The 71,648-nt window shown below is 41.0% G+C and overlaps 3 protein-coding genes across 8 annotated transcripts; 1 reads left to right on the top strand and 2 right to left on the bottom strand.

Moving 5' to 3' along the window:
* Positions 1-22,739: 22,739 nt before the first annotated feature.
* BCL2L15 (BCL2 like 15) lies at positions 22,740-30,337 on the bottom strand. Its single transcript, XM_049880030.1, has 4 exons — positions 28,581-30,337; positions 28,142-28,263; positions 23,507-23,731; positions 22,740-22,847 (listed from the first exon to the last, which is right to left on the bottom strand). Exons 1-4 carry the CDS (start codon positions 28,705-28,707, stop codon positions 22,830-22,832), a joined length of 492 nt encoding a protein of 163 aa, XP_049735987.1. The 5' UTR covers positions 28,708-30,337; the 3' UTR covers positions 22,740-22,829.
* Positions 30,338-31,530: 1,193 nt separating this feature from the next.
* AP4B1 (adaptor related protein complex 4 subunit beta 1) lies at positions 31,531-50,983 on the bottom strand. 5 transcript variants are annotated; one of them, XM_049880028.1, is made up of 11 exons: positions 50,790-50,983; positions 50,359-50,547; positions 48,731-48,955; positions 47,903-48,033; positions 47,406-47,553; positions 42,221-42,717; positions 40,443-40,526; positions 39,196-39,299; positions 38,230-38,437; positions 37,763-38,044; positions 31,531-37,502 (listed from the first exon to the last, which is right to left on the bottom strand). In XM_049880028.1, exons 2-11 carry the CDS (start codon positions 50,469-50,471, stop codon positions 37,078-37,080), a joined length of 2,217 nt encoding a protein of 738 aa, XP_049735985.1. In that variant the 5' UTR covers positions 50,472-50,547; positions 50,790-50,983; the 3' UTR covers positions 31,531-37,077. The 5 variants fall into 5 exon arrangements, with proteins under 5 accessions (XP_049735985.1, XP_049735982.1, XP_049735983.1 ...); XM_049880025.1 differs by having other exon boundaries at positions 50,820-50,983; XM_049880026.1 differs by having other exon boundaries at positions 50,851-50,983.
* Positions 50,984-51,088: 105 nt separating this feature from the next.
* Positions 51,089-65,616, top strand: DCLRE1B (DNA cross-link repair 1B). Of its 2 annotated transcripts, XM_049880023.1 has the most exons (4): positions 51,089-51,543; positions 52,222-52,387; positions 52,865-53,047; positions 62,425-65,616. In XM_049880023.1, the coding sequence occupies exons 1-4, from the start codon at positions 51,355-51,357 to the stop codon at positions 63,519-63,521; spliced, it is 1,635 nt and encodes a 544-aa protein (XP_049735980.1). In that variant the 5' UTR covers positions 51,089-51,354; the 3' UTR covers positions 63,522-65,616. The 2 variants fall into 2 exon arrangements, with proteins under 2 accessions (XP_049735980.1, XP_049735981.1); XM_049880024.1 differs by lacking the exon at positions 52,222-52,387 and having other exon boundaries at positions 51,471-51,543.
* The last annotated feature ends 6,032 nt before the right edge of the window (positions 65,617-71,648 follow it).

The following is a 71,648-nucleotide window of genomic DNA, read 5'->3' as shown; positions in this document are numbered from 1 at the left end:
GATAACGGGTGTTGATCATACTGTCACCTGCTCCAACAAGAAGAGAATGTGCCAGTTGAAGGGAGAAACATCAATATCATGGAGATCAGGAATTAGAGGACCATAAACTTTAATCAGAGACTATCAGGGGATATTATTAGGGCAAGATAAACTGCTCAGTAGGAAAGACATTATTTCTCAGAACATCTTTCTCTCTGTGAAGAGGCGTGGGTTACCCTGGAGAAGCCATTTACTCAGTCTTAGCTTTACTTTCACTCCTCTTGCCTTTCTCTGCATCCCAGGGTCATTGATTTGATGTGGGCTATTTTTGTGTGTGTGTGTGTGTGTGTACTACTATCTGTGAAACACTCAGTCTTTTTTTTTTTTTTTTTTTTTTAACACTCTGTCCTTTGTAAACATCCTGTTGGTCACTGCCCTGCTGCTGCTATAACAGAAATACCACAAGTGGGTACCTTTAACACACAGAAATTAATTTTCCCACAGGCGAGGAGGCTCTAGGGGAAGCCTCTTTGTCTCTGTCGGCTTGAGGGGAAGGTCTTTGTTTCTTTTCAGCTTCCGTTTCTTGACTCCTTGGTGACCTTCATGTGGCATGGCATCTATGTTCTCCCATCTCTGCTCACTTGCTTAACCTGCTCTTTCATATCTCAAAAGAGATTGACTTACAACACACTCTACACTAATACTGTCTCATTAATACAACAAAGAAACTCCATTCCCATATGGCATTATAACCACAGGTATAGGAGTTAGGATTTAAAACACATATTTTGGGGGGATACAATTCAATTTATAACAGCCACCAAAGTCTATTGGTTCTTTCTCCTCCATGTCTTTTAGTTTCAACCTACCTTTTCCATTTCTGTGTTAACCATTCCCATTTTCGCATCTGGATTCCTGCAGCCATAAGCTCTTAGTTGGTCTCGTACCTCTCTCTCTCCCATTTCAGTGTCTCCTTGTAACCAGGGCTGGATGAAACTTCTTAAAACTCCACTTTAATGTTAAAAAACCAAAATGCCTGCTCATAGTCTATGGGAACAAGCCCAGATACCTCAACTTGTTACCAAGCCACTTCTAATCAAATGTCCTGATCCAACCTCTCCAACCACATCACCCACAAATCTTGTTGATTACACTACCACTTCTTTTACTACTTCTCACTGTTTCCTTTAATTTTCATCAAGATAAATAACCTTCTTTCATAAAGGCCGGTTACCCCTTTCTTCAGAAATCCTCTTATAACAATTTCACCATGACCTTCTCTTATTCTGAATCCCTTCAATATAAATCTTTATATTCAGATCTGGAAGCTTTCTAATTTTTTTTTTACATGTTCCTTGCATCTCATAAGTTTATGTAATCATGAGACCCATTATACATTCCAAAGTAGACAAAATTGCCTCCTGTAAGCTTATCAAAGGCAATGATAGTATCTTCTATGTTTTAGCATAACCCACAGTGTTTAACCTGGTCTTGAGCATCCCTAAGATACTTAGAAAAAGTCTGTTGTGATCAAATATATTACATAATATGGCTAGGCTTTGGTGAGAGATTCACTGACTCGGTAACTCACTACATTAATTATTTCAGATCTCTTGCCTGGCACAGTCTATGCTTCTAGTCTCTGGCTAGGTACTTCCACTGTGCTAGAAGCAGATGGATCTTACCTGCAGGGAGACCCAGGAACCTGGCAAAGAGTACTTCCCTGAGTGCTTCTGCCCAAGCAGCAAGGCTATTATTGTAAAAGGAGTAAACCAAGGTATGGTGCTGTGACTAAGGTGCAGGGTCCAGCCCCAGAGGGCTGTAATGGCCAGAGAGAAATGACATTCTTTATCTCCAGAATTGGCCAGTGTTTCTCCTTTGATAAACTAACACAGAATAATAAAATATCTCTAATGAAGCTTGTTTGATTTGCTCATATTTTCATAACATCATCCTCAGCAGGAAAGTCCCCTACCCGTTTTTCAATCTGCTTCTTTGTCACTACAACTTTCTAAAACCTCATTAAGCATTTCAATACACCTGCTCCACAGCAGTATGAGTCCCTGTGGACTTCACAGTCAGCTTCCCACATACCATATAGGGACTCATACTCTTCCTTAGGTTTCAGAAACATAATTCTCAAGAGGCAAATGTCAACTGATAGCTTACAATTGAAGCAATTTTTTTTTTTTTTTTTTAAGGAGAGAGTAAGGACTCTAGGTGAACCATGGCATCTGTATTAGTTTCCTGAGAATGCCCTAAAAAATAACCACGAACTTGGTGGCTTACAAGAAATATAGTCTCTCACAGTTTTGGAGACCAGAAGTCTGAAGTCAAGGAGACAGCGGAGTTAGTTCCTTTTGGAGCCTCTGAGGGAAAATCTGTTCCATGCCTCTATCCTAGTTTCTGGTGGTTGGCAGCAATCCTTGGCATTCATTGGCTTGTGGATGCATCACTCCATTCTCTGACTTTATCTTTACATGGCATTCTCTTCTCTTTATCCTCTTCTTTTCTTATAAGGACACCAGTTGTTGGATTTAGGGCCAATTCTTTCACAAAGCCCAGTTACTCTTTTCTTCAGAAATCCTACCCCTAACTCTATTTTATCATGACCTTCTCTTAGTCTGAATCCCTCTAATATAAATATATTCAGTTCTGGAAGTTTTCTTATTTTTTCACATGTTCCTTATATCTCATGTTTATTTAATAAATAAATGCAGGATGATTTTATCTAAAGACCCTTAACTACCACCCCATCTGGAGCAAGGGAGAGTGAAGAAAACCAAAGACACAAGGGAAAGATTAGTCCAAAGGACTAATGGACCACAACTACTACAGCCTCCATCAGACTGACTCCAGCACAACTAGACACTGCCTGGCTACCACCACCACTACTCTGACAGGGATCACAGTAGAGGTCCTGGACAGAGCTGGGGATAAATGTAGAACAAAATTCTAACTCTCAAAAAAAGTCCAGATTTACTGGTCTGGCAGAGACTGGAGAAACCCCAAGAGTATGGCCCCCAGACACCCTTTTAACTCAGTACTGATGTCACTCCTGAGGTTCCCCGTTCAGCCAAAGATTAGACAGGCTCATAAGCAGAACGAGGTTAAATGGGCACACTGGCCTAGGGGCAAAGCTGGTAACAGGGAACCCAAGGTCAAGAAGGGGAGAGTGTTGACATGTCATGGGGTTGGCCACCAATGTCACAAAATAGTATGTATATTAATTGTTTAATAAGAAACTAATTTGCTCTATAAACTTTCATCTAAAGTACAAAAAAATAAATAAATAATAAATCTTTAATTACAACTGCAAAGACCCCATTTCCAAATAACATTACATTCTGAAGTTCTGGGTAGGCATGAATTTTGGGGGACAGTATTCAACCTGCTACAGCATCCTGTTTAAAATATAATAAAGCCTGAAATCTCATTTTTTCTTTGTTTGATTGTTCATTCAATGTTGAGTCATTTATTCATTCATTTAATGAATATTTACAGGATCCATATACATCCAAGAGAACAGAGGTGGAGTGCTACAGAAGTGTACAACAAATTGTCTTTGTTCAAGGATCCTTTATTCTAGTAGGGAAGATAACTACATAAATAACTATAATTTAAGGCCATTTGTCATAAGATGAAGACGCCCTGGTGGCCCAGTGGTTAAGCAATAGGCTGCTGTCATGGATTGAATGACAGTATTCAATATATATGTCAACTTGTTTAGGCCATGATTCCCACACCAGCAATTTATGAGTGTTCCATTCCCTCCACAACCTCTCCAACATTTTAATGCCAGCCTTGTTGGAGTGAGATGGATTCTCATTGTAGAAGATTTGCATTTCTCTAATGCCTAATGATTGTCAGCATCTCCTCATGTATCTGTTAGCTACCTGAATGTCTTCTTTAGTGAAGTGTCTATTCATATCTTTTTCCCATTTTTTAATTGGGTTATTTGTCTTTTTGTAGTTGAGTTTTTGCAGTATCATGTAGATTTTAGAGAGCAGGTGCTGATCAGAAATGTCATAGCTAAAAACTTTTTCCCAGTCTGTAGGTAGTCTTTTTACTCTTTTGGTGAAGTCTTTGGATGAGCATAACCAAAAAAAAAAACAAGCCAGTGCTGTCGAGTCGATTCCAGGTGTTTGATTTTTAGGAGCTCCCAGTTATCTAGTGTTTCTTCTGCATTGTTAGTAATGTTTTGTATACTGTTTATGTCATGTATTAGGGCTCCTAACATTGTCCCTATTTTTTCTTCCGCAATCTTTATCGTTAGATTTTATATTTAAGTCTTTGATCCATTTTGAGCATGTTTTTGTGCATGGTGTGAGTTATGGGTCTTGTTTCATGTTTTCGCAGGTGGGTATCCAGTTATGCCAGCACCATTTGTTCAAAAGACTGTCTTTTCCCCATTTAACTGCTTTGAGGCCTTTGTCAAATATCAGCTGCTGATATGTGGGTGGATTTATGTCTGGATTCTCAATTCTGTTCCATTGGTCTATGTATCTGTTGTTGTACCAATACCAGGCTGTTTTGACTACTGTGGTGGTATAATAGGTTCTAAAATCAGGTAGGGCAAGGCCTCCCACTTTGTTCTTCTTTTTCGGTAGTGCTTTACATATCCGGGGCCTCTTGCCCTTCCATATGAAGTTGGTGATCTGTTTCTCTATCTCATTAAAAAATGTTGTTGGAATTTTGATTAGAATTGCATTAAATCTAAAGATCGCTTTGGTAGAATAGACATTTTTATAATGTTAACTCTTCCTATCCATGAGCAAGGTATTTTTTTCTACTTATGTAGGTCTCTTTTGGTTTCTTGCAGAAGTGTTTTGTAGTTTTCTTTGCATAAGTCTTTTACAACTCTGGTAAGATTTATTCCTACGTATTTTATCTTCTTGAGGACTACTGTAAATGGTATTGATTTGGTGCTTTCCACTTCAATGTTCTTTGTGTTGATGTAGAGGAATCCAACTGATTTTTGTATGTTTATCTTGTATCCCAATACTGTACTGAACTCTTCTATTAGTTTCAGTAGTTTTCTTGAGCATTCCTTAGGGTTTTCTGTGTATAAGTCATGTCATCTGCAAATAGAGATACTTTTACTTCTTCCTTGCCAATCTGGATGCCCTTTATTTCTTTATCCAGCCTAATTGCTCCGGCTAGAACCTCCAGCACTATGTTGAATAAGCGTGGTGATAAAGGGCATCCTTGTCTGGCTCCCGATCTCAAGGGAAATGCTTTCAGACTCTCTCCATTTAGGATGATGTTGGCTGTTGGCTTTGTATAAATGCCCTTTATTATGTTGAGGAATTTTCCTTCTATTCCTATTTTGCTGAGAGTTTTTATTATGAATGGGTGTTGAACTTTGTCAAATGCTTTTTCTGTCTCAATTGATAAAATCATGTGGTTCTTGTCTTTTGTTTTATTTATATGATGGATTACATTAATTGTTTTTCTAATGTTGAACCATCACTGCATAAAAAAAAAAAATTTTTTTTTTTTTTTAATCCCTGCATACCTGGTATGAATCCCAATTGGTCATGGTGAATTATTTTTTTTGATAAGTTGTTGGATTCTATTAGCTAGAATTTTGATGAGGATTTTTGTACCTAAGTTCATGAGGGATATAGGTCTACAATTTTCTTTTTTTGTGGTATCTTTAACCGGTTTTAGCATCAGGAATATGCTGGCTTCCTCGAATGAGTTTGGGAGTATTCTGTCCTTTTCTATGCTCTGAAATACCTTTAGTAGTAGTGGTTTTACCTCTTCTCTGAAAGTTTGGTAGAACTCTGTGGTGAAGCCATCTGGGCCAGGGCTTTTTTGTTGCTGGGAGTTTTTTGATTACCTTTTCAGTCTCTTCTTGTGTTACGGGTCTATTTAGTTGTTCTACCTCTGTTCGTGCTAGTTTAGGTAGGTAGTGTGTTTCTAGGAATTCATCCGTTTCTTCTAGGTTTTCAAATTTGTTTGAGTATAGTTTTTCACAGTAATCTGATATGATTCTTTTAATTTCAGTTGGGCCTGTTATAATATCGCCCATCTCATTTCTTATTCAGGTTATTTGCTTCCTCTCCTGTTTTTCTTTTGTCAGTTTGGCCAATAGTTTATTTTGTTGATTTTTACAAAAAAGCAGCTTTTGGTCTTGTTAATTCTTTCAATTGTTTTTCTGTTTTCTATTTCATTTAGTTCTGCTCTAATTTGTGTTATTTGCTTTCTTCTGGTGCCTGAGGGTTTCTTTTGTTGCTGTCTTTCTATTTGTTCAAGTTGTAAGGATAATTCTTTGATTTTGGCCCTTTCTTCTTTTTGGATGTGTGCATTTATTGATATAAATTGACCTCTGAGCACTGCTTTCACTGAGTCCCAATGGTTTTGTTAGGAAGTGTTTTCATTCTCATTGGATTCTCTGAATTTCTTTATTCCATCCTTAACGTCTTCTATAATAGTTTTTTTTTTTTTGAACAGGATATTGTTCAGTTTCCAAGTGTTTGATTTCTTTTCCCTGATTTTTCTGTTGTTGATTTCCATTTCTATGGCCTTATGGTCAGAGAAGATGCTTTGTAATATTTCACTTATTTGGATTCTGCTAAGGCTTGCTTTATGACCTAGTATGTAGTCTATTCTAGAGAATGTTCCATGTGTGTTGGAAAAGAAAGTATACTTGGCTGCTGTTGGGTGGAGTGTTCTGTATATGCCTATGAGGTCAAGTTGGTTGACTGTGGCATTTAGATCTTTCATGTCTTTATTGAGCTTCTTTCTGGATGCCCTGTCTTTCACCGAAAGTGGTGTTTTAAAGTCTCCTACTATTACTATGGAGCTGTCTATCTCACTTTTCATTGCTAATAGAGTTTGTTTTATGTATCTTGGAGCCCTGTCATTGAGTATGTAAATATTTAATTTAGTCCCTTTTTATTATTTTAATGTTGTCTTCTTTTACATAATAACATCGCTGTTTCCCTGTTTTGAGCATTTTTTTATCTTGATTTATTTTTGTGATTTCCCTGTCTGGGTTAATATCTGATTGCTCTGCCCAGTGTTCTAGTCTTGGGTTGATACCTGATATTATTGATTTTCTAACTGAAGAACTCTCTTTAGTATTTCTTGTAGTTTTGGTTTGGTTTTTATGAATTCCCTAAACTTCTGTTCTTCTGTAAATGTCCTAATTTCACCTTCATGTCTGAGAGACAGTTTTGCTGGATATAAGATTCTTGGCTGGCAAATTTTTTCCTTCAATTTTTTATATGTCATCCCATTGCCTTCTTGCCTGCATGGTTTCTGCCAAGTAGCCCGAGCTTATGCTTACTGACTCTCCTTTGCAGGTGACTTTTCGTTTATCCCTAGCTGCTCTTAAAATTCTCTCTTTATCCTTGGTTTTGGCAAGTTTGATCATAATATGTCTTGGTGACTTTCTTTTAAAATCTACCTTATGTGGAGTTCGATGAGCATCTTGGATGGATATCTTCTCATCTTTCATGATATCAGGGAAGTTTTATGCCAACAAATCTTCAACAATTCTCTCTGTATTTTCTGTTATCCCTTCCTGTTCTGGTACTCCAATCACTCATAGGTTTTTTCTCTTGATAGAATCCCACATGATTCTGAAGATTTCTTCATTTTTTTAAATTCTTTTATCTGATTTTTCTTTAAATATATTAATTAGTGTGAAGTGCTTTATCTTCAGTCTCACAAATTCTTCTTTCCACTTACTCAGTTCTGCTTCTCTGACTTTCTATTGAGTTGTTTACTTCTGTAATTGTATTGTTAATCTTCTGAATTTCTCATTGCTGTCTACAGATTTTTCCAGCTTATTAAATTTTTCATTATGTTCCTGAATTATGTTTTTAATTTCTTCAATCACTTTATCTGTGTGTTCCTTGGTTTGTTCTGTGTATTGCCTGATTTCCTTCCTGATGTCTTGAAGGATTCTGTATATTAATCTTTTGTATTCTGCCTCTGGTAATTCCAGGAAGGCACTTGCGTCTAGAAGATCCCTTGATTCTTTGTTTTGAGAGCTTGTCGAGGTGATCATGGTCTGTTTCTTTATGTGACTTGATATTTACTGTTGTCTCTGAGCAATCTATAAGTTATTGTATTAGTTTATTTTATGTTTATTTACTGTGTCATAGTTTCTGGCTTTTTTTTTGTTTTGATATGCCCAGATGGGTTGCTTTAGTGAGCTAGCTTGATTATTTTCACTTTTGGAACTCTGACATCCTGTCCCCAGATGGCTAGAGTTGTTATCAGGTATATCAGTCTAGGAGTCCATTCACTTTTCTTGTATGAATTCAGCTCAGGTGTCCAGGTAGCTGATCATCAAGTGTGTGGTACGGGCTCTGTCCTACAGTCTTAGAGGGGCAGGAGTGATTTGTGTAGGTACCAGTATCTGGTTGTAGCAGGGGGTCATACTCTGAACAAGGCAGGGGGCTCAGAATCATCCCCCACTTGTCTCTGAGGAAAGCATGTTCCTGTTCCCTAGAGCGTACGGGTGGTGGTTTCTGCAGACGGACCGTGGGCACCCAATGTTTTTGGTTGTAAGGACTGGGAGGAGCCTAGTTATCCTTGGACCCCTCTTGCAGGTGGCTGGGTGACCTGAGTGTAGTCACCAGTTCTTAGGCCCCTGATGTGGGTAGGTGAGGACCCTGTTTAATAGGCAATGCAATGTCAAACATCAAACACCCATCTCTCTGCCGCACGGCTAAAACGGTTGGAGTCTGGCAACAAGGGCCTATTCTCCTGAAATAGGGCCACACAGGTCCATGCAGAGGGGAAAGGTAATCAAAGTCCATGGACCATTTATGCCTGGACAGGAGCTGCTTCTGTCCTGAGCTCCCCCATTAGTGGAGTTGGCAAATTATCTTTTCTTCCATTTGCAAATTCATTCCTTCTCCAAGGCCAGGAGTATGGCTCTATGCACTCAACAGTGCCTATCTCAGATGCAGGGAAATCAGCCACTGATGCCAACTTGGGAATGGGGGTGGGGGGTGGGTAAAAAATACACAAGTACTTAGCTTTTGTCGAGAGTGCCATTCTTCTCTGGTTCCAGAGGTGTGAGTAGGCTGTGTGGCCGGCTGCTTCTCCCTGAAAAAACTGAGGCTCAACACTAGTATCAGCCCACTGCCATGGCTCCCAGGAATGGTGCCTGAGGGCTTCCCACGATTCAAGTCTGGTAACTCCACTCCACTTCTGAACCTTCTCTTCCTCCCCCTCCCCCTCGGTTCATTTTCTAAGCTTGCCTTTGATGTTCGGGGCTCCTAGCTTGTCATAAATATACTCGTTTCACTTGTTTTTTCAGGTCTTTGTTGTAAGAGGGCTCACTGGAAGCTTCTGTCTATTCCTCCATCTTGGTTCCACCTCCTGCAACTAATTTCACTCAATTTCCTGATTCCTCCATGTTATGAAATGTTTCATGGATTCATCATTGTTCTTTATTGATATGTGTGAATATACCATAATTTATTTATCCATTCATCCACTTACAGGCATATTGGTTACTTCCATCTTTTTGCTGTTGTAAACAGTGCTGCAATGAACGTGGGTGTGCATATTTCTCTTTGTGTAAAGGCCCTTATTTCTCTAGGATATATTCCAAGGAGTGGGATTGCTGGATCATATGGTAGTGCTATTCTTAGCTTTTTAAGGAAGTGCCAAATGGATTTCCAAAATGGTTGTATCATTTTACATTCCCACCTGCAGTGTATAAGTGGTCCAGTCTCTCCACAACGTTTCCAACATTTATTATATTGTGTTTTTTGGGTTAATGCCAGCCTCGTTGGAGTGAGATGGTATCTCATTGTAGTTTTGATTTGTATTTGTCTAATGGGTAATGATCGAGAGCATTTTTTCATGTGTATGTTAGCTGCCTGAATGTCTTCTTTGGTGGACTGCCTGTTCATATCCTTTGCCCATTTTTTAATTGGGTTATTTGCCTTTTTGTAGTTGAGTTTTTGCAATATCATGTAGATTTTAGAGATCAGATGCTGATTGGAAATGTCATAGCTAAAAACTTCTTCCCAGTCTGTAGGTAATCTTTTTACTCTTTTGGTGAAGTCTTTAGATGAGCATAGGTGTTTGATTTTTAGGAGCTCCCAGTTATTTAGTTTCTCTTCTGGTGTTTGTGCATTGTTAGTAATGTTCTGTATTCTGTTTATGCCATGTATTAGGGCTCCGAGCATTATCCTATTTTTTATTCCATGATCTTTATCGTTTCAGATTTTATATTTAGATCTTTGATCCATTTTGAGTTAGTTTTTGTGCATGGTGTGAGGTATGGGTCTTGTTTCATTTTTTTTGCAGATGAATAGCCAGTTATGCCAGCACAATTTGTTAAAGGGACTGTCTTTTCCCCATTTAACTGGCTTTGGGCCTTTGCCAAATATCAGCTGCTCATATGTGGATTGATTTATGTTTGATTCTCAGTTCTGTTCCATTGGTCTATGTATCTGTTGTACTAGTACCAGGCTTGAGTTTGTGATTGTAATTCTATGTTAAAAAGGATTAGGGTGGGATTGTAACACCCTTACCCAGGTCACACTGCTGAGCCAATGTAAAGGGAGTTTCCCTGGGGTGTGGCCTGCACCACTTTTTATCTCCAAGAGATGAAAAGGAAAGGAAAGCTAGCAGAGAAGGGGTATGTCATACCACCAAGAAAGCAGTGCTGGGAGCACAGCGAATCTTTTGGACCAGGGTCCCTGTGCTGAGAAGCTCCTAGTCCAGGGGAACATTGATGAGAAGGCCGACCGACAGAGAGAAAAAGCCTTCCCCTGGAGTTGATTCCCTGAATTTGGACTTTTAGTCCCCTTTAATGTGAAGAAATAAATTTCTCTTTGTTAAAGCCATCTATCTGTGGCATTTCTTTGCTAAAGCCATCTATCTGTGGCATTAAAAAAAAACTTTTTTTTTTTTAACAGCCTTGGAAATCCTATGGGGTGGTTCTAGTCTGTCCTATAGGGTAGCTAGGAGTCAAAATCAACTTGACAGGTATTTGGTTTTTTGGTCATAGGAGAACACAAAAGATTACTTTATTGTTAGGATTATCTGGATAGCCATCATGGAGAAAGTGACATGAGGTCTTGAAGATGTCTATAGGTAGAGCCTGAGAGAAAGCAATATCAAGCATAGGTAATAGTAATAGGAGGGTAGCTTAGTAAGTGGCTCAGTTTGGCTAGAGCATTGGGCCTGTAGAGAAGAGTTGTGCTTGATAAGGCTAGAAAGGGTGTCTGGGGCCAGACCCTGGGGAGATTAAATACCAAGCTGAAGAGTCAGACGTTATTTGATGGGCAATGGGGAACCACTGAAGATTTTTTTAAAAAAAAAAAACAGCTTTATTGAGGTAGTATTTTTTTTTTTGTAGTTTAAACTGGTTTTATTTTTAGTTGTTGTAAATATATATATAAGCACAGCATTTGCCAATTCAATGTTTTTTACATGTACAATTCAGTGACACTGATTACATTAACTATGTTGTACAACCATCACTAGTATCTGTTGGCATGTTTTCAATCACCATAAACAGATACTCAGTGCTTCCTAAGTAATGGCTCCCTTTCTTCCTCTCTACCAACTCCTGGTAACCATCAATAATCTTTGAGATCTATACATTTGTCTTTTCTAGATATTTCATATAAGTAGGATCATAGAATATCTGTCTTTTCATGACTGACATTTGACTCATTGTAATGTTTTCAAGGCTCATCCATGTTGTAGCATGTATCAGGACATCATTTCTCTTTATGACCGAGTAATATTCCATTGTATGGATATACCACATTTTGTTTATTCATTCATCTGTTGATGCACATTTAGATTGTTTCCATTTTTTGGCTGTTATGAACAGTGCTACAATGATTTGTTTGTGTCACTGCTTTCAAGACTTTTGGCCGTATTCCTAGAAGTGGAATTGCTGGGTCATATAGCCATTGTATGTTTAACTTTTTGAGGAAACAACAAACTGTTTTCCAGAGCACTTGTATTCCTACCAGCAATGGATGAGTGTTCCAAGTTCTCCACATCTTCACCAACATTTGTTTTTCTGGTTTTTTTCTTTAATAATATTTTATTGTGTTTTCAGTGAAGTTTTACACAACAGTTTTGGTTCCCATTCAACAATTTCTACACAAATTGTTCAGTGACATTGGTTACATTCCTCACAATACGTGAATATTTATAGTATTTCAGTTCTGGTTGTTCCATTTCCATAAATCTAATTTCCCTGCCTCCTTACATTCTCATCTTTGTTTTAAAGTAATTGTTGACCGTTTGGTCTCATATAGATGATTTTTTTAAAGGAACACAGTACTTTTTATTTTGTGAGCCAAGCTGTTATTTAGCAAAAGGTGACCTCAGGGACTAGTTTCAGTTCAAGGTTTAAAGAGTATCTCAGGACAATAGTCTCGGGGAATCCTCCAGTCAAGTATGTTTTTTTTTGTTGTTTGTTTTGTTTTGTTTAAGAATTTGAGGTTCTGTTCCACATTTTTCTCCCATTCTATCAGGACCCATCTATTGTGGGCCTGATCAGAACGGTTACTAGTGGTGTCCGAGCACCATCTAGTTCTTCTGGTCTATGGGTAGATGAGGCCATGGTTCATGTAGACTATCAGTCCTGTAGACTAGTTTCTTCTGAGTCTTTGGCTTCCCTCTATTCTCTTTTGCTCCAGATGAGTAGAGACCAATTGTTGTATCTTAGATGGCCACCTGAAAGTTTTTAAGACCCCAGATCCTACTCACTAAACTAGGATGTAGAACATAAACTTTATGAATTATTATGCCAATTGACATAGATGTCCCATGAGACTATGATCCTAAACCTTCAGACTCAGGAAACCAATCCTGTGAGGTGTTTCGTTATGTCTAAGAAGTAACTGTAACTATGTCCCCATGTGCTTTATTACATACACATGAACCTATATGCATAGAGTCACACACATGCATATACATATGCATACACCTATATATACCCACAATCTGTCTTGGAAGAAGTACAACCAGAATGCTCCTTAGAAACAAGGATGGCAAGACTGTGTCCTACATACTTTGGATATGTTGTCAAGAAGAATCAGTCCCTGGAGAAGGACATCATGCTTGGTAAAGTACAGGGTCAGTGGAAAAGAGGAAGACCCTCAACTAGATGGATTGACACAGTGGCTGCAACGTTGGGCTCAAGAATAATGATTGTGAGAATGGCGCAGGACCAGGCAGTGTTTCATTCTGTTGTACACAGGGTTGCTATGAGTCAGAACCGACTCAACGGCACCTAACAACAGCAACATATATATGTTCACATATACATACCTATATACATATGTGCCTACATACATACATATATACCCACACATATATATTTTGGTTATTTCAAAATTATATATGTCATAACAATTACCAAAACATCCTTTTTTCTTGTGTACATCTTAGTGACATCATTTACCTTCATCAAACTGTGCTTACTTCACCCTCATTTGGTGTTACCTTTCCTATTACCAAAAATAACAAGTGTTTACTATCTAGAGAGTGAATCTTTCTCCCCTTCCCATCCCTGGTAACCACTAATGGACATTAGTTTCTGTATATTTATCTGTTCATCTTATTTCATAAAAGTGAGAACATACAGAATTTGTTGTTTCTTTTGTGATTGACTTTTTTCACTCAGTATAGTGTCCTCCAGCTTCATCCATGTTCCAAGTTGTTTAAGAAATCCATTTTTCTTTATCACTAAGTAGTATTCCATTGTATGTATATACCACATCTTACTTACGCACTTAGCTATTGATAGGCAGTTAGGTTTCCCATCTTTTAGCTATTGTGAATAGTGCTGCAATGAACACAGGTATGCATAAGTCTGTTCATGTCACTTCTATTAGATCCCCAGGGTATATACCTAGGAGTGAAATTGCTAGGTCATATGGAAGCTCTACCTCTAATTTTTTGAAGAACTGCCATACTGTTTCCACAATGGCTGTACCATTTTGCATTCCCACCAGCAGTGGATGAGGGTTCCAGTTTCTCCACATCCCGTCCAACCCTTGTTATTTCTTTCTTTTTTTTTTTTTTTTAAATCTTAACCATCTGTCATGGATTGAATTGTGTCCCCCCAAAATATCTGTCAACTTAGCTGGGCCATGAGTCCCAGTATTATGTGATTGTCCACCATTTTATGTGATTTCCCTATGTGTTGTACATCTTATCGCTTTGATGAAATGAGATGGATTACTGGCAGTTATATTGATGAGGTATATAAGATTAGATACTATTTTAAGCCAATCTCTTTGAGATATAAAAGAGAGAAGAGAGCAGAGAGACAGGGGACCTCATACCACCAAGAAAGCAGCACTGGGAGCAGAGCGCACCCTTTGGACCTGAGGTTCCTGCACTGAGATGCTCCCAGACTAAGGGAAGACTGATGATAAGGACCTTCCTCCAGAGCTGGCAGAGAGAGAAAGCCTTCCCCTGGAGCTGGCACCCTGAATTCAGACTTCTAGCCTACTGGACTGTGAGAGGACAAACTCTTTGTTAAAGCCATCCACTTGTGGTATTTCTGTTACAGCAGCACTAAATGACCAAGACATCATCCTAGGAGTGAAGTCATATCTCATTATGGTTTTGATTTGGATCTCCCTGATGGCTAATTGTGTTGAATAACTTTTGCTTGTTGTCCGTTTGTACATCTTCTTTAATGAAATATCTATTCAAATCCTTTGCCCATTTTTCATTGAGTTGTCTTTTTTGTTAAGTTGTAGGAGTTTTTCATATATTCTAGATATTAAACTCTTATCAATATATAGTTCCCCCCAATTTTTTCCAATCTATGGGTTCTCTTCACTTTCTCGTTAAAGTTGTTTGTTGAACAAAAGTTTTTAATTTTGATGAAGTCCAATTTATCTATTTTGTCTTTTATTGCTTGTGTTTTTGGTGTTGCATCTAAGAATCATTGTTAAAAACTTGGTCCTGACATAATACCCCTATGTTTTCTTCGAAGAGTTTTATGATTTTAGTTCTTACATTTAGGTCCTTGATCTATTTTGAGTTAATTTTCATATATGGTATGAGATATGAGTCCAGCTTCATTCTTTTGCATGTGGAGATCTGGGTGTCCCAGCACCATTTATTAAAGAGATGATTCTTTTCTCATTGCATGGACTTAGCACCCTTGTCAAAAATTAATTCACTGTCTATGAAGCCAGCATAACCCTGATACCAAAACCAGGCAAAGATACCACAAAAAAAGAAAATTACAGATCAATATCTCTCATGAATATAGATGCAAAAATTCTCAACAAAATTCTAGCCAATAGAATTCAGTACCATATCAAAAAAAAATAATATACCATGACCAATTAGGATTCATACCAGGTATGCAAGGATGGTTCAACATTAGAAAATCAATCAACGTAATCCACCACATAAATAAAAAGAAAGAAAGGAATCACATGATCATCTCAATCGATGCAGAAAAGGCATTCAACAAAGTTCAACACCCATTCCTGATAAAAACTCTCCAAAAAAATAGGTATAGAAGGGAAATTTCTCAACATAATACAGGGCATCTATGCAAAACGAATGGCCAACATTGTTCTCAATGGAGAGAGGCTGAAATCATTCCCCCTGAAAACAGGAACAAGACAAGAATGCCCTTTATCACCACTCCTATTTAACATTGTGTTGGAAAGTCTTAGCTAGAGCAATAAGGCAAGAAACAGAAATAAAGGGCATCCAAACTGGTAATGAGGAAGTTAAACTCTCCCTATTTGTGGATGATATGATACTACACTTAGAAAATTCAAATGACTCCACCAGAAAACTACTGGGACTAATAGAAAGATTCAGCAGAGTCACAGGATACAAGATCAACATACAAAAATCAGTTGGATTCCTATACACCAATAAAGAGAACGATGAAAAGAAAATCAGGACAACAATACCATCTATAATAGCCCCTAAAAAAAATAAAATACTTGGGAATAAATCTAACCAGGGATGTAAAAGACCCATACAAAGAAAATTACAAAACACCACTGCAAGAAACCAAAAGAGATATACATAAATTGAAAAACATACCATGCTCATGGAGAGGTAGCCTCAACATTGTGAAAATGACAACTCTATCCAAAGTGATTTACAAATACAATGCAATACTGATCCAAATACCAACAACATTCTTTAAAGAGATGGAAAAGCTTATCATTAACTTTATATGGAAAGGGAAGAGGCCCCAGATAAAGTAGGAGGACTCGCACTACCTGACCTCACGACCTACTATACAGCTACGGTACTCAAAACAGCCTGGTACCGGTATAACGACAAATAAATTCACCAGTGGAACAGAAATGAGAACCCGGATGTAAATCCATCCACCTATGGTCACTTCATTTTTCACAAGGGCCCAAAGTCCATCAAATGGGGAAAAGACAGTCTTTTTAACAAATGGTGCTGGCAAAACTGGATGTCCATCTGCAAAAAAACAAAACAGGACACATACCTCAAACCATATACAAAAACTAACCCAAAATGGATTAAAGAGCTACATATAAAGTCAAAAACTATGAAGTTCATAGAAGAAAAAATAGGATCAACACTAAAGGCCCTAATACATAGCATTAACAGGATACAAATCACAATGAACAACACATAAGCTCCAGAGGATAAGCTAGATAACTGGCATCTTCTAAAAATTAAACACTTATGCTTATCAAAAGACTTAAGCAAAATTGTAAAAACAGAACCTACAGACTGGAAAAAAATTTGGGCTATTACAACTCAGACAGAGGTCTAATCTCTAAAATATACATGAAAATCTCATACCTCTACAACAAAAAGACAAATAATCCAATTAAAAAATGTACAAAAGATATAAACAGACACTTGACCAAAGAAGACATTCGGGTGGCCAATAGACATATGGGGAAATGCTCATGATCTCTAGCCATCAGAGAAATGCAAATCAAAACCACAATGAGATACGATCTCACCCCAGCATTACTGGAAGGTATCAATAAAACAGAAAATAACAAATGTTGGAGAGGCTGCGGGGAGATCAGAACTCTTATGCACTGCTGCTGGGAATGGAAAATGATACAACCATTTTGGAAAATGATAGAAATACCATATAATCCAGCAATCCCACTCCTAGGAATACATCTTAAGGAAATAAGAGTCGTCACATGAATAGATGTATGTATAACCACGTTCACTGCAGCTTTGTTCACAATAGCAAAAAGATGGAAACAACCTAGATGCCCATCAACAGATGAATAGATAAACAACCTATGGTACCTACACACAATGAAGTATTACACAACACTAAAAAACAACGATGAATCTGTGAAGCATCACATAACATGGATGCATCTGGAGGACATTATGCTGAGTGAAATAAGTCAATCACAGAAGGACAAATATTATATGAGACCATTACTGTAAAAACCCATGAAATGGTTTACATACGAAAACAAACAATCTTTGATGGTTACAAGGGTGGGGAGGGGTGGGGATAGAAAAAACAGTTAATAGACAATAGAAAAGTGGTAACTTTGGTGAAGGGTAAGACAGTACACAATACTGGGGAAGCCAGCACAGCCTATACAAGGCAGGGCCATGTAGCTCCATAGACACACCCAAACTCAATTGCTGGGCTGAGGGCTGTGGGGACCATGGTCTCAGGGAACATCTAGCTCAATTGGCATAACAGTTTATAAACAAAATGTTCTACATTCTACTTTGGTGAGTAGTGTCTGGGGTCTTAAAAGCCTGTGAGCAGCCATCTAGTCACTCCACTAGTCTCACCCCTTTGGGAGCAAGGAAGAATGAAGAAAACTAAAGACACAAGGGAAAGATTAGTACGAAGGACTAATTGACCACATCTACCACGGCCTCCACTAGACTGAGTCCAGTACAACTAGATGGTACCCGGCTATCACCACTGACTGCTCTGACGGGGATCACAATAGAGGGTCCCGGACAGAGCTGGAGAAAAATGTAGAACAAAATTCTAACTCAAAAATAAAGACCAGACTTGCTGACCTGACAGAGACTGGAGAAACCCTGAGAGTATGGCCCCTGGACACCCTTTCAGCTCAGTAATGAGGTCACCCCTGAGGTTCACCCTTCAGGCAAAGATTGAACAGGCCCATGGAATAAAACAAGACTAAAAAGTGCACCAGCCCTGGGGCAGGGGCTAGAAAGTAGGAGGGAACAGGAAAGCTGGTAATAGGGAACCCAGGGTTTAGAAGGGAGAGTGTTGACATGTCATGGGGTTGTTAACCAATGTCATACAACAACATGTGTACTGTTTGATGAGAAACTGGTTTGTTCTGTAAACCTTCATCTAAAGTTCAATTAAAAAAATATGGTAATAAAATTACGTCACTGTGGGTATGAGAGTTTATTTCTGGACCCTCAGTTGTATTCTATTGGTCTGTGTCTATTCTTATACCAGTACTAGACTGTTGTCCCCCCCCACCCCCCAGTGCCTTCAAGTCGAGACTGTTGTTTACTATTGCTTTATAGTATGTCTTGAAATCAGGAAGTATAAGTCCTCTTGTTTTCTTCTTCTTTTTCAAGATTGCTTTGGCTATTTGGGACCCCTTGCAGTTCCATATAAATTTGAGGACTGGTTTCTCCATTTCTGCAAAGAAGGCTATTAGAATTTTGCTCAGGATTTCACTGAATCTATAGATCACATTGAAGTAGTACTGATATCTTAACAATGTCAAGTCTTCCAATTCATAAACATGGAGTGGCTTTCCATTTCTTTAGATCTTCTTTAATCTCTTTCAACAATATTATATAATTCTCATTGCATAAATCTTTCACATCCCTGGTTAAATTTACTCCTAGGTAGTTTATTCTTTCAGATGCTACTGTAAATGGAACTGTTTTCCTAATTTCTTTTTCAGATTGCTGGTGTATAGAACTCAGCTGTTTTTTGTGTAAAACGACTGAGCCTTTGAGCTAGTTGGACAGCAATCTGGGAGGGTATGGGGTTAAAACAGGCACACAAACATAAGAAACTGAAGTTTGGGGATATGGATTTGGGAAGGAGGGAAATAAATCATACTTAGGAATCACCCACATGGAGGTGTAAAGTAAAGCTCTAAGAGTGGCTTGTGTCTGTGAAAGACAGAGTAAGCGGAGAGAAAGAAGTCAAATCCAAATCACAGGGTCTCTAAACTGCTTATGGCACAGAGCCTAAAATGTGCCAGCCCTGTACAAAATGCATTATTTGGTTTATCCCTCACAATAACTCTATGAAGTAGTTACCAAATCATCTCTGTTTTACAGATGAGACTGAGGCACAAAGAAATTATGTCCTTTGCCCAATGTCACATGACTTGTCTATGGTAGAACTGAGTTATAAAATCAGGCAATCTGAATACATTCTTAATCTCTGGGCTACACTGTCTTCTTCCTGCTGCCTTCACTTCAATTCTTCTCAAATAGGGTCGTCTAGCAGCAAAACACCCAGGTCAGAGCTGCTTTACCCATAAGCCTCATATCCTCAATCTCAAAAGATACTGCAGTGCACATGGAGCTAGATTCACTGTCTGATGTTTTATGGGCAACACAGGATAAAACAGGGAGCTGGTATAGGTAGGAGAGGAAAGAAAAAAGAAAAAGTGTTGGCTTCTAACATATATCATTTGATTTAGATTGCACTTGCTGAGACTTGGTTCAAATGGGTAGGCAGAAGAATTTTATTTCATAAACAGAACCAAAAAACCCCAAAACCAAACCTGTTGCCATCAAGTCGATTATGACTCATAGTGACCCTATAGGACAGTGTAGAACTGACCCATAGGGTTTCCAAGGAGCGGCTGGTGGATTCGAACTGCTGACCTTTTGGTTAGCAGCTGTAGCTCTTAACCAGTACGCCACCAGGGTTCCCATAAACAGAACAACATTAGTCAAATTGAAAATAGTGATTTCACCTAAGGTCAAATACTATAAAACTCACCAGCTTGAGTTTATAGTACCGTAAAAGACAAAGGGGGTGCATCAAGGATCTTACGGGTAGCGAAAAAGCTAATCTCTACTAAAGTGAATTCTGAAATCTCATTTCTGGTTTACAAACCTATTTATCCAGAACTAGAGGAAATAAACGTAACTTGAAAAAGTAAAAACATACACAGTCTTGTTGCTTTTCTGCATTTAGGGGGGCCAGATAGATGGCTAGCTGAAGGGAGGGGAAGTGGTTAGTTTTGTTAAACTTCAGCCAAAGTTGTTAATACCGCTTCTCAAAAATAGATATAGCAATGCTTTTCTTCTTGATATTGAGGTAAATAGTCTGGTTTTTGGACTTACGGATGTAGGAGTTTTTACGTGATGATTCTCTACTAATCTTAGATTATTAAGAACTATTTTGAGATATACAGATTATAGAAACCATATGCTTTGCTACTAATCACTCAGTTATAGTGAGGGCAGGGAAATATACACTCTCTATCAACGACCCAGGAGCCACAGAGCTCTCTGACTTGCCGAAGACCCTGGAGGAAGTGTAGACTATGCAAGATGTAATAAACACTCTCAGACTAAGTATCTATGAATTTAAACTTTATAACTGGCAGAAATTATCAAGGCTGCAAGAAAGTTTAAATTACTCAAGGAGAAATACTAATTTTTTTAGAGCAGAGGTCAACAGACTTTTTCTGTAAAGGGCCAGACAGTAGATGTTTTAGGCTTTATGGGTTATATGGTGTCTGCCGTAACTGCTCAACTCTGCCCTTGTAGTGTGAAAGCAGCCATAGACAACATATAAATGAGTGAGTGTGGCTGTATTCCAACTTTACTTATAAAAAACATGCAGCAGGTGCAATCTGGCCTATGGACCATAGTCTACCAAACCCTGCTCTAGAGTGATGACTCTCAAACTCTAACATGCATCAGAATCATCTGGTGAGCTAGTAAAAAAGCAGGCCCATTTTACTGGACCTATTGAGACTGGAGGACTTTCCAAGACTATTGCCCCGAGTTACTCTTCAAACTTTGAATTGAAACTATCCCCTGAAAGTCACCTTTAAACTAAGTAAAAGTTTAGCTCAAAAAGTAAAGATGGTTACTCTTGAGTACTGCATTCTTAAAAAAAATTATATAAGACCAAATGGACAACAGCTATTTTAAAGCATAGACCAGAAGGTTGGAGGACAGGGAGTTTGAGTCAGTTGGAGTGCAAAAACTAGAATAGAAATAAGGAGAATGTGGACACAATGTGAACAATGTAACCAATGTCACTGATCATTATGCCTAGAAACTGTTGAACGGGGCAGGTTTTGCTGTATATATTTTCACCAAAAATAAAATAAAACATTAAAAAAACAAAACAAAACAGGTAGGCCCATTTGCCTAGTATAATCACCCACCCCTACAGAGTCAGAACCTGTAGGACTGGGGCCTAAAAATCACTAATTTAATAAGGTCCACAAGTGGTCTATGAACCAAAGGGAAAAACGCCGTGGTATGCAACTAGATTCATCTAAATTCAGGTGGCCCTACTGTCCTAGATGTGGGCTGGCATTTCCTGCATCCTGTGGCAGCAACTGTTCTTTCTGGCCTTTCTAGTAGAAGGACATAGAAACAAAGTGCTATTTTTGCCTTCCAGTCTCTGAAATGCATGAAATAATTCTGCTCCAGTGAAATTCTAGATATGAATTTGAAAGAAAGTCCTCAACTTAAAATAGTAAGATTTTTCACACCAGAAATCCTTTAGATCGAAAAATTAGTAGAAGGACTGAGCTAAATCTGAAGGAATAGTTTCCTGTGTTCCTCTTTTTCCCCCGAATGTCTCCAGCAAAGGCCTGCCCTGTTGCCTGGAATTCTACTGCTAACAAGTCGTTATTTTGTAACATGAGGCCTTTACTTCAACAGGACCTATTAAAACTCTTATAAAAACAGAAAGTGTAAACACTTCATGGGATGAAGTTTCCAGGCTTGAAGGCAAAAAACTATAGACTTGGCGGACATCTACATCAATTGGCACAACATAGCTCTTAAAGACAATGTTCTGCATCCTACTTTAGTCAGAAGTGTTGGGGTCTTAAAAGCGTACACGTGGGCACCTAAGATACAACTATTGGTCGCTTCTATTCTGGAACAAAGGAGAGTGAAAAAAAACAGACTCAAGAGAGCAATTAATCCAAAGGACTAAGGGACCATATGAACCACAGCCTACATGACCCTGAGACCAGAACTAGATGGGTACCCGGCTACCACTACCGACTTCTGTGACTAGAATTATAACAGAGGGTCCCGGACAGAACGGGAGAAAAATGTAGAACAAAGATCAAATTCACAAAAAAGACCAGAGTTACTGGTCTGACAGAGACTGGAGGAACCCCTGAGACTACGGCCCTAAGACACCCTTCTGACCTGGAACTGAAGCCCCATTCCAGGGGACTACCTTCCAGCCAAACAATGGACAAGCCCATAAAATAAACAGTTAACACCCAAGAAAAACATGCTCCTTAGAACAATCAATTATAAGAGGGCAATATTTGCCCAAAAGCAAAGATGAGACGGCAGGAAGGGGTAGAAAATCAAGATGAAAGGAAATGGGGAACCCAGGACAAAAATGGGGAGAGTGCTGATGCATTGAGGGAATGATGCCAAGGCCACGAAAAACTTTATGTACAAACTATCAGATGGGAATCTAATTTGCTCTGTAAACTTTCACCTAATGCACAATTAAAAAAACCAGAAAGTGTAAACTTCCTGTAGGCATCTGAGAACTGCTCCCAACTTTAACAGTTGGTAGAAAATAAATTCTACACAAATGAAGAAAGTGATTTTTTGTTTGTTTTAATTGCCAAAAATCAATCATGAGATCAGTCAAAGAAGAAGTGATGTTCAGGCTGGGGAACGGCTCCATCTCTTCAGCTCTCCAGGTTTTCCTAGGAAGAACAGTGAAAATCCAGCAGTCAAAGTGATGGTCTTCAGGAACTTCATAAAGAAACCAGGGAGTGATCTGTGGATACCTCCAAGGAAATGCTGCTCTTATTACAGCATCTGTTGATACGAGCAGTGGAGGGGAATGTTCCTGCCCAGAGTCTATGACAACTAATGTTTTAATGATTACCAAGACATGGGCTTAGAATACCTTCTGTAGCTATAACTACAGCTGACAAGACCAGTTGTTTTTTGTTAGATAATATTAAGATGATTCTGAACTTTCTCAATGCATATCCAAAGGTATTAGGGAAAGAAGATCCAGAAATTTACCAAGAAGCAAGTGAAGCCAGGCTGAGATCAGAGCTCCATCACCAAAATACTTTATAAATGATTATGTATGAAAAATGGAGATTAGCTTTACAATGTCAGCAGTAAATGTCTTAGGCAGCATGACTCCAAAGTCCAACCCCCACAGGCTGAGCTTCTATTTCTCCTTTAACATGGAAAAAAAAAAAAAAATCCTGGCATTTTCAGCAAAGTAGGGAATCCTGTTGTCCTGCTTGGCTCCCAACTTACAAAAAGGGTCATGAGTTGGAGCTCCAGTTATTACTATAAAAATAATTCAAATGACTAGGAAAGCCAGGGGCTCCAACATACTTACCCAACCTCCTTGGCCCTGGATGAACTCCCGGACAGCACTGTTCCCACTGATCATATTTGTCACAGGGATGACCACCCGTCTTGCCATTTCTGGGGCCATGCGGACCACACACTCAAGAAGTTTCACTGACACTGCCAAAAAGGCTCTCCCATAAACTAAGCTGGGATCCTGAGCACACCAGGTTGTACTGAGAAATTTCACTGTGTCCTTGAGTATAGCTTCTGCCTGGGGAGAGACACAGGAAATGTCAGTGGAGTATCACTCATGAAATGCAGGATGCTACAGGTGCAGGAATCCAGTAAAGCAAGTGTATCCCAAAGAGTGGCAAATGTACCACTGGTGGTATATGAGTTAATCTTAGTAGGCAGATGGAGAAACTTCTCATTTTCATACTGTGTTTTAACTTATTATTTTACTTACAACTTTTTGTATTTACTTATATTTTATATTACAAAATATTTTAATGGCTACTAGGAAAATATGTAGTCCATCAAACCCATGATATCAGATATCATTTCTTAAAATGCATTGCCGTCGAGCTGATTTTGACTTGTTGCAACCCTACATGACAGAGTAGAGCTGCCCCATAGGGTTTCCAAGGAGCGGCTGGTAGATTTGAACTGCCAACCTTTTGGTTAACGGCTGAGGTATTTAAACCACTGTGTCACCAGGGCTCCTATCATTGCTTAGGATGAAAAAAATGATTGAAAGAAAACTTGAAAGAAAGATACTAAATAAATACTGGTGATGGTTACACGCCATCATGATTCATTATGATGAATGTGTTCATTATGATGAACATAATTAATGTCACTGAATTATATACGTTAAAAAATGTTAAAATAGAATATGCTTTGTTACGTATATTTTTACCACAATAAAAAATATTAACTACATGATAATATAGCTGGTCAAATTGTGAAGGTATTGCTTGAGTGACTCAAATCTGGGAAACTCTAAAGTAAAAAACCAATTAGTTTTCCCTCTTACTCTTCCCTTTACAAGTAACTCAGTCCAAAATCCATTAGGTGGGGCTGAGCAAGGTCTACTGGAGTGCAAAGAGGGGCCTACATTGGTCAGAGTAGGGTGCTGAAGCCCAGGCAAGCTAAGAAGGATATCCACATGGAAGGACACCTACACCTTGGTTTCTAAAAAACCAGTCTCCATTAAAAGAAACCAAGGACTCCCGGAGAAATGACTGATTTCAGGGCTGGGGTATGGAAAGTACAAGATCCTGTGTCAGAAAGTAAGGAAGTACCCAAAGAATAACAGGGACAAGTCGAAAATACAGAGTCCAATTAAAGGGACTCCCACCGGTCAAATCTGGAGCAATTTGAGCATCTGAATAATGATATTAACAGATTATAACCCATTGAATAAGGTATGAATTCAAAAGCCTAAACCAATAAAAAGAAAAAAAATTTTTTTTTTTTTATATAAAGAGTAAAATAAATGAATTGAAATTCTGATGAGCTATTTACATAGTTTCAAAGAACCTCTCCATAAAACACATTAATTACAAAGGAAAAAGGGTAATTTTATAGTGGAGAAGCCTGGCAGACACCATCATAAGTGATCAAAGTTAACACCAGTAATGGGACAAACTGAAATTTTTTGCCACTTGATAGGATGCAATGAGCAGAACACAGAAATATTTCTGGGATACTCCTACCAAAGGTACATACCTTGGCTCTATCCATAAGGAAACATCAAACAAACCCCAGGTTAAGGGGCACTCTACAAAATAACTAGTCCATAATTCTCAAGTGTCAAGACTGTGAAAATCAAGGCAATACTGAGGAAACATTTCACAATGAAAGAGACCAAAGTCTCTTTAGTCTAGGCAACTAAAATGCAGTGTTTGATTTTGGCCTGGACCTTTTTGCTATAAATGTTATTATTGGCACAACTGGCAAAACTTGCATAGGATCTGAGAATTAGAGGATAATAATGTATCAGTGCTATTTTCCTGGTTTTGACGGTTACCTTGTGGTTATATAAGAGATTGTCCTTGTTTGAAGGAAATAGACGTTAAAGTATAGAGGATGATGAAACGTCATGTCAGCTATTTACTCTCAAATGATTCAGGAGAAAAAATTCTTTGTACTATACTTGCAGCTTTTCTAAGTTTGAGATTGTTTCATCACTTTTTAAAACGAGGTGGAAAAAGTATATTCGGTCATCAGCTAACCTAGGACAGTCCCAAGACAAGAAATTGGGAGTAATAGGTCTCTATCTGTCTGAATTTGGAGTAGGCATACACTCAAGCTGTATTCAGTAGGAGAAATAGAGTGTAATAGTTAAGAGTGTGGTTCTAGAATCAGTCTAGGTTCAAATCTTAGCTTTAACATTTGCTAAGTGGTCTATTTACTTGTTTTCCTATGCCTCAGTTTCCTTAGGAGCCCTGATGGTGCAGCGGCTAAGCACTTGGCTGTGAACTGAAAGGTCAGTGGTTGGAACCCACCAGATGCTTCATGGGAGAAAGATTTGTCAGTCCGCTTGCATAAAGATTACAGCCTTGGAAACCCTATGGAGCAGTTCTATTCTGTCCTATAGGGTAGCTATGAGTCAGAATCAACTCAACAACAGGTTTTTCAGTTTCCTTACCTACTTAAATGGATATTAAGCCAGGAAACACTTATTCAGGGCCTATTGTGTACCAAAAATCAACTTGACAGCACCTAACAACAATTGTGTGCCAGGCACTGTTCTTGGTTGTGTGAATACAGTAGCCAACAAAGCAGATTAGATAGTCGCTCTCATGGTGTTAGATGCAGATGGAGACGGACTGCTCTAGAGATAACAATTTCTACAAAACCTCATAGAGCGGTATAAAGAATAAATGAGATAATAAATGTAAAACATATAAAATAGTACCTGGCACGTGGCAAATGATGAATTAATATTAGCTATTCTCTTAGTTACCTAGTGCTGCTGTAACAGAAATATCACAAGTTACGGCTTTAAGAAACAGAAATGTGTTCTCTCACAGTTTAGGAGGCTAAGAGTCTGAATTCAGGGTGCCAGCTCCAGGGGAAGGATTCCTCTCTCTCTCAGCTCCAGAGAAGTTCCTTGTCATAATTTTTTCTTGGGTCTAGGAGTTTCTCAGTGCAGGGACCCCACGTCCAAAGGATGACCTCTTCTCCTGGCTTTTTTTTCTTGGTGGTAGGAGGTCCCTCTTCTCTCTGCTCAATTCTCTCTTTTATATCTCAAAAGAGATTGACTCAAGATACAACCTAATCCTGCAGTTTGAGTCCTGCCTCATTAACATAACTGCCTCTAATCCTGTCTCATTAACATCATAGAGATTAGGATTTACAACACACAGGATAATTACATCAGATCACAAAATGGTGAACAACCACACAATACTGGGAACGATAGCATAGCCAAGTTGGGGCACACAATTCAGTCTATACAGCTATCATTATTGGCATTAGTCAGCAACATCTCATAGTACAGCATCTTAGGATCTTTATCTCCAGTACAGAGTTCAAATGCTCTTGCCACTAATCAGCATTGTTACAGATTGAATCATGTCCCCCAAAAATATGCATTGTAAATTTTAACCTCTATGCCTGTGGTTACAATCCCATTTGGGAATGGGTTGTCTTTGTTATGTTAATGAGGCAGGATAGGTGTTTCTTGAGTCAGTCTCTTTTGAGATATAAAGAGATTAAAGGAGCGAGGGGAGAGACAAATGGGGTAAGATAGATGTCAAGACACATGGAGATCTCCAAGGAACCAGGAAGCAGAAGCTGAAGAGACAAGGACCTTTCTCCAGAGCTGACAGACAGAAAGCCTTCCCCTAGAGCCAGTGCTCTGAATTCAGACTTCTAGCCTTTTAAACTGTGAGAAGATAAATTTGTTTGTTAAAGCCATCCACTTGTGGTATTTGTTACAGCAGTACTGGATAACTAAGACAAACATTCTCATCAAAAGCCATAGAAGGCTTGCTGTTGTTGTGTGTTGTCGTCAGTGCATTCCGACTCACAGCAACCCTAAAGGACAGAGCAGAAATGCCCCATAGGGTTTCCTAGGCTATAATCTTTATGTGAGCAGATTACCACATCTTTTCTCCTGTGGAGTGGCTGGTGGGTTTGAATCGCTGAACTTTCGGTTAGCAGCCAAGCACTTAACCATTGCACAGGTCTTTTTAGATAAGGCTTAGTGAGCTGCTATAAGGGTTTACCCTTCATTGCATTAGACTCATCAATTGCCTCTTCTTCTTATATATAATTTCACTGTTTTACTGGCAGACCCTGGGGGCAAAAAGATGTTTACCCTCAACAAACTGGGCTCCTGTGCAGAATAAGTACTAAAACATGCACAGAAGATATTTTGCCAAAGAATAAAGTGCTATAGATAATGTTCTATGCCACAAAGCACAGAGCTGATGAAAACCAAGTGGAGACAACCTGAAGGTGGATCGGCCTATGTTATGAGCTTTTCATCTCAATCTCACTTCAGTCTCATAGAACTGGCAGTTGGTGAATTCTAGCTGTATCTGCTTAGATGAATACAAGCCCCAATCTTTCACAAAACATTTCTAGTCATAGTAGTATAGAAGTAGTAAGAACAGGGAGTCTGAAACATAAAAGAGCAGCAAAGAGTAAAAAGAAGCAGGAACTTGACCTTTCCCTGCATGGTTTCTGCGATGATGCTTTTGGCATAAGCCTCCATTTCTTCATTGACCTGGTCACCCAACATCCGAAGGCGACCAACAACGATGGCCACGTCAAAAGAGCAAGGCTCTCCTAGGACAGAGGGAACACAATAACACCTGTCACAATCTTTGAAACAATGGCTAGTACCAGGAATCTGGGCATGGGGGAATGTTCTCTAAACTTTTAAACAATTTTGTCTTTGTTCTCTCCCAAGAACAACTTCAATGTTCTGTGGATACCAATGGTCAGAAAATCTTCCTCTGCTGCTAATCTCTCCCCTTTTCATGAAGACTTCAGGTGTTGCTGAAAGGTCAGACTTTGCCTTTTGAAACTTAAGAGGAAATAAAGAAAGCAAACTCAGATTCACTTGCTAACCTTCAACCACCACCTCAGGCCAGGAACCTTACCTGAATCTGGTTCATCCGTATGAGGTAGGTTCCGGCTAGAAACCTGCAACGTTGTGTCCAAGAAGTCTGAAAGCAGAGCGTCCACAATGCATTCCGTTTGCTTCTCAAAAGTGTGAAAGGAGTTCATTTCAGATGTTTGCTGCTGAGTTTTGCTTTTCCTCAAAACAGGTTGTATTAAGCTCAGCGGAAAGTCAGAAACACTGGTAAACCAGCAGAAGTGTTTATCTAATGTAAAGTTTCCTAATGGGACACGTAGTCCTGGAGCCTTTCCCACCACCTTCCTTCAAAAATATCTGCTCAGAAAGGTGAGACTTCTTGGAGAGCTCACCCACACACAGAACTACAAGCTTTTTGAAGACACTTTTATTTCCTTACCTAAAAGCCACACCTTAGCCAGTAATACACAGATTAATGAATAACTTTTTTATACTTAGGTAGCTGACAGAGAATTGAGGAAAAGCCTCTTGGGTAATTTCATTAAGAAATACTTCCTGTTACATTCTGTATATGATGTAATCTAACAGAAGGATTTGAAGTTAGATTAGCATTCAAATCCTAGTTTGGTATTTATTTCCCATGATCATATATCGACTATTTCCTGAGCACCTATGTGTGTTGCACTCCAGTAGGCGCTACAGATAGCACAGAAACATAACACAGCCAGTTCTTGTCCTTGTAGACCGTACATTTTAGCAGGAATGACATTAAATAACTCATCAAGTAATTTCTTGTGCTATTAAAATAGAGTGCTATGAAAATGTTAATAGGGAAAAAAACCTCCAGGGCTGGGAAGGTGTCCTTGAAATAACGTCTGAGATGAGCTCTTAAGGTTAAGTAGGGATTCACTAGGCAAAGAGGAGAAATGAGACTGTTCTAGATGGAGAGAATAGCATGTGTAAGGGCTGGGAAGGTGGCAAAGAATTTGGGCATTTGAGGAATTGCAAATAGGGATAGGAGCACTGGTGGTGCAGTGGTTAAGAGCTATGGCTTCTAACCAAAGGGTCAGCAGTTTGAATCTACCAGACACTCCTTGGAAACCCTATGGGGCAGTTCTACTCTGTCCTCTAGGGTTGTTATAAGTCAGAATCCACTCAACAGGAATGAGTTAAATGGCGATAATGCAAAGTATTTCACAGGGGAATTACGAGGATTAAATAAGAATATTGTGTGGAATGACCTAGCAGTGTCAAGATTCCTGAGTGTTAACATTCAGGAAATTTAACCAGCTCCCTTTTAGCCCAAGGCCAAAGGACCAGGATGTAAGGGATCTGAGATACACTCTTAACAAAAGGATTTTCCTAGCAGGATTAGGCTCCTTAGAAATCAGCCTATCATTGTTTTAGATGTCAGGGTTGGACAGTTACCTACAGTGGCTGCCTCCTTGATGTAGCAGAACCTGTTTCCAAGGTATTCTGACCTGATTACATTTTTCATGAGAAATTCAAGTATGAACAGTAAAACAGTTGTTCAGAATGGAATTAATATCTTACTAAATAATCACAGCAAAATCTGTTTTCTTTTCCATTCTAAAAAACAAATTATATTAAGTTGCTTTGGGGCTAGGAACAGGAATTACCCAAATGGCCATTTTCATTTGTCATTATCTAGCATTCATTCTCTGTAGAGACAAATGGGCTGAAAATCCAGTTACTACTTAGTAGGCTTCAGACTTCTATTGTCAGAAGGGCCTTTAGAAATAATTTTAGGCCAACCTCCTTTCACACTAGAGCTAGCCATTGACAATTTAAGGATTCCATCTGCAGAAGCAGCAGAAAGCAGCTTCCTCTGCCACCCACCACCCCCGCAACCCCCCGCCTGCATGACCCTTACACTAAAACTGGACTGAAAGAAAGTGCCCTGGTACTTTGGCTGTAAATTCTCCCACAGCCTTCCCATTGGTATTGGGTCAATTCTGATGGTAAGGTATATGATTAGCTATATAATTGCATGCTGGCAAGATCTAAGATTCCAGAAGGGGAGATAATGTTTTTTTCCACTAATGCCATCAAAACTAACCACAACTCCACCAGACTGATCCAGCACAACTAGATGCTGCCTGGCTACCACCACTGACTGCTCTGACAGGGATCATGGTAGAGAGTCCCGGATAGAGCTGGAGAAAAATTTAGAACAAAATTCTAACAGGAAAAAAAAAAAAAAAGACCAGACTTACTGCTCTGACAGAGACTGGAGAAACCCTGAGAGTATGGCCCCCGGACTCCCTTTTAACTCAGTACTGAAGTCACTCCTGAAGTTCATCCTTCAGCCAAAGATTAGACAGGCCCATAAAACAAAATGAGAATATATAGGCACACCAGCCCAGAGGTAAGGATGAGAAGGCAGGAGGGGACAGGAAAGCTGGTAACGGGGAACCCAAGGTCAATAAGGTGGAAGTGTGGACATGTCATGGGGGTGGCAATCAATGTCACAAAACAATATGTGTATTGTTTATTGAGAAACTAACTTGCTCTGTAAACCTTCACCTAAAAAAAAAAAAACCGGACCACAAGACCATCACACATCTTGAGCCCAGACTGCATCAAGGAGCCTCCCTCTTCCTCCCCTTCCCCTTTTCCTTACCACATAGACCCTTCCAATTTCCCAACCATGTAAGCTTCAGGCCTGTGGCCCCCTTTGTTTCCCATCACCCATGGCGTATCAAGTGGGCTCTATGGGCATAGAAGAAATCTCTGTGTCGACTCACCTGGGGTCAAAGAACATTGTGTGGGTGGGGGTTGTGGAACGGGTCCAAGATGAAATTTTACCTTTTCCTCTCCATGTCAATTATTGTGTAACTAATGAAGCTTATGAAAACATCACTGGGTATATGCCCATTATTTACTGAACTATAGCCCTGAATGAACTTACTTTTTATTTTTCATCTCCAGCTCATCACAGTATCAAATAAATTTACAACATACTCCCAAAACAATATACAAATGCAAACAAAGAATGTTTATATTATTTTAAGAGACCACCAAACTGGTGTTAAAGAGCTTGCCCAAGTCCACAAATCAGTTAAGTGGCAGAATAGAAATTTAAATCTAAGTCTGTCTCACTCAAAACTCATACTTTTCCCACAATAATAAACCATCTTCCACATTTCACTATTGATACATTTATGAGAAAATGCCACATTGGGATCTAATCTTGACTTCTTTGCATTATCTTATATAACCAATGTTGTAAGATTATATTATATAAAGAGCATCCTCTCTTATGGGCAATGTGAAATAAATTTTCCTCCTGTTTCCTCCTCTTTGGGCCTTCCACATAGCACTCTGCCAAACCACTCCTTTCTCCCAACCCACATACCTTCATACTTCAACAGTTCTAATATTGTGCTCCTCATTATTACTGACTGATCAAAGACTACAGCCTTTGGTATGGATTATACCTCAACATAAAGAAAACAAAAATCCTCACAACTGGACCAATAAGCAACATCATGATAAATGGAGAAAAGACTGTCAAGAATTTCATTTTACTTGGATCTATAATCAACACCCATGGAAGCAGCAGTCAAGAAATCAAATGATGTATTTGCATTGGGCAAATCTGCTACAAAAGACCTCCTTAAAGTGTTAAGAAGCTAAGATGTCACTTTGAGGACTAAGGTGCCCCTAACCTAAGCCACGGTGTTTTCAATCGCCTCACATGCACGCAAAAGTTGGACAATGAATAAGGAAGACCAAAGAAGAATTCATGCCTTTGAATCATGGTGTTGATGAAGAATAATAAATATACCATAGGCTGTCAGAAGAACAAATAAATCTGTCTTGGAAGAAGTACAGCCAAAATGCTCCTTAGAAGCGAAGGTGGCGAGACTTCATCTCATGTGCTTTGGACATGTTATTAGGAGGGACCAGTCCCTGGAGAAGGACATAATGCTTGGTAAAGTAGAGGGTCAGCGAAAAAGAGGAAGACCCTCAATGAGATGAACTGACACAGCGGCTGCAACAATGGGCTCAAGCACAGCAACAAACAGTCTTGAGGACGGCGTAGGACTGGGCAGTGTTTCGTTCTGTTGTACACAGGGTCGCTGTGAGTCAGAACCGGCTCAAGGGCACCTAACAACAACAAATTATTACTGGAAAATGACGAGGCCAGCATTTTTCACTACCACTTGCTTCTCTTGCCACCTGGCCACAATAATTTACATTCCTCCCCCAAAAGTTTCATCTAATTGTATCACTGCCTCGAAGTCATCATCTGCACCAGGTCGGCATGTGGGTGAGGATAGTTGGGTACAACTCCTCTCAGTATGGAGACCTATAACTAAGAAAACAAGGTCCCTGAGTGGCACAAAAGGTTTGCCTTGACTACTAATCTAAAAAAAAAAGGTTGACGATTCAAATCTACCCAGTGGCACAGCAGGACAAAGGACCTAGCGATCTGCTTCCATTAAGATTAAAGCCAAGAAAACCCCATGGAGCAGTTCTATTCTGTTAACACATGGAGTCACCATGAGTCAGAATCGACTTGACCTGACAGCGACGGAAACTAAAAACACGAGTTATTTACCCACCAATCCCCATCACCCAATATACATTAGTGTGAAAGGGATAAAATAATTATGATAGAACTCCTATAAAGAAAGGGGGAGGGGTTATGAACATAGATAACAGTCACTAGTCCAGCAGTGGAATTAAGGTCAGGAGCCATGTAAATGATTGCCTCTGCAATGTTCCACGCACTGCTGTCATTCCTGGATACTCATTACATGCGTCACATACTGCTCAGACATTAGAAGGCCGTTGTTCTAAAAGCACAGCATCAACGTCTTCTATGGATTTAAAAGACGAATGCCCACTTATATCACATCATCAAACCATAGTAAGGAATATTAAAAAATTAACTTCATAGTATACTCAAGCTTTGGTCATTTTGCTTATAAATTGGTAGAACCAGGCTACAGTCAAAATAAATCTTCATTGCGATCATTTTAAAATTACACTTTCCAAAAGCAACAATTTCATATTATGTTATGCCTCTTTTATTATAAAAATGCAACCAAACCCACTGCTGTTGGGTTTGGTTGCATAGAAAAGCAACCAAATAGAACTTAATCTTCTAATAGTTCCAATAGTTGGGATCACCTTAGTAACATCACTTATTTGACTGCTGAGCCATACCTAATTTTCCTTAGGTTATCATGTCAGTTGTAGTCTTTAATATCAAAAAATCAGTTTACTCAATTTCTACCACCTGCATCCTATTCCCTTATATAACACTTTAAATTGGCAGCACTTCACACTTCTATTTCTTTTAGTACCTAATTAAATAGCCACAGTTTAACTGAACAAGTCAAAATATGGAAAAAACAATTCTGAAGCTGTTCTGATCCCTCCCCATCTAGTTCCTGGGGATACATGGTAGGATATAAATCAGTGGTTCTCAACTGGTGGGAATCTCTGGCAATGTCTGGAGACATTTTTAACGGTTACGACTTGGGGTTGTACTGGCATCTATCGGGTAGAGGCCAACCATGCCAATTATCATCCTATAATGCACAGGGGTACCCCCCAAAACAAAGAATTATCTGGCCCCAAATGTTAGTAGTGCTGCTGTTGAGAAACCTGGGTCTAGATGGAATTCCATTATTTTCTGTAGAGTTGATATAACAAAACATACTTTATAGTACACTTAAGCTAATTACTTATTCATTCAATAAATACTTAAAAAATTAGTGAGTAATTATTACTACATGGCAGACATTGTGAAGATACAAAGACAATCACTGTCCTTAGAAATTGTGCAGGGGGAAAGCTGTTTAACAAACAACTCACAAAACCCAGGCCCTTACCAGAAAATTCAACAGTGTTATTATGTCTATTAATGGCCTCATTGAGAAAAGTGATGGGTGAAAAAATATCTAAAGGATATGCGGCCCATCTATTTATCTAGACAGCAGAAGTACTTAAATTTGGCTGGTTGCTGAAGGCTATACACTCAGGTCATGTTCTCTCAAGCCCTTGAAGAAACGCCTTCATCAAGCCCCAAGTTTGCGATGCTCTCTGCTTTCATTGAAGAACAACGTAAGAAAGTCAAGTGAAACTCTTTACTAAGTTCCCACAGCAATCTTGTACGTATGACTCAGTGCCAACTATGTGAAACCACATGGCAATTTTTTAGAAATTAAAATTGGAAAGTTTCTTCCTCTCTGATGACAACTATATATCTCTAATAACAATCATTTATCTGCTTCCCTTCACTCCAACTGCCAGCTTTCTCATAGAGCCAAATCTGAGGCTCAACTATATCAACTACATAGGCCCTTGCAGCCTATACATTTGTGTACCTCCCCATCTCCACCCCAGCTGGTCTTAACTGGTATTTTCATTTTCCCTGTTCTGGATTCTCTCGTCTTATTCATAGTTTACCATCATTTTATCTGTTCTTACCATAAGTTGTCTCAATTAATATATAAAATATGGCCAAGTATAAATAAAATTAAAAGTGAGGAAGAAAGACAAGAAAATAATCAATCTCAACAAACAATTGTAATAAGTAATTGTAATACTTAGAGATATGCATTGGCTGCTTCGACAGCTTGAAGGAGACCCCAATGAAGGCAATGAGGATCACACAAAACTTCCTGAAGGAGTTCATAACTAAGCTGAGCACTGTTACTTACATAAAAAAGATATGGGGGTGAGGAAATGTTCTAGGCAAGAAATAGAAGCAGCTGCCAATGCAGAGGTGAGAGAGAGCCTATTACATTCAGGAAATTGCAGTTCGCTTTTGCCGGAACAGAGGGTGTCTTTTGGTAGTGGTGAGACATGACACGGAAGAGGTAAGCAGAACACAGATCATAAAGGACATCAGATGCCACACTAAGGACTTCAGACTCTGGCCTAAAAAGCATGATGGGAAATATGAGAACAGTCAAGAGTTTATCTCAATAATCCAGGGTTAGAAAAAATGACCCCTATGTAAGAGAATCAGTATTCACAAATTGATTAGAAAAAACTCCAGATCCTATTCTCGCCCCATCCCCAAACCGTAATATCCGTTACCAATATTAACCATGGAAAAGTAGGGCCATTTGCCAACAGGCATAAAAGATATAAGTCAACAGTTTTTAGAAGAAAACATAAGAATCCTTATACGATCCAGCAATCCCACTCCTAGGATTATATCCTAGAGAAATAAAAGCCATCATATGAATAGACATATGCACACCCATGCTCACTGCAGCATTATTCACAATAGCAAAACGATGGAAACAACCTAGGTGTCCATCAACAGATGAATGGATAAACAAACTATGGTACATACACACAATGGAATACTACGCAATGATACAGAACAATGATGAATCTGTGAAACACCTCACAACATGGATGAATCTGGAGGGCGTTATGCTAAGTGAAATAAGTCAATTACAAAAGGACAAATACTGTATGAGACCACTATTATAAAAACTCATGAAAAGGTTTATGAACAGAAAAACAATCTTTGATGGTTACTAGGGACAGAATGGATGAGGAGGAAAAAACTCTAACTAGACAACAGGTTAAGTGGTAACTTTGGTGAAGGGTAAGACAGTACACGACACTGGAGATGGCAGTACAACTTGACTAAGGCAAGGTCATGGAAGCTTCTTAGACACATCTAAACTCCCTGAGGAACTGAATTACTGGGCTGAGGGCTGGGGACCATGTCTTGTGGGACATCTAGCTCAAGTGGCATAACACAGTTTATAAAGAAAATGTTCTACATTCTACTTTGGTGAGTAGCACCTCGGGTCTTAAAAGCTTGTGAGCGGCCATCTAAGATATGTTCGTGGGTCCCACCCCATCTGCAGCAAGAGAGAATGAAGAAAACCAAAGACACAGGGGAAGTCCGAAGGTCTAATGGACCACAACCACCACGGCCTCCAGCAGACTGGGTCCAACACAACTAGATGGTGCCTGGCTACCACCACTGACTAACAGGAATTACAATAGAGGGTCCTGAACAGAGCTGGAGAAAAATGTAGTGCAAAATTCTAACTCACAAAAAAAGACCAGACTTACTGTCTGATACAGACTGGAGAAACCCCGAAAGTATGCCCCCCAGACGCCCTTTTAACTTAGTCCTGAAGTCACTCCTGAGGTTTCCACCCCTCAGCCAAAGATTAGACATGCCCATAAAACAAAATGAGAATAAATGGGCACACCAGCTCAGGGGCAAGGATGAGAAGGCAGGACAGGACAGAACAGGAAAGCTGGTAATGGGGAACCCAAGGTCAAGACGGGAGAGTGTTGATATGTCATGGTGGTGGCGACCAATGTTACGATATGTGCATTGTTTAACGAGAAACTAATCTGCACTGTAAATCTGCATCTAAAGTACAAAAAAAACAAAAAAACAACGTTAAGAATCCTGATTCCTAGATTTCCCCGTTCTCCTTTGCATCTGATATCATATGGATTTATAAACAGCTCTAATAAGAAACATTAAGGAACTCTTGACAGCTATCCATCTTGGGACAAGCAGCCAGAATCTGCTATTATTTTATGTTTCCAATTGTTCCGATCACAGTTTCTAACACGGAAATAAAACTGCTCAGTGTCTCAGTCCTCGCCTCATTTTGTTTCACAGAGACCTGCATTTCCACGTGTTCACGGTCCAGCAGTAGTTCCGTTAAGAACAGGCAGCCACTGTCATCCTGAGCACTGAGATAGGCTTTCCACGGCTGCGCCCCGGGCCTGCTCATTGCGATGGTCTGGATGTTCACTACTTGCAGGGCCATCTGGAGGGTGTCAGGATGGACTGCTCCCTGCCAAGGCAACACTTGCTGATGAGCAACTTTGAGGCTAAGCCAAGTTTTCTCAAAACATTCAGCAGTGATCTGGTGATTGGGGACTAGTGTCAGGGCTCCAGAGTCAGGGAGTTCTTGTATCCGCTCCTTGTTCTCTTCAGGAATCAAGGGTCCTAAGAGGGTCAGAAAGCTTGTGTAAGTGAAGTTTTCAATCTATAGGAGCTACATTTTTAATTTAAATTCTTCAAAGTACACAATGTGATTTTTATCTTTGGATAAATGGCTTAAATAATGAATGACAAATATCTTTCTTGTTCACAAAGGCTCAAACGCAGGTAACAGTCTGAGATTTAGCTAGGACACTACTTTCTATTAGTCATTGCAAAAAATAAAGATTTACTATGATAAAATGTAACATAAGGGCTATTTTTACCTGATGTAGCAAAGGAGGCAGGGTTAGGAAGCTCTGGGCCATGGCGCTCTGTCCGCTGGAGTTTAGAGATGGTTGCCCAGCGGGCTTTGCCATATACTGGCACTAGTGTGTTGAAGTCTGAGGCCCAGCTATTCACAGGTCTTTCTGCCTTATCCTCCAAAAGTCCAAGAGAAGGGTCAGATTTAGGGCTGCACAGGATCTGCTTAACTTCATCAATACCGGCCAAGAGAAGGCGATAATAGAAGAGACCTCGGTCCCGTACGGCCATATCCTTTTCTTCCTCTGAGGTAAAAAAACAGGTTGAGTTAATTAAAAACAAAAACATAACAGGAAAAAAAATGGAGGGAGGAAACTAGAAAACATCCACTTTTTCTTCTCATGTCCCAGACCTGACTACCGAACAATAGAAGCTGTGAGAATTTCAATTGTGGGTTCAGGTAAGTACTATTTCCTTCTGAAGAACCTACCTATGCAGTAATATAACAAACGCCCCAGCATGTCCTGGCATTCAGCAGGTCGTGAGAGGAAAAGGCGCAGCAGCGCAGTGAGTAGCTCCATCTTCACAGCTGAAAACGTTTCTGACTTCACATTCTCTACAAAGTCCTCCAACACATAAGGAGCATTGGGAATTCTTTCCCCGTGGACCCCAAGTAGCCAAATAAGTGCCTGTTTCCCCTAGAAAATGAAGGAAGAAGAACTGGTACTCAACACTTGGCTATCCAGAACACAGGCAACAGTAGACAATTGCTGGTTTTGCTTTTTCCCTAGTGCCAGCAGAAAAGGTGTAATCTTTTATCTACTTCAGCTTGTATCAATTCACCTACTGTACCCTCTACAACAAACAGGGATGAAAATCCAAGGCACAAAAAGGAAGGAAACTAGAGACAGTTTCAAGACTCACACCTATGTTGTTAAGCTATAAGGGTTCCTCAGCTTTAGGGCCTCTGTCTCAGTTTGGAGTTTAAATGTTTCATTTCAGTGGAAGCTACTAAAATAATCTCTACAAATTACTTCATAAAACCAGTTATTAACTTAGGGAAATCTGCGAAGCTTCTTAAAAATATATGTGTCTAGGCCCCTCACCCCTGAAGATTTAAGTCAGTAGACCTGGGTGGGGTGAAGTTCAAAGCTTTATACAAATTCTGCAGGTGATTCTGAGTCTCATTCCAGCTGAAAACTCCATGGTCTAAACCTCTTACTTAAAACTGTTCAAGAAAACAACAGTATCAAAGTATGTGTAATAAAAACCATAAATAAACCCTCATTTTTTACAATTTATAACCCATTTACACCTAAAAGAGAATCTGAGACAGCAATCAACTCTGGGTGTCCACTTCAGACGCTGGGTAGAAAGAATACTGTAATTCCATTTCAGAGGGCAGGGTCTCAAGCATTTCCCCTCTGCCTAGAAGAAAAGGAGGAGTATAGTCTACCTCGCTATCTTGAATGTTCTCCTCACAGCCGGGCAGGGCCTGACACACAGCTTCGGTACACTGAGGGCACAACCAAACCAGGTCTCGGAAAGTCTGCACCACCGCTACAACACAGCCCAAAACACAAGATCACAAGGTTAGCGCCTCCATGCTGAAAGAAATTTTAAGCAATATGTACTCACATTAGATTCCTGGGTGAATTTCTGGAAAATGGGTGTTGAAGGCGTGGTCGATGATTATCTGAGAAGTGTCTAACATGGGCATTAATTTCTTGAATGAATGTTGCTCTTAATAGACTGCCGTAAGAATAAATGAGCTAATGAATGGGAAAGTACTTTGGAAAATTAAAGATGTATGCAAACATGAGGTTGTGTTGTTGTTGACTGATAACTCTGAAGACAGTATAAATGGAGCCACCAGAGCCAGGGCTAAGGTGAGGTGAGCAATATGCACAGGGTGCAAAATATAAGGAGGCAGTCAGTTGGCACCTGTGCAAACCTAAAACTGGGTGTCTCCTTAAATTTTCAATTGAGGCATCTCATCCGCCTTACTCTTGTCCCGGCCCTGGATAACATGGCCTATAGTAGACTTCCATAAAGCAAAAAAAGGGGGTACCAGTTGCCGTTGAATAAGTTCTGGCTCATGGCAACCCCATGTGTTTCAGAGTAGAACTGTGCTCCATAAGGTTTGCAATGGCTGTGATCTTTCAGAAGTAGATCACCAGGCCTTTCTTCTGAGGTGCCTCTGGGTGGATTCGAACTGCCAACTTTTCAACTGGTTAGCTGAGCACTTAACCATCTGCACCACCTAGTGACTTCTTAGAGGTAGTTATTGTTGTTGGCCGCCTTTGAGTCGATCTTGACTCATAGTGGCCCATGTGACAGAACAGAAATGCTTTGCTGTAATCTCTATGGCAGTAGATGGCCAGGTCTTTTTCCTGCAGAGCCACTGGTTGGGTTCAAACTGCCAATCTTTTGTTGGCACCACCAGGGCTCCTTGAAAAAGGAGGGGGAAACGGTAGGAAGATAACAAGCCAAGGTCATCCATTATCTACAGTACTGCTCTATAAACTTGTGGCAGTCTGTAGACTCTCTACCCTATTAGATCTTTCCTCTCCAACAGGAACAGATAATAATGCAAGGAAGACTTTTAATAAACTCTGTATGATTTATTTAACAGTAAATATTTTTTGAGCAAATACCATAGACCAGGCCCTTTACAAAAAATTCTGGAAGGGTAGCCATTACCTGTAGTGATATGCTCCTGTCGAAGGCCCAGCAACTCTGTTAGAATCTGCACACACTGATCTGTGTAGGTCCTGGCAATGCCACCTACAGAGGAACAGAATGCAGAGAGAAAGGTATCAGGTCAAACACCAGGACCTCACACTGAAATCACTTCCCACCAGCCAAAGAAAGAGGACTAGAAATATCTTAAAAAACAAACAAACAAAAAAGGTACCCCTTGCTTTTTAAAGAAGATTCTAAGTTTGCTGTAAAGGTAATTTTGTTAAAAATGATTTTATTATTATTATTTTTTTAAATTAACCACTAGAAAATCGGAAGTTCATGGAAGAAGAATTTCCCATTGAACAGAGTGGGAAACATTCAGTACAAAGGTATTTACATGGCAGCAAGACATGAGGCATGCTGCTTAGTGCAGCGAGGCCACACAGGAGCGTTCCTGCTGAGAACACCTGACAGCAGTCTGCTGACCACAGGGTTCCTACTTTCCTCTTTGCTCCCGCTTCTCTGTCCCTACAAATAACCATAGTTTATTCCAAATATGAGAGTTCCTCCGCCTTCTCTACTTGAAGCCCTCCAAAACTTAGCTCTCTGGCTAATTTCATTTTATGAATCACTCCAGCCTTAAGTTCTTGACAGAGCAGTAGGAAAATGTCTACGGATTTAAGATCTATTCTGTGTTAACCTGTACTCCACACAATACATAGCCCATGGTTGAAGCCTGATAAATGACTGGTGGTAAACTGATACCAGGCTCTGAGTCAGAAGCACTGGCTTCCAGTCCTAGTTCCAGAATTATATGATCTGTGGGCAAATTAATAATCTTTTTGTGTCTGGGTTTCTTATTTTTAACATGATGTTAATAAAATTTGTCCTCTTAACAGGGAACAAAACAGAGAATCCCTGATGGAGCAGGAAGAGAATAGTAGGATGCAGATCTTAAATTCTTGTAAAAAGACCAGGCTTAATGGTCTGACTGAGACTAGAGGGATCCTGACGGTCATGGTCCCTGGGCCCTTTGATAGTCCAAGATTGGAACCATTCCAGAAACCAACTCTACAGACAGGGATTGGCCTGGACTATAGGACAGACAACGATGCTGGTGAGGAGTGAACTTCGTGGCTCACGTAGACACATGAGATTATGTGGGCGACTCCTGCCTTGTGGCAAGATGAGAAGGAAGAGGGGGACAGGAGCTGGTTGAATGGACATGGTGAATACAGGGTAGTGAGGAGGAATGTGCTGTCTCATTAAGGGGAGAGCAGCTGGGAGTGCATGGTGGGGTCTATATGGCTTTTTGTATGAGGGACTGGCTTGATTGTAAACTTTCACCCAAAGCACAATTAATGAATTAAAAAAAAAAAGTACTATTCCCAAAGTTAATAATAATAAAAAAAAATTGTCCTTTTGCCCAACTGCCCCAAAAGACCGTGGTATGATGTACAGGGAAGCATTCTGGACGGTAGATAACAAAAGGCAATATAAATTCTAATGTTGCAGCTTAAGTTAAGCCACCAGGGCTCCTTGAAAAGAAGGTGTAAAGGTGGGGAGATAACAAGCAAGACACATGTGTTCTCTATCCTGGGAGATATGGCAAGCCCAGTCTTAAAAACAAGGCAAACTCCCTGCATCCTTGTTTGTAGCCACTGACTGAGTCTTTGGTCCAGGGTACCTTGTCTCTGAGGCAAGATTCGTTCCTTTTGCTCTCCAGAACTCCTCTGGCCACAGCTTCCTAGCTGGCTGGTCTAGGGACTCAGGAAGGAAAGGCAGTAGATACCTACCTATGGCAAAGATGGCGGCCTGTGCGAAGTCGGCAGACACGTCAGTGCAGTACCCTCGGAGCTCTTCCAGCACCTGCTGCACGTTCTCATCATTCACCAGCTCACACAGCACCTCCACCTTCTGCAGCTTGATGTAGTGGGGCTCCGAGTAGGAGCAAAAAAACTTCTTGTAGTGGCTACTAAAGTGACCTGGCAAACTATGCAAGATCTGGCGCACATGGCAGAGGGCAGCAAAACAGAGCTCGCGGCTCTCTGAGGAACAGGCAGCAAGCAAAGGTCCCTTGACTCGCACAAGCACATCCTTTTGTACATGAGGGAAGTTTTTGGCCAAGATCAGAAAGAGTTTGGTGGCCCCCATCACCACACCTGGACTACTGCTCTTGAGAAAGCTGTCCAACAGATTGAGAATGTCAAACAGCTCCTCCTCACTGCGGGGCTGGTAGCGTAGCAGAAAGTTCAGTACTTCACCCTGGCCCCACTGGTCCAGTTTTGATATTCTATACGAAAGAGGAAAAACACTATTTTAGCAACAGAATGAGGACAGTCTCCAGGCTACTGCGATGTTACCAGTTGGCTGCACATAACAAGGGAAGAATTCTTAAAAATAGGCTCTGCCAACACTCCACCCAACAGATGCGAAGTATGCTTTCTTTTCTAGTGCACATCACATATTAGGTCATAAAACAAGCCTTAGCAGAATCCAAAACATGGAAATATTAAAAAGCATCTTCTCAGACCATAAGGCCATAAAAGTAGAAATCAATAACAGAAAAACCAAGGAAAAGAAATCACATACTTGGACAGGCTTATAGAAGACATTAAGGAGGGAATAAAGAAATTCATAGAATTTAACGAGACTGGAAACACTTCCTATCAAAACCTTTGGGACACAGCGAAAGCAGTGCTCAGAGATCAATTTATATCAATAAAGGCAAACATACTTAAAGAAGAAAAAGCCAAAATCAAAGAACTGTCCCTACAACTTGAACAAATAGAAAGAGAGCAACAAAAGAAACCATCAGGGACCAAAAGAAAACAAATAATAAAAATTAGCACAGAATTATATGACTTAGAGACAGAAAAACAATTGAAAGAGTTAACAAGGCCAAAAGCTGGTTCTTTGAAAAAATTAACAAAATTGATAAACCACTGGCCAGACTGACTAAAGAAATACAGGAAAAGAAACAAATAACCTGAATAAGAAATGAGATGGGACATATCACAACAGACCCAACTGAAATTAAAAGAATCATATCAGATTTCTATGAAAAATTGTACTCTAGCAAACTTGAAAACCTAGAAGAAATGGATGAATTCCTAGAAATACACTACCTACCTAAACTAACACAAACAGAAGTAGAACTAAATAGACACATAACAAAAAAAGAGATTGAAAAGGTAATCAAAAAAACTCCCAACAAAAAAAAAAAAAGCCTTGGTCCGGATGGCTTCACTGCAGAGTTCTACCAAACTTTCAGAGAAGAGTTAACCCCATTACTACTGAAGGTATTTCAAAGCATAGAAAAAGACGGAATACTACCTAACTAATTCTATGAAGCCAGCATAACCCTGATACCAAAACCAGGTAAAGATACCGCAAAAAAAGAAAATTACAGACCTATATCTCTTATGAACATAGATGCAAAAATCCTCAACAGAATTCTAGCCAACAGAATTCAACAACATATCAAAAAAAAATAATCCACCATGACCAAGAGGGATTTATACCAGGTATGCAAGGATGGTTCAATATTAGAAAAACAGTTAATGTAATCCACCACATAAATAAAACAAAGGACAAGAACCACAGGATTTTATCAATTGATGCACAAAAGGCATTTGAGAAAGTCTAACACCCATTCGTGATAAAAACTCTCAGCAAAATAGGAATAGAAGGAAAATTCCTCAACATAATAAAGGGCATTTATACAAAGCCAACAGCCAACATCATCCTAAATGGAGAGAGCCTGAAAGCATTTCCCTTGAGAACACGAACCAGACAAGGATTCCCTTTATCACCATTCTTATTCAACATTGTGCTGGAGGTCCTAGCCACAGCAATTAGGCTGGATAAAGAAATAAAGGGCATCCAGATTGGCAAGGAAGAAGTAAAATTATCTCTATTTGCAGATGACATGACTTATACACAGAAAACCCTAAGGAATTCTCAAGAAAATTACTGAAACTAAGAGTTCGGCAGAGTATCAGGTTACAAGATAAACAGAGAAAAATCAGTTGGACTCCTCTACATCGACAAAAAGAACACCGAAGAGGAGATCACCAAATCAATACCATTCACGGTAGCCCCCAAGAAGATAAAATACTTAGGAATAAATCTTACCAAAGATGTAAAAGACCTATACAAAAAAATCTACAAGGAACTACTGCAAAAACCAAAAGGGACCTACATAAATGGAAAAACATACCTTGCTCATGGATAGGAAGACTTAATATTGTAAAAATGTCTATTCTACCAAAAGCCACCTATAGATACAATGTACTTCTGATCCAAATTCCAACAGCATTTTTTAATGAGATGGAGAAACAAATCACCAACTTCATACGGAAGGGAAAAAAGCCCAGGATAAGTAAAGCATTACTAAAAAAGAAGAACAAAGTGGGAGGACATACTCTACCTGATTTTTTATACCGCCACTGTAGTCAAAACAGCCTGGTACTGGTACAACAACAGACACATAGACCAATGGAACAGAATTGAGAATCCAAATATAAATGCATACACATATGAGCAGCTGATATTTGACAAAGGCCCAGTGTCAGTTAATTAGGGAAAAGATGGTCTTTTTAACAAATGGTGCTGGCATAACTGGATATCTATCTGCAAAAAAAATGAAACAGGACCCATACCTCACACCATGCACAAAAACTAACTCTAAATGGATCAAAGACCTAAACATAAAATCTAAAACGATAAAGATCATGGAAGAAAAAATAGGGACGTTAGGAGCCCTAATACATGGCATAAACAGAATACAAAACATTATCAAAAATGCCAAGGAGAAACCAGATAACTGGGAGCTCCTAAAAATCAAACACCTATGCTCATCTAAGGGCTTCACCAAAAGAGTAAAAAGACCACCTACAGAGTGGGAAAAAATTTTCAGCTACAACATTTCCGACCAGCGCCTGATCTCTAAAATCTACATGGCTCTGCTAAAACTCAACCACAAAAAGACAAATAACCCAATTAAAAAATGGGCAAAGGATATAACAGGCACTTCACAAAAAAAGACATTCAGGCGGCTAACAGATACATGAGGAATGCTCTCAATCATTAGCCATTAGAGAAATGCAAATCAAAACTACAATGAGATTCCATCTTACTCCAATGAGGCTGACACTAATCCCAAAAACACAAAATAATAAATGTTGGACAGGCTGTGGAGAGATTAGAACACTTACACACTGCTGGTGGGAATGTAAAATGGTACAACCACTTTGGAAATTGATTTGGCGCTTCCTTAAAAAGCTAGAAATAGAACTACCATATGACCCAGCAATCTCACTCCTCAGAATATATCCTAGCGAAATAAGAGCCTTTACACGAACAGACATATGCACGCCCATGTTTATTGCAGCACTGTTTACAACTGCAAAAAGATGGAACCAATCAAGGTGCCCATCAACGGATGAATGGATAAATTACTCACACAATGGAATACTACACATCGATAAAGAACAGTGATGAACCTGTGACACATTTCATAACATGGCGAAACCTGGAAGGCATTACACTGAGTGAAATTAGTCGGTTGCAAAAGGACAAATATTGTGTAAGACCACTATCATAAGATCTTGAGAAACAGTTTAAACTGAGAAGAACACACTCTTTTGTGGTTACGAGAAGGGGGAGGGAGGGAGGGTGGGAGAGGGGTATCTACTAAATAGACAGTAGACAAGAACTACTTTAGGTGAAGAGAAGGATAACACTTAACACAGTGGAGGTCGGCACAACTGAACTAAACCAAACCAAAGAAGTTTCCTGAATGCTTCGAAGGTCAGCGAAGCAGGGGCAGGGGTTTGGGGACCATGGTTTCAGGGGACATCTAAGTCAATTGGCATAATAAAATCTATTAAGAAAACATTCTGTATCCCACTTTGAGGAGTGGCGTCTAGGGTCTTAAATGCTACCAAGCGGCCATCTAAGATGCATCAATGAGTCTCAACCCACCTGGATCAAAGGAGAATGAAGAACACCATGAACACAAGATAATAACAAGCCCAAGAGACAGAAAGGACTACATGAACCATAGACTACATCACCCTGAAACCAGAAGAACTAGATGGTGCCTGGCCACAACCGATGACTACCCTGACAGGGAACACAACAGAGAACCCCTGAGGGAGCAGAACAGTGGGATGCAGACCCCAAATTCTCATAAAAAGACCAGACTTAATGGTATGACTGAGACTAGAAGGACCCTGGTGATCATGGCCCCCAGACCTTCTGTTGGCCCAGGACAGGAACCATCCCCAAAGCCAACTCGTCAGACATGGATTGGTCTGGACAATGGGTTGGAGAGGGATGCTGGTGAGGCGTGAGCTACTTGGTTCAGGTGGACAGTTGAGACTATGTTGGTACCTCCTGTCTGGAGAGGAGATGGGAGGGTAGAGGGGCTTAGAAGCTGGCAAAATGGTCACGAAAAGAGAGAGTAGAAGGAGGGAGCAGGCTGTCTCATGGTGGGGCGGGGGAGTAATTGGGAATATATCATAAGGTGTATGTAAGTTTTTATGTGAGAGACTGACTTGATTTGTAAACTTTCACTTAAAGCACAATAAAAATTATTATTAAAAAAAAATAAGCTCTGCCAAAAATGAATCATTCTTTTTATGTACTATTTAAAGTTTACACAAAATAGGCTTTAAATTCCAAGATGAAATGACAGTACAAATGCACACTCATCTAAGATCAAAGATGGGATCGGTATATCCTGAATCCAGATTGTCTACATTTTAAGACAGCATAAACGGCTTTAAACGGCTTAGTTTTGGGGACAAGATGATTGCAGAGGAGGGCAGAACCTTTTACCACAGTTAATGGTTATGGTTCGCTTTCTTTTCTACCTAACGGAAGTTATTCAAGACCTCTTCTTAATTCCACACATCAACAAGATCCCACCAGGATGCAGATCCCATAATAAAGGGAGCACTGAGCCATCCAAACCGATTTAAGAGATGATGGGCAATGGGCTTATTGATGACAACGCCCCCTTCCTGCTTCAGAATTTCCTCTAGCGACCTCAGGCAGTTCACAACCACAATTGGATCCTGGTCACGCAGCAAACTGTATAACTCATTTACCAGGGCACCATCTACAAAAGAGAACAGAGATCTTGTGTAAAGAAGAAAAGCTTCAGCATCACAAAGACAGAGCCAGGCAGACAAAGCTGAGCTTCTACAAACTGACACAATGACAAAATGAAAGAAACAATAAATCATCATCTCTAGCCTACATAACTAGGGCAAAGGAGCTCACTGGGCCTCGAAGAAAGGACTTCTTTAATCTCAGAAAATATCAAGTCCTGCATCTTACTCAAAAAGAAATGTATAGAAGTGGGGCCACACTATTATTTTCTACCAAAGCTACACTATCTTTTACAAAGTCATACATATAGGTGGTTCAAATGAATATTGATCACAATAGATTATACTGAAACTTACCCACTTCAGAGTCTCCTTGAAGATTATGCATCTTGGCACAGCCAAGGACTGCTACTCTCCTGACATATGAAGCCTTATCCCGTAGACCATTGAGAATAGGCTGTTGAATATATTCCTGCACACCAGGCATCCTAAACAACACATTCTGGAGTCAGCCAGATTCTGAAACACTAGTTTTAACATAACTCAACACCTATCATACTTAACAGAAGATTTAGTAAGTTTTTGAATGTGCATCTATCAATTCATAAAGAGTTAAGAGAAAGCCTCTTCCAAACTTAAAAAGCCAAAATTTGACTTTTCATTTGGAATAATGCTGCAAAGGCAGTACCAAGCCAAAAAAACCCAAACCTGTTGCCAGTTGAGTTGATTCGGACTCATAGCGGTCCTACGGGACACAGCAGAACTGTCCCACAGGGTTTCCAATGCTATAATCTTTAGGTAAGCAGACTGCCACATCTTTCTACTGTGGAGCAGCTAGAGGGTTTGAACCGCTGAGCTTTCAGTTAGCAGCTGAAGGCTTAACCACTGCACTACCAGGACTCCTTGCAAAAGCAATACAAAAGATATATACATACTCGTGTTTAGAAAATTTTAACCAAAACCAAAGACTATTTCAGTGAAAGTGAGAATGGAAAACTACCGTTAACAAAATCATATGATATAGTTCATTAAGCCAAACAATGGCAGAAAAATCTGAGTTTAGGGTACAATAGTGTTTTCCCCAGTACTAAAGAGATCAAATAAATTGGACTCATTAACCATTTGTCCCATGTCCTACTGAATTCATCAGCCGTTGAGAAAGGGGCAAGGGAAGAGGATACTCACCTAAGGCTACACATGCTCCGTAGTGCCAGCCCTCGGACCATTGGGTTGGGGTCCGAGCAGTCTTTGCACAGTGTATTGATGGCAAGGAGAGCCAGATCTGGTTTCAGGGGGGCATATGTGCACATGTACAAATAAACCAACTTCTTCTGAACAGTATCTACAGTGGCACTGGCCTTCACCATTTCCATGAAAACACTGGACATGTCCAATCCCTGAGTCATGTGCCTGAAACCAAGACACATGGCAGGAAGAAGTAAAATATAAAATCCCCGACCTACACAGAGGGAGTTGTACTTATGCATGCCTCGGTTATCCAACCAGATTGTGATCTGTTAGAGGGAAGCAACTAGGAGTAACCTCGTCTATTATACTTCACAGCATGGGCCTACAATAAACATTGTTTTTCCATTCATATTCAACAAACACTTATTGAACCCCTGTACATTCCAGTGAAATTGAGCTTTTACATTCCAGGGATATGCTCTGGGGACATAATCTTGAAGAAGGGATGGTTTCAGACCTCTAGGAGCACAATAGTAAGAAGCCAGGCAAGACCATCCCTAATTACAGTACAATATAATAAAGTATTATAATAGGAGTAATGTACAAGGTGCAAGGGGAATCCAGAAGATTGATACTGCCAGGAAGCCAACAGAAGTTTTCTTCACAGAGGAAATAACTTTAGCTTAATGAGCAGGAGCTCACTAGGCAGACATGGTAAGAGAGATAATGATACATGCTATAAGGCATGTAGACATGAGCAAGAATGGCATACTTTTGAGGGTCTATACACAGGTAGTTGAATTAGGTTGGGTGTTCCTTGGATGCTATGGTAAGAAGCTTGGATTTTATTCTGTCCATTCACTGTTTCTCAAATTGTTGTCTCCTATCAGAATCAACTGGGATGTTTGTTAAAAATGTAGATTACTGGGTTCCACGAGCATTTTTAAAAAAGCATCCCAAAGGACTTATTGTACATTCTAAAGTTTGAGAACCACAACTCTAGGCGATAAAGTATTTAGGTTTGCATACAGAGAAAATTATTCTGACTGTAATGAGAAGGCAAAGTGACCTTGGTAAGGAAGACCTCAACCAGAATAGCAGTGCCAATTAAAAAAGAAACTATAAATGCATACCATCTGACATGAGAAGGCAAGAACCAAGTGTCATCAAAGCTGACTCCCAAGTTTCTTTATGGCTTGATTGGCTTGGTGGAGACATTCAAGACAAATGTAAGCAGAAGAGTAGGTTTGGGAAGGAGGGAAGGATGTAAGCACTATTTTGCACACGTGTTTGATGAGGTATCCAAATGGAAATGCCAAGCAGGTAGTAGAATACGCAGGTATAAAGCTAAGAAATGAGGTCTAGACTAGACATATTATAAATCCAGACACCTTTAGTATGTGTAATTGGTGAAGCCTGTGATTTGAAAAGGAAACCCTGGTGGCATAGTAAAAGAAGTCCCACAAAGGCGACCGCGATGGTACCGCAAACAAACAAAATGAAAAATCAAGTCATAAAACTACCTTGTATGTAAGTTCATTGACTCATTCTGAGTGGCCCAGGATAGACAGCCCTGATGGGGACTGCAGTGGGGGAGCTAGGAGGCTAAGGGAGTCAAGCGATACCTAATCACTCGCTGGATGACATTCCGGTAACGCAGCCTATCAGCCTGAATGTGAGGGTTACACATAGCCTTCTTCAGCTCCTTTACCACGTCCTCCGAGCCAAGGTAAGGCATCTTCTCGAACAGTCACGGGGTAGTTCCCACAAATCCTACCCAGGTAACTCGTGCTCCTGGCCCTTGATGTGGGCACCTGCGTAAAAAAAAGTCAGTCAGCGAAGAAACTGAAGGCGTGACGCCGCCCGAACCTTGGCTACCCCAGGTCCCGAACCCTGGTTCTCGGCCATTCAACCCTCTTCCCTCCCCGGAAAGCCACACTCCAGGCCTTTCAGGCCCTTCCCCCGACCTCCAAGCTAGTCCGCTCCGCCCATACATCTCTGAACCCGCAAAGACGGCCTTTGGGCCCTCCGCCCGATTTCCAACCCCACCGCCGACCGCCCGGAGAGCCTCCTCCCCAGCTCCAGCCTTTCTTGCGCCCACGCGTGGTTGTCGTTACCGATGGGCCCAAGCAGGCTTTTCCGGAAGTCCCGCCCCTTAGCCGAGCGACTACACACAGCAGCTGCCATTCACCCTCTCCCTGCGAGCAGGGAGCTGAGCCTACACCCCGACCTCAGGGCGCCCTTCCCCCAACCTTTCACCTCAAGGCGCAGCCGCCAACTCCCTGTGATGGGCAATCGGAAATCGGCTACTCCGGCCTGTCTCCGCCCAGAAGCGCGCGCTTTGAGTGCCGGGCCGAGCCCTTGCTCCCGCGCGGTTGGCAGTCGTGGTCTTTCGACTGTCTTTCTCGGTTTAGGATCCCGCCGGAGCCCCTATGGGCACGGCTACTTCCTTCTTTCTACCCACTCTAATAACTTCTTTATCCACTATGCTGGCTTTGCCTTAGGATTCCTAGCCTTGTTCCTGCCCCAGCTTGACTTTTTTCGAGGCGCCGTTGGGGAAGCCTCACGCGGGAACCCTGTCCCCATGAAGATCCCACTGGTAACTCTACAGCTCCGTCACCATGAACGGGGTCCTGATTGCCCATACCCCCATCGCTGTGGACTTCTGGAGCCTGCGCCGGGCTGGTTCCGCGCGGCTTTTCTTCTTGTCCCACATGCACTCGGACCACACCGTGGGCCTGTCTAGCACCTGGGCCCGGCCCCTCTACTGCTCCCCAGTCTCTGCCCACCTCTTGCATCGTCGCCTGCAGGTATGGGGGGCTGGAGTCGGTCCCCGTAGAGCTGGGCCAGGCATCTGGGGAACTCCAAACTCAAGGGCAGAGACTTTGGGGAAGAAGGATATATGTCACTGCCTTGGAGCCTAACCGAGTGGGAACCAGGAGGACTGATTTTCCAAATTCGGGAGTTGTTTAAACCCAGAAGTGCACCTTTAGGATAGGAGTGTAGCTTCCAGCCGGCCAACTTGGATATTTCAGCTGTAAACTGGGGAGATCTTTTAGTCCCGTTGAGGACTATTCCACACTTTTCACATAAACTAGGCCTGTGTTTCCCAAACTTGCCTCATCTTGAGAATCCACCTAACGTGCTGGTTAAATATACAGATTCTCCAAGCCTTTCTTCTCCCTCACATCCCATCTGATTCAGTAGATATGGCTGATACGGGTCTTGGAAATCTGGCTGGAATTTTTCAAATCAAGTGGCCTAAGGGATTATTATGATGAGAGAAGCTTGGGAATCAACCACTGCACTTTTCTGAACTCAAAGGGTGGGGTGGAAAGAGGGAGAAGGGAGGACTCATTGCTTGAGATCCCTCATTACAGCTCCTGCCCCAGGGAGTCTCAGGATTTGGTCAGCTTCCCCTGATTCAGAAAAGGGAGGTATCAGGGAGGAGAGTCGGTGGTCACTGGGATAACCAGCTGTTTCCTCAGGTACCTAAGCAGTGGATCCGAGCCCTGGAGGTTGGTGAGAGCCACGTACTGCCTCTAGATGAAATTGGGCAAGAGACCATGACTGTAACCCTCATCGATGCCAATCACTGCCCTGGCTCTGTCATGTTTCTCTTTGAAGGATACTTTGGAACCATCCTCTACACAGGTGGGTCTCCTGAGGGGTCCCTCCCACTTTCCCAGCATACATACTACTTTTTTTGAGCAGCCCTAACTCATCATAGAAGTCAGGAGACTGTCTGGTTTCTTCTCAAATAAGAACAGTGACCCTTTCTCAATTTCCCACTAGTAGAATAATTAAAAAACAGGAGCAGAATGGGGAAATTTCCACAAAGAAGGTGTACACAAAGAAGCCCAGTGCCTAACCAGATGATGGTTTTTCCATAGGCCAGTAAACAAATGCCCATCTGTTGTTGGTGTTGGGAGAGGCTTGTCTTCTATTCTTTTGACTTTTGTCTCTGGTTGTCACAGTGACCACACTGTCTCCTCCCTGATACTTCCTGGAGCAGGGACTGTCCCTTTCCTGAATCAGGGAAACCTGACTGGATCCTGAGACTCCCCTGGAACAGAAGCTCTTATGGGGATTCCCAAGCAATCCTCTGCCTCTCTTATATTGTTCTTCCAGGTGATTTTCGATATATACCATCCATGCTAAAGGAGCCGGCCCTGAGATTGGGGAAGCAGATCCATACCTTATACCTAGACAACACCAATTGCAACCCAGCCCTGATTCTTCCTTCCCAACAAGAAGCTACCCGCCAGATTATCGAACTCATCCGGAAGTACCCACAGCATAATATAAAGATCGGTGAGTGATTTCTGTTCCTTTTCCTTACCCATAGCCAGTAAATCTAGGTTCTTTAAGGGTTCTCACATCTTTCAAGTCTTTGTACAGATCTCACCTCCTCCATAAAGCCTACCCTGATCGCTTTATTTAAAACAACCTGCCTGCCATCCCCCACCCCCACATTCCTAACTCCTGACCCCCTATGTAGTTTCATTTTCTGTCTTTTTTGTAGCACTCGTTACTTTCCAATATACACTATCCATCTTGTTTTAATGTGTTGCTACACACAAACACTCCCCCCCCACCCCCACATATGCAGCTGTAAATTCCTTGAGCTTATGGATGAAGGTGGGAAGGAGCTTTTATGTTTATGGTGTTGAGAAGCGGCAGCCAGTGTGACAGGAATATAGTGGGTGAAGGGGAGAGTATCGGGAGAAGAGGCTGAAGATGCAGGTGGGACTGGACCAAAGAGTGCTTGTAAGCCATGTCGAACTTGTTCCTATTGAAGGGATTTCAGTAGGAGAGTGACAAGATTGCACTCGTCACCTTACAATGTGTTACAAAATGTACGTGTTCATTATATTCTGTTTTTATTGTCTGTCTCCTCCCTGCTAGAATGAAAGCTCCATGATGGCAGCGCTCTTTGTTTTACTTATGGATATTTCCCAAATGCCCAGTTAGTGACCGACAGAGGCATTCAAAATATTTGTTATATAAATGAATGAAATTTATCACAACCTAGAACTTAAATGAGTGTTGTGCTTTCAATTGCATACCTTGAAAAAAACCCACCATGTGCTTATTCTAGTGATTCTACAATGGTACAAAACATTTTTAGGACTTTTCTTTTGACAAAGTTGTCTTTTGAGATGGTATATGAAAATCAATTTTTGTTTTAAAAAATACAGTAGATTTAGTTCTAAGTGTTTTTTTTGTAGTTTCCAAAATCATAGTAAGTCCTCAAAAGGAGAAAGATTTGCCACTGTTATGAATATTTTGAAACTCTTCAAGAAGTTTCAAAGAGGCGTTAAACAAAACGAAAACAAAAAACAAAGGCATTGGAAAATGATATAGCCTTCCAAGATGATTACCAAAGTGATTGAGAGATGGCCCCTACTCTCAGGATTCCTTGAATGTTTATGAAGAAATATCAGTCCTATGAGAAGAATGTAACTGATGTCATTGAACTGTACGTGTAGAAATTGTTGAATGGGTGGATGACGTACTGTGTATATTTTTACCAAAAATAAATACAGAAAAAAAAAAGATATCAGTCCTAATCAGTTTTTAGCTTTTCAGTGCAGAATTTACCCACCAGAGAAGCCCAGCTGTCCAGAAGGGTGCTGTGGTTGGGGCTTGATTAATTTTGCAAATATTTAATAAGCCCCCTACTGTATTCCAGGCCAGTCAACTTCAGTTTGCAGAAGTTGATAGAAATCTTAATTTCTTCATCTTTGGCTTTAGTGGTTGGTATGTAAATTTGAGTACTAGTTGTATTAAATGGTCTTCCTTGTATGAGTATGGTATTACGGTATCACTGACAGCATTCTACTTCAGGATTGATCTTGAAATGTTCTTTCTGATGATAAATGTGGCACCGTTCCTCTTCAGTTTGTCATTCCCAGCATAGTAGATCATATGATTGTCTGATTCAAAATGGCCAGTACCAGTCCATTTCAGCTCACTAATGCCTAGGATATCGATCTTTATGCATTCTACTTCATTTTTAACAACTTCAATTTTCCTTGATTCATGCTTTGTACATTCCATGTTCCAATTACTTGTGGATGTTTGCAGCTGTTTCTTCTCATCTTGCGTCATGCCACACCAGCAATTTAAGACCTCAAAAGCTTTATTCCATCCACGTAATTAAAGTCAACTCTACTTTGAGGAGACAGCTCTTCCTTAGTCTCTGAGTGCCTTCCAACCTGAGGGGCTCATCTTCCAGCACTATAACAATGTTCCAGTGCTATTCATAAGGTTTTCACAGGCTAGTTTTTTATTTTTCTTGGAAGTAGATTGCTAGTCAGTCTGGAAGCTCTGCTGAAACCTGCTCACCATGGGTGACACTGCTGGAATTTGAAATACCGGTAGTATAGCTTCCAGCATCACCAAACCAAACCCACTGCTGTCGAGACGATTCTGACTTATAGCGACCCTGTAGGACAGAGTAGAACCACCCCATAGAGTTTCCAAGCAGCATCTGGCAGATTCAAACTGCCGACCTCTTGGTTAGCGGCCGTAGCACTTAACCACGATGCCACCAGGGTTTCCTCCAGCAACATGCAAACCACCACAGTATGACAAACTGACAGACCACTAATGCCAAAAATGAAGAAAATGAAGATTTTTTACCAAATTCTGCAGCCTGAAGTTGATCAAATATATAATCATGATGCATTGATAATTATTGTGATTGGAATGCAAAAGTTGGAAACAAGAAGGATCAATAGTTGAAAAATGGCGTTGGTGATAGAAATGATGCCAGTGAACACAGGATAGAATTTTGCAAGACCAATGACTTATTCATTGAAAATACCTTTTCTCAACAACATAAACAACAATTATGCACGTGGACCTCACTGGATAGAATACACAGGAATCAAATTAACTACATCTGTGGAAAGAGATGATGGAGAAGTTCAATGTCACTAGTCAGAACAAGGCCAGGGGCCAACTGCAGAGGAGACCATCAGTTGCTCATATTAAGTTCAAGCTGAAGCTGAAGAAAATTAAAACAAGTCCACGACCTTAAGTATAACCCACTTGAATTTAGAGACAGTCTTAAGAATAGATCTGATGCATTGAACGCTAACGACCAAAGACCAGACGAGTTGTGGGATGATATCAAGAATACCATACATGAAGAAAACAAAAGTTTATTAAAAAGACAAGAAAGAAAGAAAAGATCAACATAAATATCAGAAGAGACTCTGAAACTTGGTCTTGAACGCAGAGTAGCTAAAAGTGAATGGAAGAAATGGTGAAGTAAAAGAGCTGAACAGATTTCAAAGGACAGCTTGGGAAGAAAAAATAAGGTGTTATAATGAAATGTGAAAAGACGTGGAGTTAGAAATCCAAAAGAACATACTCAGCCTTTCTCAAGCTGAAAGAACTGAAGAAAAAATTCAAGCCTCAAGTTACAATATTGATGGATTCTATGGGGAAAATATTAAATGACACAGAAAGCATCAAAAGAAGATGAAAGGCATACACACAGTCACTGTACCAAAAAGAATTGGTCTACATTCAACAGTTTCGTAAGGCAGCATATGATCAAGAACCGATGGTATTGGAGGAAGAAGCCCAAGCTGCACTGAAGGCATTGGCGAAAAACAAGACTCCAGTAATTGATGGAATATGAATTGAGATGTTTCACAGATGGTTGCAGTGCTGGAAGTGCTCACTTATCTATGCCAAGAAAATTGGAAAACAGCTTCCTGGTCGACTGACTGAAAGAGGTCCACGTACGGCAGTTGTCGAAAGGTGATCCAATAGAACGCGGCAACTGTCGAACAATTTCATTAATATCACATGCAAGAAAAATTTTGCTGAAGATCATGCAAAAGCAGTTGCAGCAGTACATCGACAGGACTACCAGAAATTCAAGCCAGATTCCGAAGAGGACATAGAAGGAAGGATATCATTGCTAATGTCAGATGCATCTTGGCTGAAAGCAGGGGATACCAGAAGGATGTTTACCTGTGTGATTTGTTTACTACACAAAGGCATTCGACTGTGTGGATCTTAGCAAATTATGGATAACATTTTGAAGAATGGAAGTCCCAGAACACCTAATTGTGCTCATGTAGAACCTGTACATAAACCAAGAAGCAGTTGTTTGAACAGAACATGGGGATACTCTGTGGTTTAAAGTCAGGAAAGGTGTGCATCAGGGTAATATCCTTTCACAGTACTTAGTCTGTATGCTGAGCAGATAATCTGAGAAGGTGGACTGTGTGAAGAAGAACACGGCATCAGGATTGAAGGAAAACTCATTATCTACCTGTAATATGCAGATGACACAACTGTGCTTGCTGAAAGCGAAGAGGACTCAAAGCACTTACTGATGAAGATCAAAGACTCCAGCCTTGAATATGGATTACACCTCAACATAGAGAAAAGAAAAATCCTCACAACTGGACCAATAAGCAACATCATGATAAATGGAGAAAAGGTTGAAGTTATCAAAGATTTAATTTTACGTGGATCCACAGTCCGTGGAAGCAGCAGTCAAAAAATCAACTGATGCATTGCATTGGGCAAGTCTGCTGCAAAAGATCTCTTTAAAGTGTTAAAAAACAAAGATGTCACTTTAAGGACTAAGGTGTGCCTTGCCCGGGCCATGGTATTTTTAATCACCTCATACGCATGTGAAAGCTGGACAATGAATAAGGAAGACAGAAGAAGAATTGATGCATTTTGAATTGCGGTGTTGGCAAAGATTATTGAATACACTGTGGACTGCCAGGATAATGAACAAATCTGTCTTGGAAGAAGTACAGCCAGAATGCTCCTTAGAAACGAGGATGGCGAGACTTCATCTGACATACTTTGGGCATGTTATTAGGAGGGACCAGTCCCTGCAGGACATCATGTTTGATAAAGTCAGGGGTTGGCAAAAAAAGAGAAAGAAGACCCTCAGTGAGATGGATTGACACAGTGGCTGCAACAATGGACTCAAAACATTAAGAACCGATGGTATCGAAGGAAGAAGTCCAAGCTGCACTGAAGGCATTGGCGAAAAACAAGACTTCAGGAATTAATGGAATACAAATTGAGATGTTTATAATTATGAGGATAGTGCAGGTCCGGGCTGTGTTTCGTTCTGTTGTACATAGGGTTGCTATAAATCAGAACCCACTCGATGGTACCTAACAACAACAGCAAAAGAAATATAAGTTCTTTTCAGGAGTTTACAGTTTGCTTGTGGACTTGAGACTTTCAGAAAAGGTCTGAATAAAACTATTAAATAACATCTGTTCCTCCTATTACCATAAGCTTTACCCAAATTCTGATCTTCATTTCTTTCTATATAAGTATTGGGCCTTCTAACTGGGACTTCTGCTTCCAGCTCCTTGTCATCCAAGCCATTGAAAAACACTGCTGCTGCATTATCTTTTTTCTAAAGCTCTGCTCTGATGATATTTTTCCATGATTAGGATCTTTCATATTCTCCTGTAGCCTACAGACTTCTTATTCTGACACCCAGAATCCTCCCGTATGTGGCCCAGGCAAAGGTTTTTGGCCTAGTATTTCATCTTTCTTTCTACCCATGGTTCAGTCCAACTGGGATGATCACCATTCCACCAATACACCCAGATCTTCCTAGCCTCTGTAATTTTGTTCATACTAAGCCTCTATGCTGCATTTGACAACTGTTTATCTCCTGTGCTTCAAACAGGTTTGTCCAGCTGTTCACTTGATATCTACCCCAGATATACCAGATACCTCAAACATAACACATCCAAAACTGAACTCATCATTCTATTCTTCAACCTATTCTTTGTCCTGAATTCTGAGTCTCCATCAATGACACTGCCTTCATCAGCCCAGTCTTCCCAACTAGAGATCTTGGAGTCATTCTTATTGTCCTTCTCCTTCATATCTTCTTACTTACTCAATCTTACCTATTTTGCCTCCTATAATATTTTTTCAATCCATTTCCTTTGTTCTCTCCCTGTTGTTGTATTAGCTGTCGTCAAGTCAGTCCTAAACTCATGTCGACCCCAGGCACAATGCAATGAAACACAGCCCAGTCCTGTGCCATCCCCGTAATCTGTTGTGATCCATAGAGTTTTCATTGGCTCATTTTCTGGTGGTTCAGTGGTAGTATCCTCACCTTCCATGCGGAGGCCTGGGCTCAGTTCCCAGCCAATGCACCTCATGCAGAGACGCCACGATCTGTCAGTGGAGGCTGGGGTGTTGCGATGATGGTGACCAGGTTTTAGCAGAGTTTCCAGATTAAGATGGACTAGGGAGAAAGGCCTGGTGATCTACTTCTAAAAATCTCTCCCTGTTAAACCAAAAAAGACTTTCCATGTCTATAATCTTTACGGGAGCAGACTGCCACATCTTTCCCTGCAGAGTGGCTGGTGGGTTCAAACCACCATCCTTTGGTTAGCAGTTGAGTGTTTAACCAATGTGCCACCAGGGCTCCTCTATCTCTATTAACCAAACAAACAAACAAAAAAATACCCAAACCCGTTCCCACTGAGCTGATTCCAACTCAGCTTTATCCTCTTGCTATGACAGCCTTTGGCCTTTCTGCCTTCAGCTGTATTCTGTTTTTGTAACATGTATGTATATTTTTCTCATTCAAAAATTTGTACACGTATTGTTTTGTGACATTGGTTGCAATCCCCACAATATGACAGCACTCTCCCTTTCTATCCCAAGTTCCTCCTATCCATTTGTCCAGTTTTCTTGTTCCTTCCTGTCTTGTCTTGCTTTTGAGCATGAGTTGCCCATTTGGCCTTGTATGCTTGCCTGGACTAGGAAGTACGTTCCTCACATGTGCTATTATATGCTTTATAGGCCTGTCTAATCTTTGTCTGAGAAATGGTCTTTGGGAGTGATTTCAGTTCTGAGTTAGTAGAATGTCTGAGGACCATAGTCTCGGGAGTTCTTCCAGTCTCTGTCAGACTGATAAGTCTGGTCTTTTTTCATGAATTTGAATTTTGTTCTATATCTTTCTCCCCGTGTCCAGAACTCTCTGTTGTGACCCCTGTTAGAGTGGTTGGTGGTGGTAGCCGGGTACCATCTAGTTCTGGGCTCAAGCTGGTAAGCTCTGGTTCATGTGGTTGTTTAGCCCTTTAGGTTAGTATTTCCCTTGTGTCTTTGGTTTTCTTCATATTTTATTGTTTTAGGTGAAAGTTTGCATAGCAGATTAGATTCTCATTTAAGGACTTTTATACAAATCGTTCCATTACATTGGTTACATTTTTCACAATGTGTCAACAGTCTCGTTATTTCCATTCTGTTTTGATTAATCTAGAATCCCCACTCCTCCTTAGCTTCTTATCTTTTAGGATAAATGTTGACCATTTGGTCTCATATAGTTGATTACTTAGGGAGCATAGTACTCATGGGTGGTATTGTTTATTTTATAAGCCAGTCTGTTATTTGGATGAAAGGTAACCCACTGGGAGTGGCTTTAGTTCCAGCAGCTATGTTCTTTTTTTTGTCAGACTTTCACAGAGCCACTGAATGATTCATCCAAAATGCAGACCTGACAGGCCATTTTTCTGCTTCACACCTTCAGTGGCTACCCTTCATTTAACACCAAGCTCCTTAGCAGGGCAGATGCCCAGCCCAGTGCCGTTGAGTCGATTCCGACTCATAGGCCCTCTATTATGGTCCTTGCCTACCTCTCTAGTGCCATATCTCCCCAGTCCTTTCTTTGTACTTCAGTAGCACCAAACTCACTCCTCTCGAAATGTTCAGCACCCTCTTCCTTTGCCAGGTTAACTGACCCATTCTTCATGATGTAGCTCAGTTCTCATTTTTGGGAAACTTTCCCTAACACCATCAACTGGTAGATGGTTTTCTTCTGTGCCCTTGTAATACCGTGTGCGTGTCTCTGACATTGCCCTTAACCACATTGTGTCCCCATGCAGATTGTATTTCTTTTTTTTAAGTTTTTTTTGTTGTGTTTTTAGTAAAAGTTTACACAGCAAATTAGGTTCCCACTTGACAATTTCTGCATAGATTTTCCAGCAACATTAGTTACATTTTTTACAATGTAGCAACACTGTTTAATTATAATCTGGTTGTTCTGTTTTCAGTACTCTAGTTTCCCTGCCTCATTATCTTCTCATCTTTGCTTTAGAGTAATTGTTGACCTTTTGGTCTCATATACGTGGTTTTTTAATGGAGCACAGTACTCACAGTTTATTTTGTGTGCCAATCTGTTTTTTCGCTAAAAGGTGATGTTAGGATGGTTTTGGTTCAAGGTTTAAAGAATATTTCAGGGTGATAGTCTCAGTGAGTCTTCCACTCTGAATTGGTCTAGTCTCAGTGAGTCTTCCACTCACAGTTGGTCCAGTAAGTATGGATTTTATAAGAATTTGAGTTCTGTTCCATGTTTTTTCTCCTGTTCTGTCAGGGTCCATCTATAGTGGCCCTGATCAGAATGGTCGGTAGTGGTAGCCAGGCACCATCTAGTTCTTCTAGTCTCAGAGTAGATGAGCCTACGGCTCAGGTAGGCTTTTAACTCTGTAGACTAATTTTTTCTCTGTGACTTTGGTGTCCTTCTTTCTCTTTTGCTCCTAGTGAGTAGAGGCCAATAGATGTCTCTTAGATGGCTGCTCACAAGCTTTTAAGACCCCAGATGCTACTCGCCTCACTAGGATGCAGAACAGGAACTTTGTGATGCCATTTGACTGAATTGTCCTGTGAGACTAAGGCCCTAAGCTTTCAAACTCAGAAAACCATTTTCACAAGGTGTTTGGTTAGATCTGAAAACTATCTGTCATGTATTCTCTATGAATGTGTATGTATGCACACACGTATCTACACATACATATAGATACTTCTGTGTGCACAAATGTACTCATTTTACCTACCCATATATGTGTAAATGCCTATATACCTACATGTGATCATACATTCATTTTTTGTTTATTATCGATGTTGTCGCCAAACTATGTCTATCATATTCTTTAGCACAAGCATGCTTTTCTCTTGTGAGTGTCTTAATGGCATCATTTACTTTGGTCTAGCTGTGCTCGTTACACCCATATTCTGTGTTACTTTTCTCATTTCCAGAAATAACAAGTATCTACACTCTCGAGTGATTCCCCCCTCCCCCACCCATCCCTGGGAACTACCAATGAACATTGGTCTCTGTATATGTATCTGTTCTTGTCTTGTTATAAAAGTGGGATCATACAATATTTACCCTTATGTGATTGACTTATTTCACTCAGCATTATATCCTCTACATCCATCCATGTTAAAATGTTTCCCACAATCATCATTGTTCTTCATGATGTTTAGTGTTCCATTGTATGTATGTACCACACTTTCCTTATCCATTCATCCATCGAAGGGCACTTAAGCTGTTTCCAGTTTTTTGCTATTGTAATACTGCAGTGAACGTAGGTGTAGCAGATTGTACTTCTAGAGGACTGAGACTTCTTGTTTTTTGTCTTCACAGTGCCTGACACTTGGTAGATGCCTTCCTCTTTGAACTGAATGAGTGAGTGGCTTCTGCATGCCGCCCCCCACCACTCTCATATATCTCAGCTCAAATGCCACCACTTCTGTGATATACTCCCTGATTGGCCCATGAGTTTTATGCATTTTTGTTAAACATTGGTTGATTTATTAGGATTCCCTAGTAGCTTGATTCTGTTCCTCCTCTCACTTCCTCTAATCCTTTTAACATAACTCAGGACTCTACAGCCTGGGAAAGGAGTCTCTGCTGGAGCAGCTGGCCCTGGAGTTTCGAACATGGGTGGTGTTGAGTCCTCGGCGCCTGGAGTTGGTGCAGCTGCTGGGTCTGGCAGATGTATTCACAGTGGACGAGAATGCTGGCCGCATCCATGCTGTGGATCGTACGGAGATCTGCCGTTCCACCATGCTGCACTGGAACCGGACCCACCCTACCATTGCTATCCTTCCCACAAGCCGGAAAATCCACATCTCCCACCCTGATATCCACATCATCCCTTACTCTGACCATTCCTCCTACTCTGAGCTTCGTGCCTTTGTGGCAGCGCTGAAGCCTTGCCAGGTGGTGCCCATTGTCAGTGGACAGCCTTGTAGGCGCTACTTTCAGGACAGCCTGAGCCCCAGGCTCCCTATGCCCTTGGTTCCAGCCTCTGTGCGACGATACATGAGTTTCTCCTCTAGAAAACAGAGCTTCCTGTGGCTGCTAAAAAGGAGGCTAAAGAAGCCGAGAACCCAGGGTGTTGTGTTTGAATCTCTTGAAGAAAATGCTGATCAATGTCAACCTGACAGGGACTCAAAGGTCAAGAAAGAAAACCTTTCTCCCCAGCCTGGGAACCCTGAGCAGCAGCCCTCCCTCTGTACTTTACGGATCAAGGAGCAGTTGTTGCCAGACCTCTACAGCAAAGAATGGGATGGGTTAGTCCCTTTCTCTGAGTCTCAGGGGATGGCAACTGTGGTGACTGCCCCCTTGGGCTTGTCGGTGCAGTTAAGGTCTACAGATGAGGAGTTTACCTCTTCAAAAACTGGGGAAGAAATTGGTTTAGGGCCCCACTTGGTACCCAGTGGAGACAATGATGGCCCAGCAACCACAAGGAACCAGAGCACTTGGATGGGCCAGAAGCCTCTTCAGTCTCCCAGCAGCAGGGCTGCCCCTCTTCTGACTACCAAGTACAGGGGCCTGGCGCTGAAATACCTCCTGACTCCAGTGAACTTTTTCCAGGCAGAGTTCTCTTCCAGGAGCTTTGACCAGCAAGTGGAAAAATACCATAGAGCCCTCGCTGAAGTACAGAGGAGAGCACAGAATGATCCCCTTGTTTGATCCAGCACTGCGGTTTTGAAGATAGTGAGCGATGGCGCTATTTGTTTTGGGCCTTGCTTTTCTATCTTCCCAGGATCCCTGAGGGCTCACCTGCACCAGCACTTCCCAGTCCCTATGGAATCTTTAGTTTTGTAGTTGAGTATGTCTGAAAAGCACTTGTCATAACCCCTTCACAATATACATGAGTACTTTAAAGGTCCTGAGAAGTCCTGTGGGAACTTAATCTGTTTAATTTTATTTAATCCAGTATTTTTCAAGATTTTTTCAACATGCAGCCCTCTTATGTGTGTGCAGAACAGAGATAGAATCAAGGAAGAGCAGATTATTTCGCATTGTTATTTTGTGTGTCATGTCCCATCTGCTGTGTCCCCTTCCCCTTCTTCTTCCCAGACTAAAGTCCCTAGGTAGTTCTATTTTTAAGTTATGAACAAACTGTGGTGCTAGATAGTCAATGTGAGTTGATTAAGTAGTGGCCCAGGCAGCACGTCCCAATCCTGAATGTCACTGACTTGCTGTGACCCCATCCAAGTGATTTCCTGTTACTGCCTCTCGGAGGGAACAGGAAGCAACGAAGAGGCTTTCTTGGATCAGTGGTGAAAAATTCCACCCCTGATTCCGTCGTGAAGGACTACAGTTAGTGTCATGGGTACCCATCGAAGCAGAGCCAGCTGGGGGATAGGCAGCACTCATCAAGGCAGTACCTGTAGCCGAGCTGAACAGTAAGGCTCCCAGCTGTTTGGGGTCCCTGACAATTTGGCTGAAATAAAGTTACAAAAGATCAAATGTGCTGCCAGCTATTCCTCTGATCGTTCACATAGCTGTGATGTTTGTTGCTTCCCCTCTTCCCCCTGGGTTGAGTTGAGTAGGGACCAGGAGCTCACAGCCTGTGTGTTTTCGTATCCAGGGAAGAGACCAGGTTGCCAGCTGGCTGCAGGGGGCGGGAGTGTGCAGTTCTGCCCTGTCCTTCTGCTTCAGACCTGACAAAATGCCAAACCAGTAAGCAGGCCAGCAGATACCACGGCTGTGACGGAAAGGGCTCAGAGAGAGGGCCCAGGCTTGTAGAGCTGGACACGTGAAGAAAAACTGCTTCAGACTGGAGCCACAAACCTTAGAAATGAAGAAGGCTCTGTTCTCGTCTGGGGCTGGTAGGACGAGGGCAGCGGTGTTTTCTACTTTTGGAAGGAGATACGAAGAGTTTAGAAAGCAAAATAAAGTCTTGCTTTTGAGCAGGCTGTACACAGCTCTGTTTCGTCAGTGACCTTGGCTATGGGCCTCCCATGGGCCTACTAAAAGATGCAGCAGGCGAGTCATATGGTGCAGCAGGAAGACTTGAATCCAGGGCACCCTGGGCCAACTGCTGAAATAGTGGAGCCTCAGTTCCTCATCTGTAAAACAGACTAAAATACCTGCCTCTCATAACTGCCCTGGAGATTAAATAGTTGGTAAAATCCTAGCTCAGTGCCTAGTACATGAATGTTGTTAGCTGACATTGAGTCAGGTCCATCTCATGGCGACCCTGTGCACAAGGAGATGCTTCCTGGTCCTGTGCCATCCTCATGATCAGCTGGGGATAGGACAGTTGTGATCCATAGGATTTTCTTTGGCTGATTTTCAGAAGTAGATTGCCAGGCTTTTCTTCCTGGTCTGTCTTAGTCTAGAAGCTTCGCTGGAATCTGTTCGGTATCATAGCAACACACAAGCTTCAACTGACAGACAGGTGATGGCTGCGTATTAGGTGCACTGGTTGGGAATTGAACGCAGGTCTGCTGTGTGGAAGTTGGGAATTCTACCACTAAACCACCAGTACTTAATTAGCACATGATGCCAAAACCATTACCCTTGAGTTGATTCAGACTCACAGCAACCCTGTAGGACAGAGTAGAACTGCACCATAAGGTTTCCAAGGAGTGACTGGTGGACTTGAAGTGTCAACCTTTTGGTGAGCAGCCATAGCTCTTAACCACTGCACCAGGGCTCCTAGCACACGATACCCCGTTGCCTTTGAGTTGATTCTGACTCAAATGTTGGTTCTCTTAGCTTCTGGTTCTTTAAAAAAAACTATTCTGTATATAAAAAAAGAAACTTTGGAAATCATAAAAATATAAAGAAGAAAAAAGCAATTATTTCTCCATGCACATCAATTGATACGTTTTCTTCTAATCTTTTCCTGTGCATGTAAATTTGTCAAGTATTTTTTTTCAAAATTGGGATAATACTGTGTAAGTTTATATCCTGCATTTTACTTCCTTAACATCTCAAGCATTTCCCCATGTCCTTAAATATTATTCAAAAAAGTCATTTTTAATATTTACATAATATCCCATCATGTTGGTCGACCTTAGACCATTTCCGTATTGTTCAACATTTTGTATGCTATCTTTTCACAGTTACACATACTACAGTGAGCATCCTTGTGCAGGTATGTTGGCATTTTTCTTTATTTCCTTAGAGTAAGTTACTGGAAGTGGGATTACATTTTTAAGTTCAAGATGCAAATTCTGTCAAAGTGCCCTTCAGAAAAGGTTCCTTACAATCCTTTCTGCAGAAGAGGATAGCATTAAAATACCTCAAAGACTCATTAAGTTCACATGGTATCATTAGAACGGCACATGTCAACTCATGGAAAATCATCTCGTGTTATGTCAATAAATATTTACTAAGCTGCACAACAAGTCTTAGTCTGACTTCCTCAAGGAGCTTCTAGCAGTCTCACATCTGTGTGACCCAAAGGTGGCTGGGAGAGATATGGTTGTCCTTGGTAGAAGGGCCCCCATATTGGTGTTATCTTCTGGCCACAAGGGAAGGCTGTGTACTTCTGGCATGTGCTGTGTCGTACATGTTCCCTGAAGTGGGATTGATATGAATTCAGATGAGGACGTAGAAAGGCTTTGAGGAATTTAGTTGTTGGTGGCATGTTTGTGTTTTAATAATGGAAAAATTCCTTATTGTTCCCCTAAAGTAAATTCACATGGCTTCTTGAAGAGATCAGCAGTTGCTTTACTTGTTTGGGTTTTTAGCTCTCATGTTAAGATGCTGCATAGCGTGTATCTTTAAAACTTATTTTATTTTTAGAATCTAAGAATGGTCTTATATATTTATGAAGATCTTGCAAGTTGGGCTTGACGTTTTGGGGAAAAGGGGCTCCCTAGAGATCAGTTAATTATTTGTTTCATGATCTGTGGGAAAACTTGTGCTTTTCCACAAGGGGACTTATAGTGGCGTAAGTCTCTTTACAGAAAAATATCTCCCTGGCTGGCTTTGGAGCCCTGGTGGCACAGTGGTTAAGAGATCATCTGTTAGCCAAAAGGTCAGCAGTTCAAATCCACCAACCACTCCTTAGAAACCCTAGGGGGTAGTTCTACTCTGTCCTTTAGGGCCACTATGAGTTGGCAGCAGGTTTGGTTGGCTGGCTTTAGGCAACCATCTTTCATTCCTGGTCCAGACTGCCCTTTGTGGTAGGAAATAGACGATGAGTGAGCCGGCTTGGTCTTTTCTCAAGAAAAGGGATTTGGACCTATGAGCCCTGGTGGTGCAGTGGTTAAGCGCTCAGCCGCTAATCGATAGGTCAGTCGTTCAAACCAACCAGCCGCTCAGTGGGAGAAAGGTGTGGCATTCAGCTTCCATAAAGATGACAGCCCTGGAAACACCATGGGGTAATTCTACCCTGTCCTAGAGGGTGGCTATGAGTAGGAATGTGACTTGACACCAGTGGGTTTGGTTTGGTTTGATTTTCTCTATCTCAAGTCCACTCCCAAAGAGATGGTTTTCTGTGCATTCTTGGAGAGAAATCCTCATCTGGGGTCCCATGTGCACATGTCTTTAATGCTATCACTAGTGAGTAGCTGTTAGTCTGTTACCTGCTTTCCACCTTCCACCCTCCCCACCCGTTAGTTGTCATCAAGTTGGCTCCCACTCATGGGCTTTCCACATAAAATAAATGAAATGTTGCCCAGTCCTGCACCATCTTCAAGACACTGGTATGCTCGAGTCCGTTGCTGCAGCCACTGTGTCTTTTGAGTGCCTTGCTCAACTTTCTGCACTACATTGGATAATATTCTGTTGTGATCCGTGGAGTTTTCACTGGCTAATTTTTGGAAGTAGATTGCCAGGCCTTTCTTCCTAGTCTGTCTTAGTCTGGAAGCTCTTCTGAAACCTGTTCACAATAGGTGACCCTGCTGATATTCGAAATACCAGTGGCATAGCTTCCAGCATTATACCAACATGCAAGCCACCACAGTATGACAAACTAACAATTGAGTGGTCAGTCACCACCGCAGCAAGCTGTTTTGTATTGGGTACATGTGCTTCTTCTAGTCTCTTTCCCAGGACTTTCCACCTGCACTGGTGCAGAGTGATTCTGCTCCGCCTTATCACCACCTGAATCTACAACTGTTTGTGGGGCTCTCAGAATGATTAAGCTTGTCTTTATTTTGACCGTAATGCTTTTATTTAGCTATACCCTTCCACCGTGGCTATCTTATTCCTAGATGACTTTCTCTTTGAACACATCGTTGACTCAGCCGATCACAGAAAGCACCCAGAATCTTGGGCTTGGTTCTTCTGAACAGATAGCTTATTGAATTATCTTTCAGTCACAGAAAACTTCTGAACTAGCCTTGGGTTAGTCTTGCCCTTAAAATATTTACACATTTAAACACTATTTTATTACAGCTGTCATACCAGTCCCGGCTCCTCTCATAATATATAGAAAATTTGGGGAGTAGAGGATGAAGAGTTTGTGCTGCCCCTGTGCTACAACCCTGTCCTCAATGTGCTCACTGAAAGGTGCGCTCTTGAGGGGCTAAAAAACTTGAGTTAGACTCACTCAAGCTAACCAGCCTTTGTAGAGACAAAGCGTCAGGGTGGAACCGGACTCCTGGTGCTTAGAGTCAGGGTTTGGGGAAAACCTGGCTTCAGGAGGAAAAAAATCTTAATCAGCTCAACTTCTTCAAATTCCCACCCAGCTTCCAAACTTAAGGAGCCCTGGTGGCACAAATGGTTAAGTGCTCAGCTGCTAAAGGTTGATGGTTCAAACCCCTCCAATGGCTCTGTGGGAGGAAGACCTGAAGATCTACTTCCATAAAGACTGTTGTTGGGTGCCATCAAGTAGCGACCTCATGTGATAGAGTAGAACTGTAATCTTTACGGGAGCAGATAGCCACGTCTTTCTCTTGCAGAGCCACTGCAAACCACCAACCTCTCAGATAACAGCTGAAAGCTTAACCATTGTGCCGCCAGGGTTCCTTCCGTAAAGATTGCAACCAAGAAAACCCCATGGGGTAGTTTTACTGTCCCATGGGGTTGAATCTACACAATGGCACCTAACAATAACAAAGTTACAGGCTTAATCAGTCCACTTTCTAACTTTGCTCTTGACAGTGGAATAAAAATCTTTCCTTTATTACCTCTTACTAAGAAAACATTTCCTCTACTCGTTAATTTCCAACAACACAAACCATTCAGGGTAACATTTTAGTTCTACATAATGCAAGCCTGACCTATCCTTCCAGCCTTTTCTCCCAGGATTCCCCTGTCTGCAAGGCAGTGTGCTGTAGGGAAAGGCATGGAGTTAGATGAGTTGAGTTAGGAATAGAGATCCTGCTGCTTACTAACTGTGTATATAATCTCGGGCAAGTTACTTTTTGGCACCTCAATTTTCTCATCTTTGGAGTGGGAATAATAATGTCTACTCTTAGGGCTTGGAGGGGAATGACATGAGATTAAAGAGGCTAAAGCACTTCACAAATACATCCCATACAATTTTTTTTTCTTTAATAATTTTTATTGTGCTTTAAGTGAAAGTTTACAAAACAAGTCAGTCTCTCACACAAAAACCCATATACACCCTGCTACACACTCCCAATTACTCTCCCCCTAATGAGACAGTCCAGTCTCTCCCTCCACTCTTTCTTTTCGTGTCCATTTCGCCAGCTTCTAACACCCTCCACCCTCTCATCTCCCCTCCAGGCAGGAGATGCCAACATAGTCTCAAGTGTCCACCTGATCCAAGAAGCTCACTCCTCACCAGCATCCCTCTCCAACCCATTGTCCAGTCCAAACCTTGTCTGAAGAGTTGGCTTTGGGAATGGTTCCTGCCCAGGGCCAACAGAAGGTCTGGGGGCCATCACCACTGGGGTCCTTCTACTCTCAGTCAGACCATTAAGTCTGGTCTTTTTACCGGATTTGGGGTCTGCATCCCACTGCTCTCATGCTCTCTCAGGGGTTCTCTGTTGTGTTCCCTGTCAGGGCAGTCATTGGTTGTAGCCGGGCACCATCTAGTTCTTCCGGTCTCAGGATGCTGTAGTCGCTGGTTCATGTGGCCCTTTGTGTCTCTTGGGCTCATAATCACCTTGTGTCCTTGGTGTTCTTCATTCTCCTTTGATCCAGGTGGGTTGAGACCAGTTGATGCATCTTAGATGGGCCCTGGCAATTTTAACATTTTCTAACTGGCTGTTCACAATCATCGGTCACTTGATTAGTTTCCAAGCCCTATTTTCTACCCTCTAAAAATTGAATTTCTTCCATCCTAAGAAGCATGGGTTCTCTGTAATTTTTTTTTTTCCATAAAGCCAATTCTCCTTTATTCTGCTATTACCTTACTTTTTTTTTTAATTATCTTAACTTTTATTGAGCTTCAAGTGAACGTTTACAAATCAAGTCAGACTGTCATATATAAGTTTATATACATCTTACTCCGTACTCCCACTTGCTCTCCCCCTAATGAGTCAGCCCTTCCAGTCTCTCCTTTCGTGACAATTTTGCCAGCTTCCAGCTCTCTCTATCCTCCCATCCCCCCTCCAGACAGGAGATGCCAACACAGTCTCAAGTGTCCACCTGATATAATTAGCTCACTCTTCATCAGCATCTCTCTCCTACCCACTGTCCAGTCCCTTTCATCTCTGATGAGTTGTCTTTGGGGATGGTTCCTGTCCTGTGCCAACAGAAGGTCTGGGGACCATGACCGCCGGGATTCCTCTAGTCTCAGTCAGACCATTAAGTATGGTCTTTTTATGAGAATTTGGGGTCTACATCCCACTGATCTCCTGCTCCCTCAGGGGTTCTCTATTGTGCTCCCTGTCAGGGCAGTCATCGATTGTGGCCGGGTACCAACTAGTTCTTCTGGTCTCAGGATGATGTAGGTCTCTGGTTCTTGTGGCCCTTTCTGTCTCTTGGGCTCTTAGTTGTCGTGTGACCTTGGTGTTCTTCATTCTCCTTTGCTCCAGGTGGGTTGAGACCAATTGATGCATCTTAGATGGCCGCTTGTTAGCATTTAAGACCCCAGACGCCACATTTCAAAGTGGGATGCAGAATGTTTTCATAATAGAATTATTTTGCCAATTGACTTTGAAGTCCCCTTAAACCATGGTCCCCAAACCCCCGCCCTTGCTCCGCTGACCTTTGAAGCATTCATTTTTATCCCGGAAACTTTTTTGCTTTTGGTCCAGTCCAATTGAGCTGACCTTCCATGTATTGAGTGTTGTCCTTCCCTTCACCTAAAGCAGTTCTTATCTACTAATTAATCAGTAAAAAAACCCTCTCCCGCCCTCCCTCCCTCCCCTCCTCGTAACCACAAAAGTATGTGTTCTTCTCAGTTTATACTATTTCTCAAGATCTTATAATAGTGGTCTTATACAATATTTGTCCTTTTGCCTCTGACTTCACTCAGCATAATGCCTTCCAGGTTCCTCCATGTTATGAAATGTTTCACAGATTCCTCACTGTTCTTTATCGATGCGTAGTATTCCATTGTGTGAATATACCACAATTTGTTTACCCATTCATCCATCGATGGACACCTTGGTTGCTTCCAGCTTTTTGCATTGTAAACAGAGCTGCAATAAACATGGGTGTGCATATATCTGTTTGTGTGAAGGCTCCCATACAATTTAAAAAATTATATATTTTTATCTCATTGTCCGTGCTACACCTTAAATTCTGGTTATAGTAGATTGGTTGACATTCCCAGCACATGCCCTGCGTAGTGCTATTGGCTAGTTCTACCTTCCAAGGCTAAAAACGTCTACTGAGAGATGAGCTGATAAAGGCAGTCCAGATGAGGAGGTCCCTGGAGTCAGGCCTAGCCAGAAGGGCCATTGCCTGAGGCATCCCATGATGTATTTGTCCATA

This window comes from Elephas maximus, chromosome 3 (assembly GCF_024166365.1).
Source record: "Elephas maximus indicus isolate mEleMax1 chromosome 3, mEleMax1 primary haplotype, whole genome shotgun sequence".
In the NCBI taxonomy this organism is placed as follows: domain Eukaryota; kingdom Metazoa; phylum Chordata; class Mammalia; order Proboscidea; family Elephantidae; genus Elephas; species Elephas maximus.
The sequence above is the reverse complement of the archived record's forward strand: the minus strand, read 5'-3'. Positions and strand labels throughout refer to the sequence as shown.

Coding starts and splice junctions, on each gene's coding strand:
- BCL2L15 (XM_049880030.1), bottom strand. CDS start 28,707: ATGAACTCCTTTCACACTTTTGAGAAGCAAACGGAATGCATTGTGGAC. Junction 28,264..28,580: donor TACGGATGAACCAGATTCAG/GTAAGGTTCCTG, acceptor CCTCTGTCCTAG/GAGAGCCTTGCTCTTTTGAC. Junction 23,732..28,141: donor CAGAAACCATGCAGGGAAAG/GTCAAGTTCCTG, acceptor GTCTCTCCCCAG/GCAGAAGCTATACTCAAGGA.
- AP4B1 (XM_049880028.1), bottom strand. CDS start 50,471: ATGCCTTACCTTGGCTCGGAGGACGTGGTAAAGGAGCTGAAGAAGGCT. Junction 47,554..47,902: donor TCAAGGAGACTCTGAAGTGG/GTAAGTTTCAGT, acceptor TCTCTTTTGTAG/ATGGTGCCCTGGTAAATGAG. Junction 42,718..47,405: donor GCCCATCATCTCTTAAATCG/GTTTGGATGGCT, acceptor TCTTTCGTATAG/AATATCAAAACTGGACCAGT.
- DCLRE1B (XM_049880023.1), top strand. CDS start 51,355: ATGAACGGGGTCCTGATTGCCCATACCCCCATCGCTGTGGACTTCTGG. Junction 51,544..52,221: donor TCTTGCATCGTCGCCTGCAG/GTATGGGGGGCT, acceptor CTGTTTCCTCAG/GTACCTAAGCAGTGGATCCG. Junction 52,388..52,864: donor TGGAACCATCCTCTACACAG/GTGGGTCTCCTG, acceptor TTGTTCTTCCAG/GTGATTTTCGATATATACCA.